Genomic DNA, 72,089 nt, shown 5'->3' on the forward strand with positions numbered 1-72,089 from the left:
TCATAGGCAACCATAATGCCCTAAACAAGCTTAGCCCGTGACATTCTCCCCCACTTATGCGGTCGACGTCCTCGTAGACTTTTGGCGATAGGTACACTTCAACTTTGTCCACGAATGGCTTCAAATCTTCCACTGAAATCCAGCTGATTTCTTTGTCATTAAGGCATTTCCACTCCACTAGGAACTTCTGCCGCTTCTTCCTTGAGGATATGAACTTTCTGTCTGCAAGGATCTCTTCAACATCATGTCTGTCAGGTTGCACTGTCTTCAACTCTGCGCTGTTTGACTGACTTCTGCTCAGGTTGTTGGTGTTGGCGTTGAATGGCTTGAGGCAGTTGACATGAGACTGCGGTCTTCTCTTCTGATCTGCCCACTTCTTCATCTGCTTAGAAGCTTTCTCCAGATAGGCTTGGGCAAAGTCTGCATTCTGTCTCCCTTCACTGGTGAAGATGTACGCCTTAGGACTCTTTCGTCTGTACGGCTCGCCCACTGTGTGAGGTAACAGTGGCAGCTGGTCTGTAACAAGCTCAATAGGGCTCTTGTTGGTAGTTGAGCGCCTTTGGGCGTTGCCACAGAATGGAGCCACATCAAGTAGTTGCACGCCATTCTTCTGGTTGTCGTTGACAAAATGGCACAAGTACTCATCTAGCAGCTCTCTGAATCTCTTCATCTGTTCGTCTGTCTGTTGATGATAACTCGAAGAGATGTCAAGGTGTGACCTGAATATCCTGAAAAACTCTGTCAAGAAGTTGTCAGTGAACATTAAATCTTGGTCACAAAGAATAACTTGGGGAACACCCCAATATCTCACAATAGTCACAAGGAACAATTGTGTCGTCCCCTCTGCCGAATAGTACTTTGGTGCGACTATGAAAGTACCATACTTCTTCCGCTCCCCCTTGTCTTGTTGGCAAGTGAGACAAGTTTTGGTATAATTAACCACATCATCCCGCGTGTGCGGCCAATAATACCTTCCCAGTAGTCCTGTCATTGGAGTCATTCTCCGCGAATACCCCTTAACGAACTTCCTGCAGTAACTAGCAAGGCCAAGAAAGGAACGCAACTCCTTCACTGTTATGGGGATCTTCCGTTCTTGAATCCTCCTTAACTTCTCCATACCCCTCCGGATACGACCTTGTTCAACGACTTGACCAAGGAATTTGTTGCTCCGCCGAGCGAAAGAGAAATTCTCCTTCTTCAAATTCAGACTGTTTCCCTTCAGCCTCTCGAACACCTTCCGTAGATGCTCTTCATGTTTCCTATGAAACGACACCGATGCTCCCAACGGTGGTTTGGAAGGACGAACACATCCCGCTTCCACTTCATCAAGCTGTTTCCCCAACTCTACTATCTCTCTAGGCGCAATCCAACATGGCCTTTTAGCAGGTGGGTTCACTCCTGATAACAACTTGATCTTTTGCTCCACAGTCCGTCGTGAAGGCAAATTTTGAGGCAGCTTATCCGGCAACACCTCCTTATCCTCATCCAACACCGCTTGGATGGTCGTAGGCTCCAGCTCTTGGCCTACTTCTTTGTCTACCACCACCGTGGCTAGACTTGTCTGCTCACCCTGACCCAATCCTTCATTGAGTTGTATGGCTGAAAGGGACTTCCCTTCGTCTCCTTTCATTGCAACGACTTGCACCATGCACGAGTGATCTCCCATCAGACACAGGGAACCAGCCGAAGGCATCCGCACTGCCCTCGTCCCCATTAGGAACTTCATTCCTAGAATGACTGGATAGTCATCCAATGGCACCGCTGTGAAATTCGCATGACCTTCCCACTGTCCAAGCTTTATCCCCACTTGCTTGGCTACTCCTAGAGTAGGCTGGGCTACAGAGTTAACTGCTTTCACGCGTCCTGTATCCTTCTCTAAGGATAAGTTGAGTCTTCTTGCTTCCAACTGCGAAACAAAATTATGAGTAGCTCCCGTATCCACCATAGCGCGAGTACTCTTCCCATTTATTCTCAAGTCCACAAACATTAACCCTTTTGCTCGTGTAACTTTTGGTGTTTTTTCCTGCTTTTCCAATGCGTTCACCAACCGCACTGAACCCACCCTCGGGGCATCATCCTCTTCCCCATCGTCTTCCACTGCCTGTTCTACAATGGAAGCTTGTAAGGCATTAAGTGATGCTTTGTGAGGGCACTCAAAAACTCTATGAGGACCTCGACACAAGAAACACTCAATTTTACTCTTCCCCTTTCCATTGGGTGTGTTGAACCCTCGAGACGACGAAGCTTCCTGTGAGGTTGATGAATTAGGGTCGGCTCCCCCACTCTTGGGTTTGCCATTCTTGAAAGACTTTCCACCGTTTCCCTCTCCGCCAAACCGTTTAGACGAAGTGGTCTCATCACCAGCGTAGTCTGTCAAGCGTTCTGCAGCCGCTTGTGCAGTTGACAAGTCTTGAACCCTTTGTCTATGAAGTTCAGTTCTTGCCCACGGTTTCATCCCCTCAAGAAAATAGAACAACTTGTCCTTCTCCGACATATCCCGAATATCCAACATTAAAGCAGAAAATTGTTTCACATATTCACTGATTGACCCCGTATGCTTGAGATCTCTCAGTTTTCTCCTTGCATTATACTCAACGTTCTCAAGAAAGAATTGGGCCTTGAGCTCTGTCCTCAAGTCTGCCCAACTATCAATCACACAGTTTCCATTTTCAATTTCTCTGTACTTGGTACGCCACCATAGTTTGGCATCACCAACCAAGTACATGGTCGCAGTATCCACCTTTGCCTGTTCTGAGACCATCCTCACAACGCGAAAGTACTGCTCCACATCAAACAAGAAGTTCTCTAACTCCTTGGCATCTCGGGCACCCCCATACGTCCTGGGTTCTGGCACCTTGGTCTTGCTGACTCCCGGAGTGTTGGAGTTCCCCATAGCAAGAACCATCACATTTACCTTTGCATCCAGATCTGCCATCCGGGCTTGCAAAGTTTCCACAGTGTGGCGAAAGTCATCTGACATGTCACCTATCAAACCTGCTTGATGTTTTTGTGATCCCCTCACTTCATCAACAAGTTCTCTCATCTGGGCCACCTCCGCGGCCATGGTGTTAGTTGACTCTTCAACCTGTGCTTCCAGCACGCTGATCCTCTCAGCATTGTTTGGTGTCATGGTCACTTATCAAAGCTTTCCAAACCCAACAACGAAGGCAATCGAATTCACGTAGCAACTCAACCTTGGGCTCTCACCAAGTGTCACCGACTTGGGCTCTGATACCAAATGTCACGGTCCGCCTTTTTCACACCGTTGTGAAGGGCCGTGCGGCGCTAGCTAAAGCACTCTTGCTTAACTAGTTAGCCTTTTGTTTACCAACATTCATCCACGCAATACTTTCATTAACATTCAATCAGATAGCAGCGGAAATAATAATCAATTCATGAAAGCCGTGGCAACCAAGCAGTAAATATTGAAGCAAACGTAATTCATTAACAAATCCTCCGTTGACATGTTGTACTTAGCGAGGGAGGCAAGTAGGCTAAGCACGTTGACAATTGCTAGTGAGTTTTACAATGATTGATGAACACTCACCCTCCCCTAAAGAGCTTTCTAGGCCATTCTCACTCTAGCATTAGGAAATATCAAAGTGACCGAGTAGTCATACTGCCTTATTTGGCTTACAATGAAAGAAATACTAGAAAATAACCCTACACTAGTATTTACATGATGGAAATCCATCCCAAACACACGAGATAAGCGGTCATAGGCAACCATAATGCCTTGAACAAGCCTAGCCCGTGACAATATGCTATGTTATGAGAGGATCAATAATAAAAGAGCCATGAAGAGATAATAACAGCAGACGGACAAACAAACAAACAGGCAGCAATCAGTGCCTTCACTTTGCACTGCCTTCACACGCTTTGCTGACCATTAAATTGTCCTCTTTCTCCTTCACACGAGGCCACTGACATTTGCCTTTGAACTCTTTAAGTCTAACCAAAGACTTCTTCACTCCTACCAAGCGTAAGACGCCCCATACCCCCCGTCCTTCTCTCTCCCACTCTCTGAGAGTGGGCTACTCTGTTTTCTCTTTCACAAATTACGAGCAAATGAAAAATTACAATAATGGGCTACTCTGTTTTCTCTTTCACAAATTACGAGCAAATGAAAAATTACAATAAATTATATGTAGGACCTAACCATCTCTAATTCTTGTACGTCGTAATATAGTATTTTAGGTAAAATGCTTTTCATCATAATGGATCTTTTCCTCGTAAGGCTAACACTCACCTACTCCCACTGGTCCAAAAAGGCCTAAAGCCAATATAAAAATAGGCTAATAAATATATGGTAATATGGACCAGAGGTTGTTCAAACTTGAAAGGCAACACGAAAACAGGAGTTTGAGTTACGTAACCAGATTGTCATGCATGCGTAATAATTAATTATTATATGCACTAAGTGATTTTCACAATGAATGATATATGAATGTATGATTGCATGATGACAGCCGCGCCAGAAACATGCTTTCATCATTATTGTTGACTTTTGATTTCTTTTCCTTTGAAAATCTGCATATTGCAGCTTTGGCCATGTGTCAAAGAATAACTAATCCCATACCCACCCTGAGGGTATGGTTCAGGTATAATACGGACTGCGAGAGTGCCTCTCATGGGATCAGGTGTTCAAATCCTTTCGAATTCGTTTTCATCCCTGAACTCCTGAATTTGCCCTCCTTTTAAAATTGTGGAATCAATTTCAAGGGACACGAAATTAATCACGTGGATCGTAAAACAGATACGTAGATACCTGATACGTAATTCAAAAAAAAAAAATAACTAATTCCACGAATTAAGGGTATTGTGGTAATTGGGTTATTCTACTCCTCCTTCTTATACATTACCCAAGGGTAACAGAGGATTCATTGGCCTGCACTCTGCCCCATCTTTGATGGCCACTGCTACAACCCACAATTTTTTTTATTATAAAAAAAAAAAACGAATAAGCTATTCAATTAATGTAGCCTTGTGTCCAAACACGCACAGCTTATTCAATTCTGTTCTTGTTCTTATATTAGCTTTTAGGAATTTGTTGCATGAGAAATTAAAGTTCTTCATTAAAATTTTAAATAAAATAAGGAGTCTAGTGAATTATGAGGGATTTATCAATTGATAGGCGATAATGTTTTTATCGCTCTGATTTGGGATCGTCTAAATGAGTTCAAAGGGCTCGCTCATGTTAAAATTTCAAATTATTAAAAAAAATAAAAAAAAGAAAAATCTCTGGTTGTTTATATTCATAAGAAAGTATCCTTTTAGGTGAATCAAATTTTTTTTTTAAAAAAAAAAATTAAAATAAGCCCAAAATCACCGCTAAATTAAAATATCATAAGACCACACCCCAACAAGGAAAAAAATATCATAATCAAGATGACCAAATTTAAAAGATAGAATTGATTAATATCTAAGTCATTCCTAACACAAATTTAATCAATCTCAAGCTAAGATATTCAAGAAGTTTTATTTGTCTTTTCTTTTTATAATCTTAATTACAACATTTTTAATTAATTTGGAACAGTGCCTACTCAGAATTGACACTAATCAAGGCTTGAAGGGGATTGGGGGCAGTTCAAGCATAGAAAACCCTCTAAAGGTTCTTTTAAGTTTGATAAATGGATGCATGAAGAAAATTCAGCCTATGCTAGACCTAAGCTTTTGGTTCAACTCTAGTTTCCTTAATTTGACACTAGCTAGTAGTTTTGATTATGGTTAATAAAATCTTGTTAGGTTGATTATGGCTAGTGTGCTATTATAATTAACGACTATAACTAGGAAAAAAAATTTAGATCCCTAGTCTAGGGTCAAATAGCATATATGATTGCTCACAATGAAGAATTATTTAGGAGAATGGTCATTGCGCAAGCATTATTTCTCTATTACAATATGGCTCCATGAAGACTAAATCAAAGCGGTGTTAGAACATAGAGATCCTTCTTGTGGACAACTTCACAGGTCAAGTGAATATTATAATCAAACGCAAAAGTAATAGACAATCAAATAAAAAGCAACACAAAGTAATATTGAAATTTACATGGTTCGACTTTGGAAGCCTATGCCTATTGGCGAGGAGGAAGAGAAGTTTAGCCATGAATCAAGCATTAGGTACACTAAAACTCACAAACCACACAAACAGGAAAACTGGCTCAATGCTACAAAGATAACAATATTACTCGCACATAAACACGCATATGACCTGTGAATAAAAAACCGATGTTATGTTAGGTCAAGGAAAATTGATGTGCTGATGAAAGAAACTGAAGACATACTCAGCCAACAGCTATCGATACTGATCCTATGTCGAGTGCCAAGAGCATATTAGTTAACCTAAGATAAACATGTCTCAATTGCTGCAAACCAAAAAGGAAGCCAGTAAAGATTAAAAGGGCAGTGGCCCTTTCCTTAATATGATGATACTGATACAAAGTATGTGCATTCATTGTACAAATTCAACCAAAAAAGGAAGCCAGAAGGAATCAAGAGGGCAAAGTCACTTTCTTATAATTTTATTGATGCAGCATCAACGACATTAACACTCTTTGTACAATCGCAAGATGTTCCCCCATTTCCTGACAAACAGAAGATGGTGCATGTACAGAAATTATATTAAGAAGTCATCAGTTGTTCCTATACATGCATAAAAATCTCATGAGAAATATATGCCCAATTCAATGCAAGTGTACAAAACATTCAAAGGTCAAAAATCAAGTCGGAGGCTCATTTCCAACCACTCATTATAGAAAGATGACTAAAAAGAAAAGGTTTAAAGAATGGAATTGCTGTTGAATTGAACTCGTGCAAAGTCAAGTGCATATCCAACCACTTGATGAAATTGAATTAACGGGTATACCTACAAGTCAATAAAGGCTGAGCTTTGTCAAATCTGTTCTTGTAAAAATTCCATTGGAAGTGACATGTCCTGATAAAAAAACAATGATGAATTTCTTGGAGTTTGGCATAATTAAAATCCAATACTTTGAAAGAATATATGACTTTTGACAGACGGGGATTTGGGGACACGTACTACTTGCCCATCACAAGAAGGTGCAATATAATAATAAAAAATAATATGGTAGGTTAACGATAGTGGAAGCTCTATGGTGACTGAAATAATTCAAATCCATGAGTTGAAAGAAGATGGAAAGTGTTGAAGATCATGGACAGGCATCAGCAGAAAAGCTATGCTTTCTTCCAAAAGTCCATGATTGAGATGCAGCTAATTTATGCTTCATAAAGAAAAAAAATGAGCATAATTTGAGGCATTGATAGGGAGGCATCTTATCAAGTGGAACATTTTCAGGGATTAGGATAGAAATACTAAAGGTCCCCCTTCAATGTGATTAACCTGTGTTTCTGTCATAATGCGTATGATTCGTGATTTTGAGTGAAAGATGAGTTAGTTACAAGCTGAAGTAATTGACATTTCTAACAGTGCCTTTGCACAGTTACAGCGTGCTTGCATTTGGATCGCTTTTTAATTGAGAGGTTTTTTGTATTGGTTTGGGTTTTGGTTGTCTAGCTGCTTTGGTTTTCATATGCTGTATTATATCCCTTATTAGTCATCTTGATCATGGAATCTTTGAGAGTTTCTGCCATTGTGAGTTAAGGTTTCTGATGCTTTCCTTGGTTCATCCTTAAGATCTCATCAGACCAGCATTTGAGATATTTTTGAGAATCTTTTATACTCACAAAACATGCCAATCTCTTTTTTTGGTAATCTTACAATGGAAATGACATCCTATTTCCAAGCATAAGATTTCCAAGCATGTGATTCCCCAAACCAAACATCTAGCTAGGTATTATGTGTATCAGTTTCTTCGATCATTCTGGACGTGGGCAGGTAAAGACATTAGTTCAGGAAACTAGGATTAGATTAGCAACTTGGAATATAGGGACACTTACAGGTAAAAGTATGAAAATTATGGATTCAATGATTAGAAGAAGAATTAATATAATTTTCCTTCAAGAAACTAAGTGGGTGGGGGAGAAAGCTGAAGAAATAGATAAATCGAGATTTAAACTTTGGTACACTGGAAAAGAAAAACATAAGAATGGAGTAGGCATTATTATAGACAAAAACTTAAAAGATAGCGTTATGGATGTAACTAGAGTAAGGGATAGAATTATAAAAATCAAGATGGTATTAGGACAAGAGATAATAAACATCATTAGTGCTTATGTTCCTCAAGTTGGCTTAATAGAAAATATTAAGAGACAATTTTGAGAATATATGGATTGTATTATACAAGGCATACCAAGGACTGAGAAAATATTTATAGGAGGAGATTTGAATGGACACGTTGGAAGAAATAATAAAAATTATGAGAGGATGCATAGAGGATATGGATATGGAAACAAAAATGAGTCTGGGGAGATGATCTTAGACTTTGCTATGTCATATGATTTTAGTTTAATAAATACTTGCTTTAAGAAAAGAGAAGAACACTTAATAACCTTTAAAAGTGGACAAAATAGAAGTCAAATAGATTTTTTTTTAACTAGGAGGGTAGATCATTTATCATGCAAGGATTGTAAAGTTATTTCAGGTGAAAGCCTAACCACACAACATATAATCTTAGTGTTAGATATATGTTTTAAAAAATGGAAGAAAAATGATAAAATAAACCAGTGTAGGAGAACCAGATGGTGGAACCTAAAAGGAGAAAATATAATAAAATTTAAAGATAAAATGATCAAAGATGGGGATTGGACCTTAGAAGATGGGATAGATACAAATACTCTTTGGAATAGATTAGCTAGCTCTATTGAAAAAATAGCAAAAGAGATTTTAGGTGAATCAAGGGAAAGATTCTTGAATAGCAAAGAGAGTTGGTGGTGGAATAAAGATGTACAAAAAATCATAAAGACAAAAAGAATTTGGTATAAAACGTGGCAAAAATGTAAAAATAGAGATAACTTTGAAAAATATAAGGAGGCAAGAAAAGATGCAAAAAAGGCCGTTAGTGAAGCCAAATAGAGATTATTTAATAGTTTGTATAAAAAATTAGGTACAAAAGAAGGGGAAAGAGATATATTTAAACTTGCTAAAGTTAGAGAAAGGAAGAGCAAGGACTTAGGAAATGTAAAATATATAAAAAGTGAGGATGATATTGTCTTGGTTAAGGATGAAGGTATTAAAGAAAGATGGCGAAGTTACTTTAGTAAATTGTTTAACGAAAACCAAATAGAAGGCTTAAACTTAGAATTGTCAAATGAGAAAAAGACTAAAAAATATAAGATTTATTCGCAAAATTAGAGTTAACGAAGTTAAGTTTGTACAAAAAAAGATGAAAAATAGGAAAGCTATGGGACCAGATAACATCCCAATTGAAGTTTGGAAATGCTTGGGTGATAACGGAATTATGTGGTTAACTAATTTATTTAATACAATTGTAAAAAACTAAGAAAATGCCAAATGAATGGAGGAAAAGCACCTTAATACCTATATTCAAAAATAAAGAAGATATTCAAAATTATAATAACTATCGTGGAATTAAACTTATGATTCATACGATGAAACTATAGGAAAGGGTAGTTGAACAAAGATTAAGGTTAGAAACGAAGATTTCAGAAAATAAATTTGGTTTTATGCCTGAGAGATCTACCACAGAAACTATTTATCTTTTAAGAAGATTAATGGAAAAGTTTAGGGAAAAGAAGAGGGACTTGCATATGATATTTATTGACCTTGAGAAAGCATATGATAGGATATCTAGGGAAGTTCTATGGTGGGTTTTAGAAAAAAAGGGGTGTATGTTGTAGGTATACCAATGTCATTAAGGATATGTACAATGGAGTAATGACTAGTGTAAGGACTATAGATGGAGAAACTAGAGAATTTCCAATTACCATAGGTGTACATCAAGGATCTGCTTTGAGTCCTTATCTTTTTACTTTAGTGATGGACCAATTAACTAAGAGTATTCAAAAGAAGGTTCCAAGGTGTATGTTGTTTGCAGATGATATTGTATTAATTGACGAAACTAGGGACGGAGTAGAGACTGAGTTAGAATTATGGAGAGAAACTTTAGAATCTAGAGGCTTTAGGATAAGTAGAAATAAAATAGAATATATGAAATGTAATTTTAGTAATGATAGGAGAAATATTGGAGACAAAGTTAAACTTGATGATGAAAAAATAAATAGCATTTGTAGATTTCAATACCTTGGATCTATTATGCAAGCTGAAGAGATATTGAAGATGATGTAATGCATAGAGTTAAAACAGGTTGGTTAAAATGGAGAAGTGCTTCAAGTGTGCTATGTGATCGTAGAATACCCTTAAAATTGAAAGGGAAGTTTTATAGGACAGCTATAGGACCAGCTATGCTATATGGATCAGAATGTTGGGCGACAAAGAAACATAATATCCAAAATGTAAAAGTTACCGAGATGAGAATGCTTAGATGGATGAGTGGTATAACATTAAAAGATAAATTAAGGAATGAACATATTCGTGGTAAGTTAGGTGTAACTCTTATAGAAGATAAGATAAGCGAGGACGACTCAGATGGTATGGACACTTGCAACATAGGTCTTATAGTGCACCTATGAGGAAGAGTGACTTAATTACTGTGGGAGGCAGTTGAAGGGGTAGGGGTAGACCTAAAATAACCTAGAAGGAGATAGTGAGTAAGGATTTAATATCCTTGAATCTATCAAAAGAAATGGTCCATGATCGCATAAATTGACGGAAAATGATTCATATAGCCGACCCCACTTAGTGAGACTAAGGCTTGGTTTTGTTGTTGTTGTTGTTATTGGGTGGGGGAGGATAGCTGCACATTGGATGAGGCAGTCATAGATTTTCAGACCCAAGTAATTTGTCAATTCCATCACTGTTGTATAATTCAGTAGCCATAGACTAAAGAAGTCACGCAGCCCCCACCAAATTCAAAAATTGGCGTCTAATTTTTCTAGACAAGGCAAGACTTTTAGCCAGTGGACAACAACAATTTTTACCAGAATCTACTGATAATGACTTGACATGGTAAGTTCAATTGTTAGATACCAGTAGCACACTAGCAACACACTGGGGACTCCACACACTGTAAATAAGCCAAATTTACTTGTATAATATTCATTTTAAGCTGCATCTAAGTGTCAAATACCATCACCCCTAATCTAGTAACCGAAGTGATCAGTTATAAACACGAAGCGTGCATATTTTGTTGCAAAAAAGCTAGGAAGAAACAAGGAGTGAACTTTTCTCCCAAACGGTGAATTTTAGAAAGGTTTGGAATCAAGAACTGCAAATATAGAAACCACAAGGATTTTACTTGTAGATGGAATTGGATCAATCAAGGCTCACTGTGCCATCAACTAGCAGATAAGCAAACTAAGAGAATTTTGATGAACATGGATCTAGAAGTAGATTTTAGGAGTCCTTGGGAACTTTTTCTGATCATTTTCTTTTTTTTTTTAAAGTAAGCCCAGTAACCAAACACCAAAACAGCAGCTGAAGAGCAACATAAAAAGAAGAACAAAAACCAGCAAGAAACTATAAACAGCAACCAAAATCAAACTGTCCATCCTCTGAATCTACTATTCCCTGAGATACAATTATTTATGTCCTCCACAGTGCAACATATCAGACCCTTTGAATTAACAGGAATCTCTTCAAAGAAGACCATTTGTTCCTAGCTCTCCAGAATTTGTGCAAGGTGGCAGCTAAGATTATTTTCCCCAAATCACAACAGGACCAGCTCTCAGACCATTAAGCCATTCAATTTCATTTTCCCAGCAAGATAGAGGAAGAAGAGATCTCAAACTAGCTGCAGTCTCCTTATTGACCCACATATGTGAAGTAACAATCAAAAAAACAGATGATCTCATGATTCAAGCGCTTTTCTGATCAGTTATTTCTTGCTGATGTACTGTTTTCTAGCTTATAACACTAGGCTGCTCTGTTTCTTCTGATTTTGACTGTTGTTACCTTTGTAAAAGGTCATTTCAAATTTTTAGGAATGAAAGAAATATCAAATTAAATAATTATTTCGAGCCTTTAATGCGAGTAAAATGCATGAGACTGTTGCACAATTTGGATATTACTATGACAATTCGAACATGCATGCTTTACATTCATGGTTTGGGGGAGGTGGGTGGGAGGGCTGATATAGTGCCAAGTTATGAACAAATTATGGTCCAAAATTATATGCTATATTACAGTGTATGACTAAGGAAGTTATTTGTTCTCTTTTCTTCTCATACAAAGATAAGTTTGGGAGTACATCCTGATCCAGCCACCTAGGGGCAAAAGTAAACCTGTGTTTGGCATCATGCATTTGAAGTTTAAGATTTGAATTTGTATGGACTAGGATAAAACTCAGTACAAACTTGTGTGAAATTTTCTCCAGATCCAAGAAATTTCAAAAGCAAACCTCCAAATCCATGCTCCCAAATGTAGTGTAAGTAATGTTCTATAATGAATAATCCCATTGAATTAAACAAATACAGAAGAAATATGCAACAGTTTTAGTTTCCCTACAAACATATTCTTGGTTTAGCCTGAGAAGAATCTTTTCCATGACTGCCAGGGGAGAAATCCACCTATAGATCAGGCAAAAATTGCTGGTCACTTGAGAGAGAGAGAGAGTAAACTGAGTTTTGAAAAGAGGAGACGTTTGACATACCACAAGCTGGGCATCGAATATAGTACTTTTCCCTGAGAACAAGCCCTGAGCCTGCACATACCTGACATTTTCTTTGTGCCATCTGCCATAAAATATACAAACAACAAATATGAATATCAAGATTATCAACACAATAAACAGGTGCTGAAATATTTTGAACCTGGGTTTATTGCTCATATAAATCCTTGATTTTTTAACACCATCAAAACAAGCCTATCTACACTGCACTTACAATTCTTTTGCTGAATTCAATTCCTGCTACCACAAAAGGTGCAACTCCAGCTGCACAATTCAAACAAGGATGCAAGAGGGAAAATAAATTCAGACCGAAAAAGAAATAAGTATGTTTATTTACTCATGTTGGGTTTTCATTCAGTGAGGGGAAAAAATGTGGGAAAATAACATGAGTCGCAAAAATTGGGTAGATTTGTAATTAGTTCCTCAAGCTTCACAATCCCTGGTGTTTTAATTTTGTCATACTAAACTTGCAACACAGTTGCAATGTCATCCCTAGCTAATGAACCCTAGCCCGAGAGATGGATCACAGCTAGGACCTTATAGGTTACTTTTTCTAATTACATATTTTTCTCTAAGCTGAAAATTATTTACTCCTTTAATTACATTTGTTACTGTCACCTCATCTAAGAGTAAAATGCCAAAACCAATGTTTTATTTCGTTTGCCAAATGTCTATTTGATGTATCTTGTGCTATTACATCAACAGGATAGGAATAGAAATTTAGAAATAAATATTCTTTATTCATTCCATGTCATACACTAATGCAAATGTTTACGTTGTCATTTGCTATACAATAACAATACTTTTTCTCTTGTAAGCTCTCAAATCCCCATACTATCATTCAGTATGCATTCCCCAACCAGAACCTAAAACTGGCGAGATTAAAGTGAAATGAGGCAAAGCTTTAAGAATAATGATAAAATTTATCCCCAAAAAATTTGACACTCGAATATCTATCTGTTTGCAATTGAGGGAGACAGAAACCTCGTCTCAACGAATGAAACTATTTGTCTGGGTGGTTCAGATGGGGTTTTCAATTTTTCTCTCTTCGTTGGGTTGTTTTCGACTCCAGAACAACACCCAAAATTATAATAATAGCAATAAGCAAAAGTTCTCCGTTACTTCTCCTTCATTTTCTGGGCAACCAAACAGAGCCCGAGAACAGATTCACATCATAGGAACTGAAATCGAAAGATGGCAACGGCGGAGGATCAAATACCTACTGCGCCGACGACGATTTGCCAGGTGAGGCTCACTTGAGTTGGTTCTACAGCGGGGGGAAATTCGGTAATCGCGCGAACTCTGGATGATAATCGGCGTAATCCGATCAAGCTAGGGTTTTTGTTAGTGGAAATGAGATCGACACAGTGTCTAGAATAATCAGTCGCTGTTCCTCTGAAGAGGGTCGTGTAGGGAAAGGCTATAACCTCCATAGCAGAGAATGGCTTGAGCTGCACCGGTAAGGTAGTTAAGAACTGTTGGAAGCATTTTAGGGCTTATAACCACACATCGGCCATCGCCGGAAATAAGTGGCTATAATATGCCTATAGGGGATTAAAAATTTAATACTTTCTAACTAGGTTTGTGCACTAATGGGTTAACCCTTCGAATCAAATTAATTTTAGTATAAAAGGTTTGGTTGTAAATTTGAATTTGTTAGGTTTAATCTAAATAATTATAATCAATTGAATGCATTTTAGTTTTGCAAGTAAAGAAACTAATTGAATTATAGCATAAAAAAATCATTTAAAACCGAATACACTCACACTTCCTTGAATTAATAGTTGTATTTAATTTAAATTTGGTCAAATTTTGAATTTACATGTGAATTAATTCATAAAGTTATGATCTTATTTAAATGTCAAAGGTGTGAAGTTTGAAAGATCTAAATTAAGTTTAATTTTTTTCAATATTATAATTTTAAATTTAATTTTTGATAAATGTTTGAATAAATAATTATCGAGACAAACACAAAGAAGTGGGTGGGCTTGGGCTTGGGCTTGGGCTTGGACTTACTCCTTTGAGCTCAAGGGGTCGCCTGCTCCTCAATGCAAAATAAATTAATTATAATAATTTAATTATATAAAATAGTATATTATTAGAATAAAACAAATAACAATGTGAAAGATATTAGAACTTCATAATAAAAAAAAAAAAGATAAAGAATAATTATTCTCAAATTTCATCATAGGAATTTTTATTCTTTTCTTATTTTACATTGAATGAAATAATAAGGAATGTAGAGGAATAATTATTACATTTATTTTCAAGTTTCATGATATTCCATTTTATTCTAAAGAATAGTTATTTTGTTGAATCAAACATAATTTAAGTATGTTCTCTCTCTTAAAAATATTTTTGTTTGAGGGAATAAAAAGAGTAATAAGAAATATAATTATTTTTATTGTATTTCTTAAATAACAAATAGTATTTTATTTTAATATAGTTAAAATTTAAAAAATTAAACACTAATAATGTACAAATTTTAATTTTAATTTGTTGATTTAGAATATATTTATTTTCTTTATTACTTATTCATCGCAATCAAACATGAAAAAGATAAATACTTAACATTTATTTCCTTTTTTCACATATTCTTCAAGCTCCAAACAAGCCCTTTTGTTTTATCCTCACCTTTCAACAAGTTGAAATGGAAAAATGACAAAAATAAATAAATAAATAAAAATGCAGCTTTCCCAACAAAATGGAGATCGCAGCAGTAAGGCCTCATTTTATCGCATGAAATTTTTTTCATCTGTTCATTAGTTTTATTATATTTATCATCTTCTTCATCATTTTCCAAAAAACAAAAAACAAAAAACTGTTTTCTTCCTATTTTCCTTTCTGTACATGTTCCTCAAGTTTCAAATGGAGCCACATAAATGAACTGGGGTTCCCAAGGACTACCATCTTTAGAAAGATAATCTATTTTTAGCATGGGAGAAGTGAAGACAGCATTAAAAAATAGCTAAATGTGATGGAAAGGAAATAGATAGAACAGAAGTCGAAAATGCTAAGTTGGGTTTGCTCAACTTGTAAGGGCGAACTTGGGTTTTAGTATTCTAAGTTCAATTCCTTATTTGGAGTTCCGGGTCATTAAAAAAAAAAAAAAAATCCTGGAACTTGGAAGGTCAAAGGCACTGGAAAAGTTTTGTTTGCATCTTGAAAAAGTATGCAAGCATAACAAATAACTCAAAACTATCAGAAACAGCATTCCAAAAATTCAATTGTAAAATAAAAAAAGCTTGTCCAAAGTAGTTGGAGCTGGCTCTATTAAAGGATGGGAGTGTGCATCCAAATGCAATTGAAGAGAAAAATGGACTCATTTCACATTGATGTGGTTTTTAAGCACCCTTTGTTCAGCCCTCATTCAGTGACATGCAATTGTGTTACCACATACAATTGAGATTCTCAACCCCAAAAGCTTTGATTTGGTTCAGATTCCTCAACTTCTAAGCTGATCATTGTTTCTCCCCTCCAATGTAAAATATACGACAAACAAACAAACCTCAAGACCCACTTGTTGGGATCTGCTGCTATATAAATCATTCTCTGCCTTTCTACATGATTCATGGCAATATCCTAAGACATTTGAAGTGCTGTCAAATCCTTCTTCCCTATCTCAGTCCAAGTTAATCCAAGTCTATCCCTCCCCTTCCTACAACCTCTAAGCCTCCCTAAAATCAACTAGATAATTTTTCAAGTCACTAGACCATTATTCAGTCCACATTGTAACTGCCCAGAGGCCCCATATTTCCCTTCCCATATCTTACCGTCTACACATGCTATGTGCAACGGTCTTGAACCCAACTTCAGTCAGGTATTGTCCGCTTTGGCTCACTGGCCTCACAGATTTGTCCTATAAAAGACACCTCGTATAGCTGGAGTCCAAACCATCCTTATAAACCCAAGATCTCTCTAGTACACATCCGACGTAGGACCGTGACACTATGATTAATTTGTCACAAATGTTTTCATTCCTTAATCCTCAATTTATCTCTTTGTCATATCGTTCATCTATCTTAACATCTCACTTTTACTGCAGTTATTTTTTTGGTATGTTACATCTCAGTCTGTCCAACATTTTGATCCCAATAATATATCTATCATCCCAATCTGCAATGACAATATATTGCATATTCTATTTCTCATTTAGCTTGCATAATGGATCCAAGGGACCAAAATCTAATACCATTAAAATTTTCTTGACCATAAATTTAACATTTTTCTCCATTTTTCTACCTTGAATTACTAAAGTTGCACTTCATATAATGTCTTTTTCCCACTTATTTTAAATCCTCTAGGTTCCAAAGCTTCAATCCATAATTCCATCTTGAATTCCACCCCATATCAAGTTTCATCTATCATCACAGTATCATCCCCAAACAACACACCACAAAACCTCATTTTTATATGCTTACTGAACTCATCCATAACTACAGCAAAGAAGAGAAGAATTTAAAACAGACCCTTGATGTACAACTCTTCTTGAAAATTCTCTTGATTCTCCTCTAATGGTCCAAACACTAATCACACCCATTATACCTACTTTTTTTTTTTTTTCTAGAACCCATAATAGAATTTCCACAGTACCCTATCATGTTAGCCAATCTGGATTTGCAAATTATTATAGATCACTGATTGGTAGAATGGGGGAAAAAAAAAAATCCCTCTTCTTTCCAAACTAAAAACCAATATTCTTCATGAGGCCTCACCAACCATTCTGCCATTTGTACCTTTATGAGCTTTAGAATCTATTGTCTTGGCAATGCAACAAGAAAGATCCATTTTAGTTTGCATCATCAAGTTCTGATGACTAATCCTATGCCAAGTAACACTATTCCAAAACTAGTTCATGCAGGTGGCAAGCCTTCAAACGACTAGCATTCAAAGTGTCAATTCTACTAGAAACCATCCCATTATCTAAATTCTCACTGTCTATTAAAGTTCTCAATGACGTTGCATGTTGCTTATTACCATTCCACACCCCCCCCCCCCCAACTCCCAAAAAAAGGAAGGTGTTATCTTCACAAAGTTTTATCCCTGAAAACAACATCCATCTGTTCACACAAAACACTGCTGAAATGGATAGTGTGTAGTTAAAAATATGCATGAAAATTTTCATCAAACCAAGATAACACTAAAAAATGGCATAAATCTCAAAACGGCATCATAATCTCAATTGACCTTCTCAGAAGATAAACTAATCAAAATATAACGACACATGCAACATACTGGATATTTGGACGATGGTCTGAATCCAGAATCAGTCAAGCCACCCACGAAGTAAATATCATGAAACTACAGTCTCTTAGATCAAACTCACTGTTAGCAAATCCAAAAGAAAAATTGAATATATGGAATTAAAGTCAGTATATGGCAGAGCCTTAGTAATAACCTGATAAGTCTTAACTCAGTTGGAGCAGTACGAGAATAGAAGTGAAAACATCACTGTTCAATAAAAGGAGATGCAATAACCCTATGCTTGGAAACTTAGAGTTCAGACCATGATTTGAATTACTGTGCATTTAGATAAAATGTAATGCAAAATTGTGTTAAGTTTCGTCCAAATTCATACAAATCCAAATCGAGGACCTAAAAATCCCATGCTCCCAAGCAAAGCATAAGGATTTTTAGTTCACAGCTGTACCATTACAACCAACTCATTCCTCCATCAACCGAACATAAAAAGAAACATTTACATCTTACTATTAAGCAAAGCCATTCCTAAAAAAAAAAAAAAAAAATCAGCAAAAACATGGAGGCCTGAATAACCAATGCCAATCAAATAGAACACACAGATTATATTACAAAGATTTTACAGAAGATATTCCAATCCATGACAGTACACCAACCCATTAAAGGGCTACAGAGTCTCTCAGGCATTATATCAAACACTTACAGATTACAAGCAACACGAGCAGTGACCACCATTATCATCAAATGGGTCTCACAGAAAGTCAAAACACCCAAAAGGGTCACTCACTTTCTCCACTAAATTTAGAATCATCAGCACTTTAACTCGCCTCTATTTCCTGTATCGAGCTACCACTAAAAATGATTCGCCAGAAATGTATATTCCATTCAATGACCCATTAAGGGGTCCAGCAATTACAGACTTACTCGGGAATTATTTCAAACAATCACCGAACACAAACAAGAAGGACATCGTCAAACATTATCATCAAATGAGTCATACATTGTCAAACTTTATCAAAACGCCCAAAAGGGTCGCTCAGGTTTTCCACTAAATTCAGATTCAAATGAACTAAAAACTAGCTTCTATTTCTTGTACCGAGCTACCTCGTAGTCGTTGGGGAAGAACCCCATGATCCTCCCGGCCGAGTTCTGGTAAGCGTACATGAAGCCACCCATGAGCCCTATCAGACCCCCAGTCACCATCGATGGTCCCCTAATGTTAGGCTTTATCCCTGCACAAATCAATCAACATTGAAGAGTGAGAAACAAATGAAAAAATAACTAACCCATTTGAGAGAGAGAGAGACCGGAGAGGTAGCCGACGGTGACGGAGACGCCGGTGATGGTGACGAATCGGAGGTAATCAAGGGTGCTGAAGTTGCCGACGACCTTGGTGAATGGAGGGTTGCGATCTAAGACCGGGTACTCGGGCTTCGCCGAGGCGGTGATGTCTGTGTTCATCTTCTTCGCTCTTGTTGCTGTGTGCGCCGTATCGTCTAGCTTTCCCAAGCGATCTGAACTGTCCGAGAAAGAGTTAATAAAACGGGTGATTTCGTGCGTTCTAAGGCCAAAGGGAAAACAAAATTTTTTTTATCTAAGATAAATTTACTCTTGGGAGCATAAATATGTCAAATATATGGGGAAATAAATTTTTTTAACTTTACTCAACTTAATTCTATTCCGGTTCGAATTCGAATGAAAATAGAGTTGAATTCAGTAACTATTCAAATACTTTAACGAGTCGAGATCAAATTGAATTATAAGCCTAATTATAAATTAACTCATTTACAAGTTTTTAAAATTCGAGTTTGACTTAGTTAAATTATAAATTAATTTAAAAATAATATAATATTAATTATATATATAAAATGTATATTACATGATTTATAAAAAATAATAAAATTATAAAAACTTAATTAGACTTGACTAAAGGTGTAAAATATATGACAAAACTTAAATTCAACTCGTTAAATTATTCGAATAACTTGGACTTTAGCTCGAGTCATATTCGAGTAGAATCATAAACTGGTGAATGGAACCCGAGTAAATAGGAGTAACTTTATTCCAACACCCAAACAAACACTCCCTCCCTCTCACACTTGGCGAAAATGGCGGTCTTTAATCTCTTCTTTTTCACTTTCACCATCTCCCATCGCATTACCATGGTAGAGAACTGCGCTCAAATCTCAGCACCGCCGACAGACGCCAAGGTGGGCGACGGCGGAGAAGCAGCACCGGTCGGTTCGTTGATCTGTCGTCCCACTCTAACCGAATAATTCTAAAATCGAATGGCAAGTCGCGACACGGACGGAGCCGACCGCCTTGTGATAAGAGGAAGAAGACCTAAACGGGGACAATGATTGGTTCTCTGACGTGAGTTTTGGAACTCTTCAGTTCGATGTTTGTTAGTGTTTTATTGCTTTTAAGAGTCCTATTCAACACAAAGTTCAAAATACTGGCTGGGCGAACGATGCCCTTGCTTCATTTGAGCTCGCGATTACTTTTCTTTTTCTGGGTTATATGCTTATACTCTATGTTGTCTGTTTTCTGTTCCCTTGTGTAGCGGATTAATTTACTTGAGATTTGAGTTAGATGTTCACTGGTGTCTGAGTTCTTAAAATGCTCTATATTGGTCAATGTATAAATGTGTTTCAGACGTGGTTACTGAATGTGATTGCCACGATATGCGTCCACGTGTCATGGTGATCACCTGCAACCAAGGAAAAAAGAAAGGGCTCGGGAGACTCCTGAAAGAAGAAACGATTGGAAAAAAATATTTCTTCATTATTTTGTTCTTACTTACAATCCAATAAATAATACAATTATCTATTCTAAACAAGGAAACAATTTCCTATTGAATAAAATCAAATCCCCCATAATTACCCACTTTCCTAATTCGTATTTTATTTACAAAGATATTTGGGGTTGACATTTTAACACTCCCCCTCAAGTTGGATCATAAATATTAATCATCTCCAACTTGTTAATAAGATCATCAAAACTCTGTCGTCCCAAGCCTTTAGTGAGGATATCTGCAGTTTGTTCCCTGATTGGTACATAAGTCATACATATAATTCCTTCTTCAATTTTCTCTTTGATGAAGTGTCTGTCTACCTCCACATGTTTAGTCCTGTCATGTTGGACTGGATTAAGAGAGATGCTAATAGCTGCCTTATTGTCACTATAAAGTTTGATAGGAAGGTTCACCGGTACCCGTAATTCCTCCAATAGTTTTCGTAACCACAATCCTTCACAAATCCCTTGAGCGACTGCCCTGAATTAAGTTTCAGCACTACTACGAGCCACCACATTCTATTTTTTTGCTTCTCCAAGTCACGAGATTTCCCCAGACGAATGTACAATATCCTGTGGTGGACCTTCTATCTTCCACTGATACTGCCGAATTTGCATCTGTAAAGATCTCTACTTCCTTACTTTCACATTTCTTAAAGAAGAGTCCTCTTCTTGGGGATCCCTTGAGATATCTAAGGATCTTGTATACGGCATCAAAGTGAACTTCCTTTGGTGAATGCATGTGTTGACTTACTACACTAACTGCAAATGCAATATCTGGTATAGTATGTGACAGGTAGATCAGTTTGCCAACCAATCTCTGATACCTCTCATTTTCTACTAGTTTTCTACAATCTTCAACCCTCCTTACTGTTTCTATCGGGGTTTCGCTGGGTTTGCACCCTAGCATGCCAGTTTCAACTAGGAGGTTGGTAACATATTTTCGCTGAGAAACACTAATCCCCTTTTTCGTTCTTGCCACTTCCATGCCCAGAAAATACCGCATCTGTCCCAAGTCTTTAATTTCAAATTCAGTAGCCAAAACCTTCTTCAATCTCTTCATTTCTACAGTATCATCACCAGTAAGGATTATATCATCAACAAACACTATTAGAATTGTTTTCTTACCTCCTTTAGACTGTTGGAAGAATAGTGTATGGTCTGATTGCCCTTGTCGATACCCTTGATTCTTTAGTACCTTTGCGAATCTGTCGAACCACGCTCTCGGAGATTGTTTGAGGCCATATAACGATTTCTTTAGTTTACACACTCTGTTATCTTCACCTGTTCTACTGAATCCTGGTGGTATAGTTATGTAAACTTCCTCTTCTAATTCTCCATTTAAGAAAGCATTTTTAATATCAAGTTGTTGTAGTGGTCAATCTAAATTGGCTGCCAAGGACAAGAGAACCCGAACTATATTTAAGTTTGCCAATGGTGCAAATGTCTCAGTATAGTCGATGTCGTAGGCCTGTGTAAAGCCTTTTGCAACAAGTCTAGCTTTATATCTTTCAACTGTTCCATCAGATTTATATTTCACTGTGAAAACCCATTTACAACCTACTGGCTTCTTTCCTTTCGGTAGATCTGTCAACTTCCAAGTTCCATTTTTTTTTAGGGCTCGCATTTCTTCCAAGACTGCCTCTCTCCATTCTGGTATTGCTAGAGTTTCCTGAATGTTTTTTGGTACTTTCATCCTATCAAAATTAGAGACAAACGCACAATATCCTGTAGATAAGCTTTTATAAGACATGTATTTCGACCAAGGATATTGAGTACATGACCTAGTTTGTTTTCTGATTGCAATAGGTAGATTGATATCATCAGGTGCAGAATTATCAGAGGAAGACTCAATTATCAGATCAGGATAAGTCAAGGGCTTATGATTATTCGGAGCCATCACCGGTTCTAACGCTCTTGGTGCCTCAGGTATGAGATTCTTCCTCTCCTTTGTTTTCGGCTTTCTTGAGTAAACCAGTATGTTTGCATTGTTTTGTTCTCCTGCATCTCCCCCTGAGAGTAAGTGTTCAGTTGTGTTTGGCAAGTCGGGAAGTAATGTAATGGAAGACTCAATAGATGGGTCAGGGAATGAAGTAAATGGAGTAAAAGCAGATTCAATAGTAAAAGGATCAAAGAACCGATCTTCACTCCTCCATTTCTCCCCCTAAAGAGAGGACTTTGAGAAATAAGGAGTGGTTTCAAAAAAGGTGACATCAAGACTAATGAACAGTCGTTTTGAGATCGGATCATAGTATTTGTAGCCTTTTTGGGTAGGTGAATAACCAATGAAGACACATTTAATGGCACGAGAATCCAATTTATCGCGATGGTGTGCATGGACATGAACAAAAGCAATACAGCCAAAAATTTTCAGTGGGAGACTGGAAGGGAGTCCAGAGGTAGGAAAGTTTTCCTGAAATTTCTAAAGAGGAGTGACAAATGAGAGTGCTCGACTTGGCATTCGATTAATGAGATGTGTGGCTGTTAAGATGGTATCGCCCCAAAAATAATGTTTCATGTGGGTAGTAAGCATTAAAGCCCGGGCTACTTCAAGTATATGTCTATTTTTGCGTTCAGCAACCCCATTTTGTTGAGAGGTATCCACACACGAACTTTGATGAACAATCCCATGATCTTGAAGATAAGTTCCCAGGATGGTATTGAAATATTCCGTACCATTATTAGTACGTAGGATCTGAATATGAGTCTAAAACTGTGTATGAATCATGGTATGAAAATTGATAAAAATGGAGCGGACTTCAGTTTTGTCTTTTAGTAAGTAGACCCAACAAAGACGAGTATGGTCATCAATAAAGGTCACAAACCATTTTCTATTGGTGCGATTTAGGGAACGTGAGGGACCCCATACATCATTGTGAAACATAGCAAATGGGCGAGATGGTTTGTATATGGATGATGGAAAAGAAGTACGACGATGTTTAGCAAGCTCACACACTTCACATTGAAACTCAGAAGCCATTTTATTTTAACAAAGAGAAGGAAACAAACATTTTAAATATTGAAAATTGGGATGACCCATCCGTGAATGTCAGAACAAAAGCTCACTATTTCTAGAAGTAGATGCAGAATCACAAATTGCAGTATTACATAGTTCACTTAAACTTGCCTCAAAGTAGTAGAGTCCCTCATTCGCTTTAGCAGTGCCAATCGTCTTCCCCGATGATAGGTCGTGAAAAACACAATGGGAGGAAACAAATTTAGCGGAACAGTTCGAGTCTTTTGTTAACTGGCTGATAGATAACAGATTGCACGATAACTTGGGGACATGTAAGACTAATTGTAAAGTTAAGAAATCAGATATGCGGATACTTCCTTTTCCAGCAACTGGTGAGAGAGATCCATCTACAATTTTTACCTTCAAATTCTCGGCATACGGGGGGAGTAGGATGAAAAATATTGATACGACCTAGTCATATGATCGGATGCACCCGAATCAATTATCCAAGGGCATTTGTAACAAGATGTGGTATTTAAAGCTGACAGATGATTACCTTGATGAGCCAGAGAACCAGAGGAAGACTGACCCAATGTCTGCATTGATGAGAACATCTTATATAACTGATCCAACTGTTCAATACTGAAGACACGGGACAGGGTATCATTGTTCTCTCCTTGTGATCTTTCAGTTGATCCGCCAGTGCTGGCCTGGTACCCACGATTTTTGTGGTATTGTCTCGGTTTCCAGTCTGTCAGTTTTCTATGAATCTCCCAACAGGTATTTTTTGAATGACCTGTTTTTCGACAATGTTCGCACCATATTTTTCCTCTTTGTGGTTATTGACTAGGTCCTCCTGGGCCTTTTAATGCAAGAGCTAAGGCATCCGGCCCAGCATGTAGCCCATCTAATTTTTGGGCGGATCCATGTACAGTCGAGTCCAGCCCATAGGATTCATTTTGGGGCCGCAACATCACCCGCCTCCTGTTCTCCTCCCTCCTGACCTCTGCGAAGACTTCTCGGGTTGAAGGGAGAGGTCGCCGGCCAAGGATCCGTCCCCTTACGTCGTCGAGCTCTCGATTCAGGCCGGCAAGAAACTCGAAAACCCTCTCGTTTTCGAGCCTCCTTCGGTATCGCGTGCTATCGCCGAAGCACTCCCACTCTTCGTCGATGCTCAGATTGAGCTCCTGCCAGAGATGACTCCTCTTCATGAAATACTCGGTAACCCCTCTCTTGCCTTGCCTCATCTGCCACAATCGGGTCTTGATGTCGAAGATTTGGGAGTAACTTTCGACATCGGAGTACGTCTCACGTACGGCTTCCCAGACCTCCTTCGCCGTCGGCAAAAACAAATAAATTTTTTCGATTGATGGTTGCATCGAATTGACGAGCCAAGCCGTGACCATGGAATTTTCGGACCTCCATCTTTGCAGGGCTACAGCGTCGGAAGGATCTAGTTTCCTTCGCTCACCGGTAAGGTAACCAAGCTTTCGTTTTCCCTTAATCACCAGTTTCGTGGACTGAGCCCATTCACGGAAAATTTTTCCGTTTAGTTTTTCCAATGAGAGTGGAAAGACTGTGTTATCATTCGTACTCCCACCGGACGTAACCTTTGAATCGCCGGTGATGTTTGCAAAGGAGGTAGAGTCTCTGCTGTCAGCCATTGTTTAGCTGGGTTTAAGAAACCCTAGCTCTGATACCATGAAAGAAGAAACGATTGGAAAAAAATGTTTCTTCATTATTTTGTTCTTACGTACAATCCAATATATAATACAATTATCTATTCTAAACAAGGAAACAATTTCGTATTGAATAAAATCAAATCCCCCATAATTACCCACTTTCCTAATTTGTATTTTATTTACAAAGATATTTGGGGTTGACATTTTAACAACTCCCGTTGGCCTCTGGGGCCTTCTCCATCAATTCAGTATTGGATAGAGTTTAGGTATGTTATCATCCTTTTATAGAAAACATTAGAATGTGCCCCCATTGCATGGCCTTTGGTATCTTTGTAGGCTTCTCCCAAGGGGTTAAGTACCCCAGATTGTTGAAACCCTTGACATTATGGAGGCTTATGTCTTCATAATGTCCAAGGTTGATGGATAGATTAACTGGTCCTAAATGACATACATGGGCTTTAGGGGATGCCTTTGGGATTCTTCTAACTCGTAGGACAAGGGTTCATTATGCCCCTTTTATATGCTTCCACACTTCTAAGCCTTGAAAGGCACTTTAAGGTTTGGGAGTACGTTTTTCAGGTTTTTTTTTTTTTTTCATAGTATCCTTTTTTGCTCCTTTGTTACAACCAAAGCAGCTTGGCCTTTGGCCCTCTTTGTCTCTCTCTTTTTTTTCCCCGTTCCTCAAATGCTTGGATCAGGCTGGCCCTCGGTCCAATTTTCTATTCCTTGGATGCTTGGACCAAGGTGGCCTTTTGGCTTTTCCAAGGGTATTTCCCAAGGTTATCCCCTATTGCCTTAGCGGCGGTGGTACTTGTTCATCAAGGGCATTTCTCAAGGTTGCCACCGTCAGTCTTTGAACCAAGGTAGCCTTCATTTTCATGGGAATTTTCCAATTTTGCGACTTCCTATTTTTACATGATGGTGACTTGCTTGTGAAGGCCTTTCGATAAAGTAACCACCCCAGGTTTTCTAACCAAGGCAATTTTCTATTCCATGGGTGATTGCAAGTTAACACCTTAGGAGGTGGCTTGATCTCTAAAGATATTTGCCAAGGTTAATTTTGGCCTTTAGTACTTGGACCATTTTGCCAAGTGGGCCTATTGGCCTATGATTTTTGGAGGAGATGGATCAAAGGATGCTTATCCTTAATGACTATGTTTATCATTGTGATTGGTCAACCAAGGAGTGGCTTAGCGCTTCATAGGGATTGAGGCAAAGGGATCCCTTATCCCCTTTTCTTTTCGTTCTAGTTGTTGATGTGTTGAATCGTATGTTGAGACATGCTCAAAGCCTTGATGTGATTCAAGGCCTTAAGGTTGGCACGGAAGAGGTTGTGATTTCCCATCTTCAATTTGATGATTATACGCTTCTCTTTCTTGGTAGTACTTTTGAGAAAAATTTTGGATTAAAGATCAGCATGTCTAAAAGTTGGGTTGCATGTTTAAACATCAGAAGGGGTGATCTTTGAGGTTTTCACTAATTTATCTAATTGTACTACTGTAGAGTGGCCTCATACTTATTTGAGTTTTCCTTTAGGTGGTAATCCCAACTCTTCTACTTATAGGGATCCAGTGGTGGAGAGACTGGGGAGTAGTTTGGAAAGTTGGAATAGGGCATATTGATCTGTAGGGGGTTGCATTACTCTTATTAGTGTTGTCCTTTTATATCCCTATTTATTTTCTTTCTCTTTTTAGAATTTCGATGGGGGTGGCTGCTGCTTTGGAGAGGATTATGAGAGATTTGTTATGGCCGTGTATAGGGGAAGAAAGGAGAGATCATCTTGTTAGTTGGGAGAAGACATAAGTCTTAAGGGAACTGGGCCTAGAGGAATTTGGTGTCTAAAACCATCTCGTTAGTTGGAAAGTGGTTGTGGAGGTTCCCTTTGGAGTTTGGTTCCTTATGGCACGTGGTTATAAAAAAAAAAAGTATGAATTGTATTAGAACGGTTGGGATAGCAAAGGTAGTGGCAATGTTTCTCACTCAAGCCCTTGGAAGTTTATTTTCATATTGTTCACTTCTTTTACCCTCTTACCCATTTTCGTGTTGGAAATGGGAATCTTATACAGTTCTAGGAGGATGTTTGGATTGTTGAGCTTTTGTTGGAGTCTTTGATCCCTTGCCTTTTTAGACCTCTGCCATGCATAATGTATTGATTAATGCTTTCTATTCTCTTGAGGGAGATTCTCTCTTTTGGGATTTTCATTTTTTAGGAATCTAAATGTGAGAGGTAGATGATTTAATTGTTTTGTTGAGAGTGTTGAAATTCTTTGTACCTCGAATGGTAATGGCGTGAGGATTTGGTTTAGGGATTCTTCTGGCTCTTTCTCCAAAAATCCTTCCTAGTTGTTGAAAATTTCAAACTCTTCTTATTTTCCCATGGACCAATTTATCTGGAAAGTTAATTTTCCTCTGAAAGTTCGTCCATTTGTCCGGTCTATATCTCCAACAAGCTTAATACAAATTATTTGTTACATGGAAGACGGCCCTTTCAAGGCTATCTATCCCGATATTTGCATGATGTGTCTGGAGGTGAATGAAACTAGTGACCACTTGTTTCTTCATTGTTGAGTGGCTAAGCAGCTTTGGGCTAATATATTTTTTGGTTTTTGAGGGAGATTTGGTGATGCCACAGACCATTGAAGCTTTTCTTGCTATTGTGATACATGGGTCTTGGTAGAAGTAAGAAAGGAATAGTCCTTCGGACATGTTTTTGCTCTGTTTTGGACTGTCTAGACTGAAAGGAAAGCAAAGATTTTTAATGACCAAACAAGTCCCTTACCTGTCCTTTGGGATAAGGTTGTTCTTTTTGGCTTCTTTTTTGGCACATTCTTTGGTTTTTTTCAAGGAATTGGAAAGGAGCTATCATGTAAATATTTCTGTCTTTTTAAAATATATATATATATATATATGAGGATTACTTATCATCCACCCTTTGTACTTTTCTCTCCTTTCTCTTAAGGAATTTCTTTTTCTATAAAAAATGTCATATTATCTGATGTGCGTTTATCAATAATTTTTCATTTGTCTTTGCTATTTTTTGCAAGGTCCAAGAGACTTGTCTTTTAAGAGTTGTCTACGGACATCATGCCCATTGTGTCCTTTTATAATGAAAAGTAATTTGCATGTTTCCATCAACCCTTATATTTTTTCATTTTATGGTAATATGCTTAAGGTCTGTTCTTGTTTAAAAAGTGATACACGTGTACTAGGTAGAGGGGTGTATACAACTTGAGGTCTTAGAACTATGATAATAAAATTACATATCCACAACCAAACAATACAATTATTTTCCTTACTTAGCGCACTTCTCATATTCTATCACTACTTTTAGACAGTATACAGATTGTGACCAATCTTCTAAATGGCACAAGGTACACCACATCAAGGACAGGTTAACCTCTGTATGCTTAAACAAAACAGCAACAAACCAAGCCTTGAATCCCACTAGGTGGGGTTGACTACACGAATCCTTTTCTGCCAATTTATGTGATGATCTTTGTATGCTTGAAAACCAATTTTACCAAGCCTTTTTTTTTTTTTTCTGGGAAATTAATTGTGGGCAATGGTGAGAAGTCAGTGGTTACCATTGGTTCTGTCGCCATTTATACTTGAAGGAAGTAGCAATTAAATGGGGTAAAATACTTGCATCTTATGCACTTTAAAAAGTAGGCGGTGGGTTGGCACAGCCTCCTAAAGCCTTTGGCTCACATGCCATGAGCCTTGAATGTAGTTCCTTGAGACCCACAATGTTCTCAAGATAACACTAATATAATATCGATGGGAACATCATACTTATGTAAATGGGGAAGTACAGACATTCCTTTGTTGAATTTCAGTCAACACACAATGAAGGCAGCATGCAATTCCCACAGGAAAAAGGTTATCGCCATTATTTATTTAAATTTATGATTTCAAAAAGCATGCAATTGGATTTCATAATGTATCATGTATGAAATCGGTATTACAAAATTCATTAATTATTATAATTATTCTTAGTTTCCCACAAGCATACAATTAAGTTATGACACACTTAGTATTTGAGTCAACACTAAATGTGGGTAGCAAAACAATTGTTGCATGTGTGAAGCATTTAAGCAAACAAATGGTGGGCCAAAGTTCCTCCTCCTCCTCCTCCTCTTTCTTTTTAAATAAAAAAGTCCCTTTATTACAACCAAACAACCTGCGCAAGCAAATAGATATTCTTATTAATTAGATTTGGACCCCACTACCTAAATAGAAAATATGGTAGGAAGCATGTGTGTGGATGCTACTTAGTAAGCACCATGCATGCACAATGGTGCATGCCAAGCACTTTGTTTTTGCCACTTAGAGGCACTTTACAAACTCATATAACTTTATAATTCTCCTTTACTTTCAACAAATAGGCGATCATGTGAGGGTGTGTTATTCTTGACCACAACAGGGCTTTTACCTCCATATATGGGTGTTTTGTGCTTTAAAATAAGGTAATTAAACTTAAATGGGCTAGAGGAATACCTTCCCTTCATGGCCAGAGATTTGGAGAGGAAAGACAACCAAAAATATTGCAGTCACAACTCACAACTCCACAAATGGTGCTTACATTCAGTTTGGGAATTTCATTGAGTACATGGTTTACTTATTCGTGCAAGTTGGATGCCTAAGAGGTTTGCTACTAGCACATGGCTTACTAAGCCTTGCTGCTCCCTCTCCCTCACCAAATCAAATACATCAAAGTTTAATGGTTTCTCCAAATTTGATATGCTTTTCTTTTTTGTTTTTATTTTTTGTTAATGGGCTCTTGGCCTCCGGGAATTGGAGTTGAGGTGCTCCTTGCTTCAACACCTTCCCCCCTAATGTGGGGGATGATTGAGGTCCCCTTTACTTCCTCTCCTTTATTTTTGGATGGCCTTTTTAGGCCTTGGAGCCAAGGTTTTCCGTGATTTGGGGGTGCTCAATGTGCCCCCCACTTCTTCTCTGTTTTTTTTAGTTACAAAGATCCTCATGTGGAAACAAATTTCTCCTAATTGGCGCAGCAATTTGTTGAGGCCAAAAATAAACCCTGATCTTTGTGTCCACACACTGAACACCTACCACCGAGGGAAAAAGGTAAAAGCTTGGAAACCCCTGGTGGTCTCTGGTGGCCATCTCCGGACTCTAATGCTGAAGTCAATATCGGGATAGAGTATAGATCCTATTATAGAAAATCTTAGAGCATGCCCCATCGTATAGCCCCTGGGTATCTTTCATAGGCTTCCTCCCAGGGGTTAAATACTCCAAATTGATGTAGAGTGACCCTTGAGATTACTAGAAGGTTACACGTTCATAATGTCCAAATTAATGGATAGGTTACCCTCCCTCCACCCCAATATATTGCCCACCACTAAATGACATTCATGTATTTTAGGGATTCCAATTCCTCTCCAACTCATAGCACAAGGGTTAATTTGCCCTCATAATTTTACACTTTGGCATTCCAATGATTGTATAATGTTTAGGTGGGAATCACAAGGATAGAAAATATATAGTGATTACATTTGGAAAAAATGCATCGTCACTAACCAAATATTTTTTAAATTTGAGTGACCAACTCAGGCATTTAACTCTTTTGAGTTTCTTGACTATTGGTATGGTATTTTGGTGGTTGTTTTTGCAGATTATGGTTCCTATTATTCCCATTGAGTAGAGGGTTGCAAGTCTGTATATCTCACATTTATCGTGAGGGGAATTGATTGGCAATCTGGCTAGCCACTTCTGCTGTCGTAGGTTATTGGTCCACATGAGTTAAACACTCCCCTGTCAGGTTGCCTGCAGTGGGACTATTATCCCATGCATGGTGCCCATTTAGTAGTTTGGTTTGGTTGTTTTCTTTTCTGATGCTTTTGTTTCTCCTCCTTTTTTCCTTTCTTGGGTATTGAGCCCTCCATTGGATCACACTGTTAATGGTTATTTAGTCTTTTAGCATTATTATTATGTATTAGAGTTTTGTTAGTAATAAGTGTAGGGTATTTTGGTCATTCCAATTGTACTTACATATATTATAAATAGAGGGAGAGACCTATCATTGAGTTTTGGTCTTCCATTTTACCCAATTACTCAACATGGTATTTGAGCGTGATCCAAACTAAACCCTACTCTTCTCAGCCGTCGCCGGAAAACACCGTTCCCACAGCTGTCCTTCCTAGATTCACCTCCATCCCATATTATTTCACAAGGCCAACCGTACACCCATAAACAACCCCCCCCCCCCCGACGACTCATCCCACAAAACCCCATCGCTGGAGGAGCCCCCACACATCGGCCAAATTCCTGCAGGGCCGACCCCACGCGCCAGCACGTGTGTGAATTTCTGGCCGCCTTTTTCTTTTTTTCCTCTGCCATGTTTTTCCTCTGCCATGCTCTGGTTCCTTATCTTGACTATATAATCAAGCTCTTAGGACAGTTTTTTACTCAAAAATTCAACCTTTTCCGACTATGCACTTGCGGCATTCCGTTAATGTTTGTTCAAGGCTTGTGAAGGCTTCTTTGTGAGTTTTTTTGGAGCCGTGGAAGATTCATATGTTCAGTTGTGAGGCTGTGGCAATGCTATATCTGTCGGTGAGTTGCTCACCTCGTCCATGGCAGTGCGGCATCGAAGGAATGGTTGTTTGATGCTTCATGAAGCTGTTTATCAACTGTTAATGAGTTTATTGGATCTGAAAAAGTGGGATTTGCTGTGTTTTTGATTCATTATTCTAATTCCTATATACCAAAATATCAAGCTGTTGGGCATGTGTTTTTGCTCCAAGATCCAATCTTTGTTGTGACAATGCACTCATGATAATTCGTTAGTTGTTGTTCGGTGTTAGTAACGGTCATTGGTGACCTTCTTGGGGCAGTGGCAGTGCTCATAAGCTGTGTTATTTTATTTTTGTGTGAGGCTGTGACAGTGTTGCTTTTGTTCATGGTAGTTTTGGTGGTGACCTTCATGACTGATTTATCCGTGCTTGTTTTATTGGTACCTTGTTCGTGGTTGTTCCAATTGTTCCAGAAATTAATCTTATGATCATTGGTCTGAGTTTGTGAATGTTGGGATGGCGTTTGCAAATCCCAAAAGTATGATTCCTTCGTTAGTCACTTGTCTGAGTGAACTGCGTACTGTGACTATATCAGAGGAGTATTCCAGGTTTCTACAGTATCAATTGTCTCAACAAGCATTGTATCACATTGCTTCTTTCGCCTAGAAAGGTAATCCTGCAATCTGCATGTCATCTAGTATCCTTCCTATGGGTCCTTGGATTATCGATTCTACTGCCACCAACCATATAACAGGTGCAACCAACTTTCCTTTTGATCTCCAATATCCTAAAAATCTCCCCCAAGTTACTCTTACTGATGGGTCTACTATTGTTGTTAAGGGGATAGGAACAGTAAATCCTACTCCTTCTACCTCTCTTTCTTTTGCTTTATACATTCTTAAATCTCCTTTCAATCTTATGCCAGTTAGTAAGCTTGCAAAGTCACTAAATTGTTCTATCACATTCCTTCTTGATTTTGTGGTTATTTTGGATCTAAAGACTGGAAAGACAGTTGGCATAGGACGTGAGGCTCGTTGACTTTACTACTTTGAGTCGCAGCTACACCACTTCAAATCCATTGTTGTCTTGGTAACCCGTCCTTGGACAAGTTAAAACAACTAGTTCCTACATTGAGTTCTGTGTCTAATCTTGAGTGCGAGTCTTGTCAAGTGGGTAGGCATCATCATGTTCCCTTTGCTCCTTGGTTCGACAAATAGGAGGTTAGTCCTTTCATGCTTGTCCATTTTGATAGTTGGGGTCCTAGTTGTGTGACATCAAAGTTGGGGTTTCGGTACTTTGTTATCTTGGTTGATGACTACTCTAGGATGACTTGGTTATATTTAATGAAAGATTGTTCCGAGTTGTTTGATATCTATTGTGCTTTTTGTTCTCAAATGAAGACTCAATTTGACATGTCAGTCTGGATATTTTGTAGTGATAATGCTAAGGAGTACTTCAGTACCCAATTTAGTACTTATATGACTAACTCTGGTATGATCCATTAATCCTCTTGTACCCACACTCCACAACAAAATGGAGTTGCAAAGTGGAAAAACAGACATATTCTTGAAGTCACTTGTATCCTATTGTATCAAATAAATGTCCTCAAAGTCTTTTGGAGTGATGTTGTGCTCACAGCTTACTCCCTCATCAATAAAATGCCATCCTTTGTCCTTGGTGGTAAAATTCCATATTCAATTATCTTTCCTAAGGCTTCTTTGTTCTCCCTTCCTCCTTACATATTTGGTTGTGTGTCCTTTGTCCATCAGTTATCTCCAAAAAGGGATAAGTTGAATCCTCGTGCTATCAAATGTATTTTTCTAGGCTATTTCTTTACTCAAAAGGGATATCGATGTTACTGTCCTAATTTACATTAATTCTTTGTCTCTGTTGCTGTCACCTTTTTTGAGTCTTCACCATACTACTCTGATTCCTTGAATTTTGTTGACCTTAATGAGTCCCTTCCTCTGCCTTGCCTCCCATATCCAAACCTAGTATTTGTGTTCAATCCTCCTACATCTTCATCCAGTTTGAATCCTTCTCATCGCTTGAATCATCCCATTTTACAAGTATACACACGGACTCAAGGGGGAGTGCCTCGTCCAGCTTCTACTACTGTGCCTCTAGTTCTTTTGTCGAATGATCTTATTTCTCGTGATGTTGATCCTCCAATAGCTATTCAAAAAGGTAAGCACACTTGTACAGTTGTACCCAACACCCGATCTCTAATTTTGGTTGTTATGATTTCTTGTCACCCTCTTATTACTATCTTGTTAGTACTCTGTCGTCTGTTGCTCTTCCAAGATCTATTTTTGAAGCCCTATCCCATTATGGGTGAAGGACGACAATGGTTGAAGAGATGCATGTACTACATGATAATGAAACTTCGGATTTGGTACCTCTTCCTCTTGATAAAGTTTGTGGTTGGTTGTCACTGGGTGTACAATGTGAAAGTCAATCGTGATGGTTCTGTGACTCGTCTAAAGGCCCGCCTTGTTGCTAAAGGGTATACTCAAGTGTATGGTCTAGATTATTCAGACACATTCTCCCCCGTTGCTAAACTTGCCTCAGTACGTTTGTTTATTTTCTTTGGCCGCCACTTGTTATTGGTCTCTACATCAATTAGATGTGAAGAATGCTTTCCTACATTGTGATCTTCATGAGGAGGTATATATGGAGCAACCTCCTGGGTTTGTTGCTCAGGGGGAGTCCAGCTTAGTATGTCGGATCAAGAAGTCATTTATGGATTAAAACAATCTCCAAGAGCATGGTTTGGCCGTTTTAGTGTTGTAGTCTTGAGTTTGACCTTCATTGGTCAGTGGATCACTCTATATTTTATCATCATACTCCATCGGCCGGTATTTTGCTTATTGTATATGTGGATGACATTGTGACCACTGGTGATGATGATCGTGGCATTTAGGACCTAAAACTTTTTCTACAGTAAGTTTCAGACCAAAGATTTAGGGCCATTGAAGTACTTGTTGGGTATAGAAGTATCAAGATCTTGTATGGGAATTGTCTTGTCACAGAGGAAGTATGTTCTTGATCTTTTAGATGAGATGGGATTGTTGAGCTCCAAACTTCTTGATACACCCATGGATCCCAATAGTAAGCTAATGTTAGATATGGGTGATTTGTTGCCTAACCCAGGTCAGTAGTAGGGACTTGTTGGAAAGTTGAATTATCTCACAGTCACTCAACTAGATATATCCTTCGCAACAAGTGTTGTTAGTTTCTCAATTCCCAAAGAACAAATCACCGGGATGCAGTAATTCGCATTTTGAGATATCTCAAAGGTGCACCAAGGAGTCTCTTATATCAGGATTGGGGTCACACTCATATTTAGGGATATACAGATGCATATTGGGTCAGATCACCATCCGATTGAAGATCCACAACTGGGTATTGTATCTTTGTTGATGGTAATTTGGTGTCTTGGAAAAGTAAGAAACAAACTGTGGTTGCTAGGTCGAGTGTTGAGTCAGAGAATAGAGCTATGGTGCATACTACATGTGAACTTGTTTGGCTAAAGAACATGTTGAAAGAACTAGACATTCGTAGCCTATAGAGTTGATGTGTGATAATCGAGCTGCTATTCACACTACCTCCAACCTTGTATTTCATGGCCGAACAAAACGCATTGAAGTTTATTGCCACTTTATTCGAGAGAAACTTGTATAGAAGCTCATTACGACCACTCATGTGAAGTCTTAGTTTCAATTTGCTGATTTATTCATTTAAGCCTTGGGAGGTGCTCGTGTGAAATTTATTTGTAACAAGTTAGGAGCATATGATATATATGCTCCAGCTTGAGGGGGGTGTGTTAATGGTTATTTAGTCTTTTAGCATTATTATTATTATTATTATTATTATTATTATGTGTTAGAGTTTTGTTAGTAATAAGTGTGAGTTAGTAAGGGTATTATGGTCATTCCAAAAGTACTTACAGATATTATAAATAGAGGGAGAGACCTATCATTGATTTTAGGTTTTCCATTTTACCCAATTACTCAACACACACAGAGAGTAGGCATATGTTTAACCTTTGGTACTTATAATTTAGTGGAATTTATGTTGTGATATGAACATTTCACATTTTTAGATTTTTTTTCATGTTTATTCATCATTCCCTTCCTGCAGCTTAGCTTGGATTAAACTACAAAAACAACAATGCATAGCTGTGCGAAGAATAATATATTGTTGGCTAGCTTTTTTGGGTAAATTGGAAGAATTGAAAAAGCATGGTGTTGTTGATTTCAAATCACTTGGTTCTCTTGCCTAGTTGTACTTATATGGGAGAATTGTAGTCATTTGAGTGAATTTGAGTGGCCCGACATAGCTGTTGAGGGTAAATCTTTTTTGCATATAATGGGAGCTTGATAAGAAAATGAGATCCATAAGATTGTAACATGGATCCAATTTTAAGCATCTTTTAATTAGCTTGCAATTCGTTATCATGATTTGTTCCCACTTCTTGATTACCTAAGCACATTGGGACTTGTGGAATCACACCTAATCCAAATGCATGAGAGGCATATGTCGTTCCTTCATATTAATGTGGATTTTGCTCGGGAAAGATTGGAATACTTATTGAGTGTTGGTGTCAAACATAGAGACATCAAAAGAATAATTTTGGGGTCCCAAGCCTGGATGGGTTCAACATAGCATTTTTTTTTTTTTAGATTGTTGGGAGGTTGTTAAGGGTGATTTGTTAAAAAATTTTACTAAATTCTTTGGGAATGGGATCTTGAGCAAAAGCATCCACTCCTTTTTATTGCCTTGATGCCTAAAAATTCCAGATCTATCAAGGTTGAGGATTTTAGACCTAGTAGCCTTGTGTCTATAAAATTATCACTAAAATCTTAGCTAATATGATGAGTGAGGTGCTCGTTGATACCATTTCTATTGCCCAGAGTGTGTTCGTTTGGTGGGAGGCAAATAGCAAATGCTATACTTGTGGCCAATGAGGTGGTGGAGGGTAGGAATAAGAAGAGGGATTTTTGTCTTTAAATTAGATTTTGAGAAGGCCTATGATAGAGTGATTTGGAGCTTCTTGGATAAAGTCCTTGAGAGGAAGAGCTTTGGCGAGCACTGGCATCGATGGATTAGGGGTTGCTTGTCTAATGTGTGGTTCTTGGTGATCCTTATAGTGAGCCAAAATCTTGGTTTAGAGCTTCCAAGGGTTTTAAAAAAGGAAACCCTTTATCCCCATTTCTATTTGTCCTTACAGCCGATATATTGAGCAGGATGGTGGATATGGCTTTATAGAGGGGATTGGTTAAAGGTCTAGAAGTAGGGATAGAGGAAGTGGTGGTTTCTCATCTTCAATTTGCTGATGACACCATTTTCTTCCTTGATGATCATAGTCATTTAGGAGAGTCTTGGGCATTCTTCAAATTTTTGAGAGGGTGTCGGGCCTTGAAATTAATATGGGGAAGAGTAGATTAGCTGCTTTGAATGTGCCCGTGGAGTGAGTGAGGGAAAGGGCCACTGAAGTAGGGTGTGGCATTCTGGATTGGCTTATGACATACTTAGTGGTCCCCTTGGGGGTAACCCTATAGCAATGTATTTTTGGAATCCTCTAGTGTAAAGGGTGACTAAGAGGTTAGTCGGTTGGAAGGGGGCACTATTCTCTTAAGGGAGTAGAATAACTATCATCCGGGCTTGTCTATCAAGCATTCTGTTATATTTCCTGTCTGTATTTAGGATTCCGACGGAGATTGCTGGCAAGCTCGAGAGAATCATGAGAGACTTTCTGTGGTCTTCTAGGGGGGTCACAAGGACCACTTATCTAGTTGGAGTGACGTTTGTAGGTCATAAAAGGAGGGAGGGTCAGGTCTAGGGAGTTGGTGTCTAAAAACATGGCCCGTTTAGCTAAATAGCTATGACGCTTCGCTCTATAAGAATCGTCCCTTTGGCATATAGTAATAAGAAGTGAGTTCAGGTTGGATGAGAATGGGTGGGATACCAATGCTAGTTTAAGATATTCTTTGGGTAGTTTGTGGAGGTCCATTTCTCAAATTTATCCTTCTTTCATCCTTCACACTAATCTTGAAGTGAGAAGGGGTTCATGGATCCGTTTTTGGTGACACCCTTGGCTAGGTAATGCATCCTTATCCAATTCATTCCGTCGTCTTTTTCAGCTAAGCTCCGAGCAAAATAGAGCTATATCTTTCTTTGTTGGGAATTTGAGTAGTCCATTGGTTTCCTACAATGTTTTAAAAGGCGAAGGCGTAAGGCGAGGCGGTTCAACGGTTCAACCCTTAAGAGGCGAGGGATTAGCCTTAAGGCATTGGGGGCATAAGCCTTTTGAGAATTTGTTTTAAGATAATAATATGTTAAATAAATTATATATACTTAAAATAAAGTAAAATTTAAGAAAATCACAAATATAATGTAAAAAAGAAAAACTAGATGTACTTTGGAAAATGCTAGTTGGCCATTCAAAATTGCAAACTTGTATACATGACATAAATCATGACAAGAGATAGCTATACCATTACAAAGTTTAAACTATTTTCATGATGTAATATACAACTCTCAGTTATTTGGAAAGGTTGAGGTTCAGGAGTTTTAGAAATAAACTCATATTATGACATTCCTTCTATACAAACATGTTAAAATTTTCTTACCAATTCTAACTTGAGAATCACAAACTCAAAATGCGTAAGCCTCAACTAGAAAGGTGCAAAAGGCGTACTTTTTGTAAAAATGCATGAGCCTCAGCGTGTAATGCTTTAGTCTTTTTTGAATTTGGTATTTTAGATTGAGCCTCAAGGCGTTTTAGGCATCCCTTGCCTTAAGGCTTTGAGCCTTTTAAAACACTGGTTTCCTAGAATCTCCATTTTAGGAGACCTCTTAATGATAGGGAGTTGGTAGAGCTGTCTTCTTTGTTATCTTTATGTAATGAGAGTAATCTTTCATCTGGGGCGGATGTTCAGTCCTGGTCGTTGGATTAGTCAGGTGTGGTTTCTTGTTAATCTTTTTTTTGAACTCTTGACTCACTTCAGTTCTTTCCCACTCTGTCGTTTCATCTGGAAGGCTAAGGCTTCTCCAAAAGTTAAGGCTTTCACTTGGTTGGTTGTGTTCAATAAAATTAATACTAATAACTTGCTGCAAATTAGGAGACCTTCAAAGGCTCTCTCTTCATATGTTTGTGTGCTCTGTTACAAAAATTCAGATTGTTAGCTATGTCTTTCAAAGGCTTTGGTAGGAGAAAGGACAAGGCAATCCTATGGAAGTGTGGAATATTCACAGTTTTATGGGGATTATGGTTGGAGCATAATGCAAGGATATTCAATGGGAAGAAATTAAATGGGGTGCTGGTTTGGGAAATAAATCAGTATTTGGCCTCACTTTGGTGCATTAGTTTGGGTTTTTTTCAGAGGAATTAGTTTCCACAAATTACATAGAGATTGGAGGAACATTTTGGAATGCTAACATATTATTTTTTGGTATATTTTTAACTGGTTTTACTGGATAATTTCAGGCCTGTTTTGGGGGGATGCCTCATTCTCCCTTGTGTAAATTCGAATAGAATTTTATTTTTCTATCAAAAAACAAAAAATAATAATTTTGAGGCAACCACGAATTCCTGAGTATAAAGTGGAGAACAATCTGAGGTCTCATGTTGCTGTTTTGGTTGGCTCGAGTATCCTGGACTCTTAAGAGTTGGGCAGATAACTGCTGCTGCCCCGTCCCTGTTTTCATATAGCATTGAGAATTCATTAAAGCCCACAGTGAGATGCCTAATTGAGGAGGTTGACATCATGAAAAATGACTTGGGTAAAGTTGTGCAGCTGAGCCCTCAAATTCTGGTTCAGCGAATTGACCATCATGGAACACTCGCCATACTTTTCTTTCAAAGGAATTGAAAGCACCCAGAGATAATATAGTGAAAAGAGTCACAAAACATCACCAGCTCCTTCATTACAGTATTGAAGAGGGTTTAATGCCCAGGATCAATTTTCTGAGCATTAGGATGTGATTCGGATATTTTAAAAGTATTGACTAGCCTTACGCAAATTTTTTTACCATCTCATATTTGAATTGAAATATATAATATTATCATGGGCATCATGTTATTAGGTTTCTTGTGCTTCTGTGTTTTGGAAAGTGGTTAGGTCTACTTGTTCTTTTGTTTTTTGTGTTACACAAACAGCAGGTTCTCAAAACATGAGAATAAGTAAATATCATCATAAAACAAATATTTTACTGGGAGCTGGGAAGAGATTAGTATTTCAAAAAATGGAACTGATTATTTTCTTAACGTTGTTTTGTGATTTTGAAGTTCTTTTGTGTGATGAATTCACTTGCATGAGAATTTCTTTAGCACATGTTTCCTGAATAAAGGTGTTCACATATTTGCAGGTATTATCTGTCACTGGAAGACAACCTTAAACCAAAGTATAAGTGTTTAGCCAATGAATTTTTTTTATATAAAAAGGAATTTCATTGATAGAATAGGAATGTACAAGCAGGAAAGTAAGGCATCTCCTTTCAAAACTATGGATTACCCCAGAAAAATAAAAAATGAAAAACCAAAATGAATACTAGAAACAACCCCAAAAAATCAGCATGCTTTATCAATTCAAAAAGGAAAGCCAATCACGCTGAATATCTGAAAAGTGCATCCCCCTGAAAGTTCCCATTACCCACACACCATAGAGAAGCCAAATGTTGAATCTTCTCTGAAATCAGCAAAAGAGGTAACTTCTTCCCTGAAAAAATGTGCACGTTTCTTTCCATCCACAAACCCCAATATACAACAAATAAGGTGTTAAAACTTGATAAGTTGATATACGTTGTTGGTCCACAACCTAATAGCTTAAGCTTTTAGGCAAAGTGGTAATCTAACATGGTATCAAAGCTGGTTACCAAGAGATCCTGGGTTCTAGTCTTGTTGCCTGCGTTTATTGTGTGTGTTTAAAAAATATTATTGTGTTACCTATCATGGGTGTTATTTAATATGTGTATCTCTCGACATGCTGTCAGACTGCACATGTGGGGGAGTGTTAAATCTTCATATACATTGTTTGCCCATGACCTAATAGCTTAAGCTTTTAGGTAAAGTGGTAATCTAACATAAGGCACAATTCATAACTCCTTACACCCTCCTTTTTCCTGCCAGAACCAACAAAATGAATTGCCAAAAACTCCTCCACTGTCTTAGGACAAACCAAGCATTCCCCAAAATAATTGAAAAGCTTGTTCCAAATCCTCTAGGCAAAATCGCAATGTAAGAAAATATTTGGAGCAGTTTCAGAGCAATTAAAATAAAGCACACATACATCTGGGGAGAGAGCCTTTAACGGTCTTCTAATCTGTAGAAAGTTGTTGGTGTTGATCCTATTAAGCACAACCAGCCAGAGGGAAGCTCTGACTTTAGAGGGGAATCTGGCCTTCCAAATAGTTTTATAGAGAGGAAGAGAAAAACCAGAACTAGTCAAGAACTCACAAAAAAATTTGCAGGAATAAAACCCCAAGGGATCCAAAGAGTAAAAATGGCTACTGGCTTCCAATGAGATTCGACAATTATTCAGCAAGGCTGACGGGGAGGATAGCTCCTCTATCTCCGTCATTCAAGGGTCTCCTAAAGTGAAAATCCCAAGAAGGTAAAGGACCACCAGGCTCCACAATGAAAGAAGAAATAGATCCATTCTGTCCTGAGCTCAAGCAAAATAGGTGAGGAAAAGCGATGGATAACACAACATTCCCAACCACAGGTCTTTCCAAATGGGAATATTGCAGCCCCTGCCCGATATAAATTTAGTTTGGGGAATAAAGAGGGAATATATCTAGGAGATGGTATTCCATGGATTTTCTGAAGAACATCTAGGACCTGGATATCAAATTGATATCCCACTCTTTCCCGTCTCCAAAAAAAATCAATACATTAAGTACTACACTTAGATTTATTGGATTTGTTGCTAAAATATCGGTATTAAACCCGAAACTCCCGGCAGATGGCCAGTGACCCAAGGAAATGAAAGAATCGGTCGTCTTTTTCATATGATCCCCCCTTAAATAGATAGACTAAAAAAACCGACTTGTATCACTTAACCCCTTTGTTTTATGTTCTTTGTTTTATCAAGTTCAAATTTACTTTAATCAATGAATTGCAGAATTAAATGCAATCCTTGGCAAAATATCCTATGTACCTAAGCTATTCTTTGGCAATTGGTCAAGAGGATTCATCCTCGCCAGAAGTTCTTGGTTGCCCTTAAGAAAGCTTCAAAGGGACCGTTTCTTGAGTTCATCGGTTGCAAACTTCCAACCGATCAGTGTTTTTGTCAGCATTGGGTTGGAACTAGTTTAGATAAATATCTGGCATTTTGGCAGACATTACAACTAAAGGATTTTGCAAAGAAATGTGAAAGGAAAGGATGATCTCTTGCCTTCAACTTTGTCCTTGGATTTAATATGATTATTGGAAGAGCAAAGTGGCCTCCTTAGATAAACAGCCAGTGCATTATTTTTATTTAACTGTTCAGAATGTTTTGGGTGGAGCACAGGTTTTCACGGTTACTGTGAAACCCAATGAGTTCATTCCTTTGTTGTTGATATTTCTTAATAGATTCATGAACAAAAGACACTGACCTCTTCTATGGTTTGGCAACAATACGCAGACCTCTCTGTTTAAAAATTTTTACAAACCTCTCTTGAGGTTTGGCAAAAAGACACAAAACTCCCCTGATTTTTGACAAAAAGACACGCCAGGGAGTATAAGTGTCCAAAAATCAAATGTCAAGGAGGTGGGATTTTCAAAACCTTAGTGGAGGCCCGCATTTTTTGTCAACCCTCATGAGAGGTTTGTGGGATTTTTGAAACCTCAAGGGGTCCATGTCTGTTTTGTCAAACCTCGAGGGAGATTTGTGTCTTGCTCTAGAACCTTTTATCTGTTTTACCTTGTAGAATGTGCAAGCAATCTAATGACATGGTTTTGTGCCATAATTTGTGTAGAAATTACTCTAGTTTTGTATACACAGTTGTTAGGATTACTACTTTATCCAAAAACTTAAGCGATTAGATTGTGGGCCACCACACGTGTACCTCAACACCATGTGGTCATCAAGAGAAACAATTAATAAATAACACCCATTAGAGGGAATACTATAATTTTTAAACACCACGCAATAAACGTGGGCAACAAGATTAGAACTCAGGACCTCTTGGTAACCAGCTTGTATACTATGTCGAAGTAGCACTTTACCTAAAAGATTACAACATATATCATTTTAACAACAGTTACCATTATATTCTCAGTTTGAGGCATGCAAAAATGGCCTGTTTACTAATTGCTGGTGATTGAAAATCTTGAATGGTACTAATGCTAAATTTAGGCTATTAAGTTCAGTTGTTAATTTTGTATATGAGTCCAATTTTTTATTATTTATTTATGTTATAAACTGAACAGCATGTAGAAACATGATGGGTATAGCATGAAGGATGTGTGCTCATGGCAAAGGCAGGGTTATGACTTGACACTTCTCTTGCATAAAATCGATTTCAGAACAACATTCCTTTTTCTTCCACTGGATTGCCTCCTTGTGAGATGTGCCCTGTTGATGGTTCAATTTTTTTCCTCCATGAATTGTTGTTTGATTATAATAGTTTATGCAACCCTGTATAATAAGAGCTGAAAGGAAATGGTTTTGATGAGCATATCTTCAGATTTATTTTTTTTTCGAAACTTATGTTTTCTGTTTACAATTTATGTTTTCTAAAGAATTGTTGAACTCATCTCTTTGCAGGTTTGAAATACTAACTGCAAGTCTGCAACTATTAAGACAGCATGAAGTAGCAACTAACATGATCAAGATGCACTTACTAACTTGCATATTTTTGTCTCTTCCCTTATACTAAGGATTTTTCATATTCTATGTTGTTTTATCAAGATCTGCTTTTGCTGCTTTTGTTTTTAATGGATTGAATTGCATCTTGTAAATGTATATGTTGACTTTACTTCCTGATGTACAGTGAATTTAAAATATAGATTGGTTCATTTGCTTCCAAAACAAAACTGGTTCATTCATGTTTTGCCAGTGCGCTTAACACTTTTTGAACATGCAATTATGGGTGTTTGCCTCTACTCTCATTCAATGAATGATTTTCAGCTTGAATGATGTTGGAGAATCGGTTTGGCTGTTCAGCGAATTAAACTGGGTTAACCTACACAGGATTATATAAATTCTTGCCACAGAAATATGTGCTTTAATTTTTATCCTTTTTCTTTGCCACAGAAATGTAGCTGCATTGTTAGGTTATGTGCTTATTTTGTGTTTTTTTTTTTTCACTGACTTGATTTATATCTATTTCATAATTATTTTGTCTCCTTTATTATTTTTTAAATCTATAAAAAAACTAGAAATGACAAAAAAATATTTGGAATATAGCATAGATATTATGATGTCTTTTTCCTTGGTTAATGTGAATAGAATGGCAGAATATTTTTTAGATATCTTCCTGAAGTATGACAATTTGACTTAAAGTTACTCTATTTACATTTGACAGTAAAAATGTGCTAAAATTTTCTGAGGCCTGGGGATTATTGATTTGAAGATTATGAACATAGCTCTTCTGGGGAGGTGGGTGTGGATACAGAATTCTTACTGAGAATAACTTGAAAAGGATTTTTTATGTGAACTGAAGACGTTTTACGTGCAAAGAGTAGAAAGCTACTAATCCTCCGTTACTGCATCGTAATTGGTTGAAAGATCATTGATGCCTGATCTATGTGATGTTGGAAATGAACTGGGTGGTTGCTCAAAATGTCAGCAAAGAGCTGAAATCTTGGCCAAATGTATTTGTGACACCATTTCCCTTGCTGATTTTTGGTCCCCTCCAGGATATTTTAAAGCACCTTGTGGTTGGACTGTGCAGATGGGATCCACTACACAGTCTACACCTAGTGCAAGTACAGCTTCTTGCTGTTTGTGTCATGGTTATGTTTTCTTTTTGTTGGCGGGTCCCTGATTCAACAATCACAAGGAAGTTGAGATTAAATATGGTGGATGATTGGGGTAGGATGCTGAATTTAGAAATTTGTGTGTGAATTTCTTTGCTTCTCCCATGTTGTGACAGCTGGTGGATTGGTTTCCCTATGGGATCAGGTCAAGACTGGTCTTTTTCAAGCATTGGGTCTTGGCCTAGTCCTAGAATAGATGTTTCTTGACGTTGATTTTTGATTAGGTTTTTGTTGACAGAATTGAATTATCATGTGTTGCCTGCTCTGCTTTTGTTTATATTTTTAAGGGGGAAAAAAAAAAAACAAGTGTGTGTGTACGCAAGTACCTTTGCTTTTGGATTAGATTACTTGCATGTTTTGCTGGTGAGAAAAATAAAATTTGGAATTGTGCTACGGTTGGGTCAGAATTTCAGTTGGCTGGGAAACTTCAATTTCTTTGAGCTAGTTTGGATAAACATCACATGGTTTTCCTTTATTAAATGTACAAGTTTCCCCTTTATTACATGAAATAATCATCAATATAGGAATTAAGAGTTAAAAGAATAAGAATCGCCTTTCAATTATTTTTCATTGATTACAATCAATACAAATCAAGTAAATGTAAATTTCTTGCTTGAATGAACTTGTAAGTGATGATATTTTGTCAGGTTGTCTATTTTACGGAGGAAGATTTTATAAACTACACATATGGGTGAGATTTGAGGGGGTTAAAATTCCAATAAGATTTCCAAATATGTAGATAAGTTCCCTTTCGACATACTATTTTTTCGATGATATTGCAGACAACCAAAAGTAAAGGTTGCGGCGAAGAGGATAGCAGGTGGCAAATTATGCTTTTATTCTCGAAGTTACATACAATAATTTTGATTTTGCTCTTTAAATTTGAACGTCGGTAGATATAATATTGAGAACTCCAATTCCTTATTATTTCTTTTTCTTCTGCAAGGCCTAGCCCTCTGTTTGGATTCAAAATTAAGGTAAAAAAGAAATGGAATGGAGATAATGTGGTTAGTGTTGTATGATGTTTCCTTTATATCTGAGAGGGCCCTTTTAGGATCTTAAGCTAAAGATTTCTCTAAAAAGTTTTATAACATCTTACATTAGGAGTTAAAACTTTTTTATTATCATATTATAACTGCCAATTTGGGTGAGAGGTCTCTCTCAGGCTCAGCTGCTGCTTGCTTTGGACAACACCCTATTCTGCCGTAAATTGCGGGTTCGGTGGCTATTATGATTGGTGGTGGCCCCCTCAATTAGCTGGTGCATGCTGTCAATGTTGCAGCAGGTTTTATCTCTTACCATTTTATTAATTTAGCCCATTGGGAAAGTGATTTCTCTCTCTCTCTCTCTCTCTCTTCTTTTTTGGGGTTACAATCAATAACTTTAAAGGGATAACATGCAAGAAAGAACAAAGTTGAAATATACCATTTTAGGAGTCTTGGCATATATATTACAAAAGCACTTTGGGAATGTTTAAGTTTGTAGTTTTAAGAGTTTTTGAAGGTTGCAGTTAGGGTTTTATGACAACACTTAGTGTTTTTTAGGTGTTAGTAAATGTTAAATAAAAATTATTTAAATAGTTGATAATGATTTTTAACTTTTTGCAATTGGTAAGTTATCAAAACATCTCAAAAATTCGAAAAAAAAAAACAATCAAGTATTTATAAAAGTTAATTGTAATTTCATCGCTAGTGAAAACGCAATCTCATTAAGTATAAACCATAATGATAGTAACTAAAGAGAAAATTTGCTTTCAGAAGATATTAACACAAAAATTCATCTAATCACAATTATTATTGGCAATCGCTAGTGAATGTGCAATCTTAACAGTAACAATAAGTGTCAATCATAAGGGTAGTAACTAAAGAGAAAATTTACATTCGGAACACATTAACACAAAGTTTCATCTAATTACAACCACTATTGATAATTACTAGTGAAAGCGTAACTTCAACAATAACAGCAAGTTTCAACCATAACAATAGTAACTTAAAAGAGAAAAACTATATTCAGAAGACAACAACATAAGGTTTCATCCAATCGCGATTACTAATGACAATTACTAGTGAAACTGTAATCTCAACAATAACAGTAAGTGTCAACCATAATTATAACAATTAAAGAGAAAATTTACATTTAGAACATATTCACACTAGGTTATTTTTCCCTTGGTCATGATAGATGGCTAGACCAAGGAAAGATAAAAGAGGGGATAAAATAAAAATAAAAAACATCACATGCATTGGTGTGCTTTTTCCATTGTCCATGCGAAAAGTCTATTGTCACATTAAGTTAGATTGCAACCTAAATTTATGTTAAAAGTGTTTAGTTATTTGAGTGTATTTTGAATATTTTGGCCATCTTTTATCTTCATGTCACTTGTTAAGCATGACAGGATTGCTTGATGGGGCTTTGTCATGGAGGGACCCTTTGGCATCTCATGAAAGATTTTTATACTTCATGCAATGAGCTGTGGCATTTCTTACTGCCTCATGACATTATTGCCCCATCACATATATGTCCTTGGGGGACCATGAACTTGACCTAATCTCTATGGTCCCAGACTGGACCTGCCAATGCCCTATTAACTAGTGTAATTTTAGCTTTTGGTAATGCCTGCCAGTGTGAAAAAAGTCATTCTCTGGTTGTGTTCCATTTCAGTGCCGTGTCCAGCTAGTAAGCAAGCCTTTCATTGAAAGGCTTGTGCTATCATTATTGAGAGGTCTCTTAAAAATTGAAGTTCATATTTAAGCTAATTATTGGGATGCCTCTTAAAATTTGAAGCTCATATTTAAGATTGGGAAGAGAGCTGGATTGAAGAAATTGAATGAAAATATTGGTCATGGAACTTTTTGTTCCCCTCAATATCAATTCTTCTAATTAACGATTTGATTTTTAGGCTTACTCAAAGTTAAGAATCTTTAATGCCCAAGTTTGGTTTATCTTATGTTGTGGCCATTAGAAATTTCTCCAAAACTATCAGCCCACAAATCATGGAAATGTATAATTCTTTATGTTTCCCTCGAAAGTTATTTAGATATCCATTGTAATGCACCCTTTTCTGGAAATAGAATTTCATGACATAATTTATAGAATCGCCAAAGAGAAACTTGAGTTAAAATAAAATAAACTTAATGAGGAAATTGGGTAAAAACATACACCACCTTTCCCTTTCACAAACCAAACAATGAAAGGAAGAGGTAGGTAAAACAGCATGCCTCTTCCTCTCCCTCTCCCATCCCACCTACCAAAGACACCATGTAAAAGGAGAAAATGGTGAAAAGTTGGCGGGAAATTTTAGCAAATGTTAGATTGTGGGTCCATTTCAAATTAGAAGTGATTGCTTCTTTCCCATCACACCACAAAAAAATTTACAGTGAATATGTGCCACAATGTTTTTTTTTTTGTGGGGGTGGGGGGGGGGGAGGGGGAAGCGAAATTATTGACTCTCTGCCTATGCAAATGCAAGACAAATACAAATTTCCCCAACTCTTCAGACCAATCTCAGAGAGAGAGTAATTCTGTCAATATCATTTATAAGTAACTGATGAATGTTTCAATATCACTGTTCCGAATCATGTGAGCATTTCCATGTGGTGGGGATAGAATATTGTGTTCCATGAGTTAAAAATGCTGCAATCTTTGTTGTCATATCAGACAAAAGGATCAACAAAAGTTCAAAGGGTAAAGGTAAAACAATGACAGCAAGTTCTATGTTTTTCTTTTTTCCACTTTGTGGGTAGAGCTGTGGTTATAGGCATATAACTAATTGGGCTGTTTTACATGTGGGCTCAAGCGTAGTCAAGTGAACTATAAAAACCCAACATGGCAAATGTCACAAGGAAGATCAAGGGCCATCTCCTGGAAAACTACTAGGAGCAGCCAAGCCAATATAATGAGATTTGTCTTACCAACACCATTATGGGCATATTCAATCCAAGTTGCAGAATCATTGTTGACATAATAATGCTCGGAAGTATATTCAAGGTAATTCAGCACACTGGGATACTCAAAATTCACCCCAATTCAAAAATTTTAAGTTTGAACCAACTCGATTTTAGGTTCTTAAAACTCAAATTTGACTCAATTAAACTCCATTTTATCATTATAAATAATATTAAATGTATATATGTACAAAATATATAATATATCAACTCAAGATACAAAAGCAAAACAACACTTGATTAACCTTGACAATAAAAACCTATATATATACTATATTAATATATGCATAAAACTTGATTAGTCACTTAAGCATAAAAGTAGGCCAGAGGGAAAGAGAGAGAGAATGTAAACTTTGTATAATAAGCTACTTGCCTTTTTCATTAATTATTTATCACCTATAGTTCGGTGTTGCAGAGATATAAACATATTTTCACCTCTCTGGAACTCCTGCATACTACTTTCTTCCTGCTCTGAACACTATTTGTCCATCTCTTCTAAATTTCCAAACATCTAGCCTTCGCCCTATAGTAAGATTAAAAGCTGTAAAAACCTTCTAACATGTACTTCCGTATCATTTACCTACCTCAACCCAAGTGGAGGGTGATGTGCCTTTCTGATTTTTCTGATGATTCTTCCTCTTTGCTAATATGTACTTCCAGGTGATTTTGATCGTTGTTTGAGTTGAGAAGAGAAAAGAAGTGTTTTTTCGGGGTGTTATTTTTTTTAGAAAAAAAAAGGGAGAAGAAGAAAAAAGGCTGTTTTGTATCAAAGGAAGATGCCTGCCTTCAAAACCAGTACTCTAATAATCCTCTATAGTTCCTGTGTGTGTCTGCCGAATCTATATGACTGTAGAAATGCTGCTTGCTATTTGAGATGCAAATGGGCTTTCTGGGAGATCAAGTCCTTGACCACTGAATAAATGAAAACAACAAAGAACCCTCTTGTTAGTTAGACATTTAAAATAAAATAGAAGATAATCTGAAAGTTCGTTTGGCTTGATTGATTATATTTGGAGGTAACAGCGATACAGCTATAGCATAATGATGATGAATTAAAAATGCAGAATTAAAATGAAAAACTGAAGTATGAAGCACTGCTGAGTTTCTTTTTTCTGTAAATTTCATTTCAAATATAAAAAAAGAAATAAAATTGGAGGATTGCTGAGTTCCATCAGTAAAATACAAAAAATCTATGACACCCATGAATAGAAAATTACACAGGATAAATTAAATGTATAAATGCAAAGAGAAACCAGAAGGGTTTACATACCTCTCCTGGTCAGATTTATTGTCAGGTGGATTCTTGGTTTTCTCATTGCTTGGGGTGCCATCGCTCAGAACATCCAGCAAGTAATTGTACCGTTGAGCAGATGGGAACCTTGAATGATCTGTACATGGGAAATGATTTGAATAAGAACAGTATGGGGTCATGAATCTGAAGAGGGAGGTGGCCACAGAAGTAAAAAACCATGGGGAAACAAACATAGCTGGAAGAATTCTCAATTTTCTCATCGAATAAGAATAATAGACCTTCTGAGATTTTCAGTTCATTCATGGAATTGGCAAAATTTGGCTGATTGGCGGCTGGTTTTTGCGCTAACTGCAGTGCAGACAGACGGCGCCTCTCCAGTTCAAGAGCTTGTTCATGCTCTTCCATAAGCTGCCTCTTCATTAATCTTGAGGTCTCATATCCTCTTGGCACTAGAAGAAGCATATGCCAGATGATTACATAAAAGCACTCCAAATATCAAATTGCACGTAAGGAAAGAATCAGTGCAAAGCAATGGTAAATTACAATGAAATTTCCCTCTTCCCTCTTTAAAAAAAAAATAGTTCTCATAGTTTGTACAGTTAGATAAACGAACTGGCAGATAGGATTAAGTTTAGGTGATTGGTTCGTGTTTCACACTATGAATCTTGATGGCAATGATCAAAATGATGGGTCAGTATCCGCATGTACCACTCGAAGCATTATCAATCTTAATATGTGTTTCCAAATTTCCAAAGAATTTATAATAGATCCTACGTACTTGAGTGAAGTTCAGAATCCATTTCTAGGAAGTCTGAGAAGTAAGCCGGAGACTCGATCTTCTCTAGGTACTTTCTGCATGAAGAAACGACTCCAAATTAGAAGCTAAACTTGGTTAGCATTTTTCGCTTCATTTTTATTTTATTTCTAGCAAAAAAATTGAAACCCAATAATTTACCTGTCAACAAGCTTTGATTTTTCTCTGTAAGGTTTCACAAGAACACGAGCCCCACAAACAAAATGTGGATTTCCTTTCGACAAAATCATCTTAACTGTATCTGAACAGGCGAAGGTTACAAACCCAAACATCCGCTTCTGCTGGCAGGGAATTCTCACATCTTCAACCAGCCCAAAGGTACTGCAAACAAAAACAACACAATGAAAAATCTTGAATACTGGCAATGAAGATACAAAGACTTCTGCAAATTCCTTCTCAAATCAGTTCTGAGATCTACTTACTTAAAATAGCTTCTGACATCTTCCTCAGTAAAGGTGCTCTCGGCAGGAAAAGTTAGATAAATCTGTCTGGATCCACTAACAATTGGACCAGGGTCGCTTCTCTCACTCCTGTATTCCATGTACCTTGGGGCATCCTCTGCCAATATTACAGAATGCTGTCCATGAGGCCTGCAACTTAAGATCATAAAATTCACCTTTTAATTACTTGTTTAAAAAAAAAAAAAAACGAGAGACTCGTGGGAAGGAAACCCCATTAACAAAGATAATGGTTCACCTGTCAATTAGCCGAATGCTGTTCTTCAATCGAGCAAGAAGCTTTGTCAAGTTATAACCAGCTTTACCGTGTCTCTGGCTCTCAGTGAGATAACCATCTGCCTGAAGAACTTTTCCATACTTCTCATAATATAACAACGGCAAAGAAGCAATTGAAACAGGAGCACCTCTTCTAGGTTTCAAAAGCTCCACAATCTCCAATTCCAACTTCTCAAGTGAGCCAGGGGAGAAAATATTATCTTCATTAAAAAGTTCATTCGAACTAGGACTAAACATCTGAGTGTAGCTATCCGGAAGTGATTGTCCATGGAAGAACCTACAGTTATTTCCATGCTTACAAAACCCCTTGTTGAAGTATAGACAAGCCTTGACTGGGACCTCTGGCAGGCTCGGTGTTCTTCGACTGGCTCTTGAACCACTCGATGCAGAATCTGAAAAATAATACTCATTAGGAAATCCCGGGCTAACTGGTTCTATCTGATCCTCAAAGCCAAAGAACTGATTCGGGCTTGCAAGCCTGTAATCTTCAGAGATGGAATCCGGGTAACAATTGAATGGCATGAAATCTGAATTATGGATTGACGGCTGTTCCATAGCAAGCTGAGGATCCCAGTAAGGAACAGAAACACGCAAGTTGGTTGATGACGGGAACGGCCGGGAAGAAGCCGGTGAATAAGGCGTGAAATGAAGGGGAATATCCGAAATGGGTGCAGGATTCATGGAAGGTACAGGAGCTGAACCTGCTGGTTTAGGGACTAGTCCTAGATCAATTTTGGCTTTCTGAACTAAGGCATGGATTAATTTGTCTGGCCCAAATGCCAACCGAATCATTTCCTGGTCACCATGGTCATGCAAAAGAAGATACCCAATAATCTTTGTAACATTCTCTGGATCTAATGTTTGGATTCTATTGAACACTACTCTGGTAGACTCAGAAAAATCCATTTCACATCTAGAGTATCACTTACTGCATCAAATGAACAAAAGAAGAAAAAGAAAGAACAATTATATGACTGAAAAAATCAAACTAGAAATTTAGAAAAGAAGCTGGACTCGCAGAGAATGAATTACAGTATACATGCAAACCAACAACAACACAACCAAAAAGATAAAGAACAAATGAACAATCCATCTCACATCTAGAGTATCAGTTACTGCAGGGAAAAAAAAAAAAACTACATGATTGGATAAATAAAGAACTTATATATTTCAAAAAGAAGCTGACCTTCAAGAGAATAAATTACAGTATATATGCTGACCAACAACATAAACAAAAACACCAGAAAGCATAACTGGGAAAAGGGATATACATGCATTTTAAAAAATAAAAATAAAAACAGTAACCCTAGAGATGTATGGAAGGAGTATAGATCTAAGGTCTCAACCTTGCAAAGAAAAAAGCTGCAGATCTTGTAAACCAACACAGTAAAGTTATAAGCAGATTCACAGATTAGGGTTTTGCCTCTTCTGAGAAGATTCAAAAGAAACAGATTGCTTCTGGAAATCTAAAAGATAAGGCAGACCCAGGAAAGGGAACAAAATCTCTAAACTCTCTCTCCATGCTAAGTATCTTTTCAATCTTTTTCTCTCACCACCCATAAAAGGAAATCTATTAACATAATGAACCAAAAATACAATACAAACACAGAAAAGCTGTAACGCCCAGAAGAGCCCCAGAGACAAACATAGGCTTTTAAGAAAATCTGGAATCGAAAACAAAAAGCACACTATTCTAAAAAAAACAAAAAACAAAAACACACATACACACATAAAAGAAAAAACAGGGTTCTTTTCCTACAGATTATGCAGAATAAAGTCCCGAGCAGTGCATTTTACCTCGAAAAGATGCCAGGAAATGTTTTAAAAATAAGAAAAAAATTTATAAAGTAATGATTTTGAATGGACAAATCTACAAAACAGTGAATACCCATCACAGAAAGTACAATAAAGAAGTCATGCTACCCAAGTTGGGAGTATTTGAGTGAGCAAATCTTCAGTGTTCATACTCTTGTCGAACTCAGTGACCAGGAAACTACTAAACTTCGTTTGAAACAGAAAAAAAACCAAAATAGGGAAATTTTAGAATCGTTGTTTAGAGAGTTTGGAGAGGATGAAACCTACAAGAACACATTTTCAGCCACCGAAGGAGAGACCCAGAACCCAAAACACACATCTTTACAGATGAATCTCAAGACTGACTCTGAAATTTGCATTTTAAGACTCATTCATGCCAAAAACGAAAGCAATACTATATTTTTAATTTTTTTTTCTGGGAAACTGACTAAGAGAGCAAAGCACAACTCAGATCCAACATACCCACCAAATCTAGCAGGCTCACATGGGGCAAGAAGGGTCAGAGGAACCAATAGAAAGCTCGAACTCCATGATTGATACCACCCCTCTCCCTCTCTCTCTCTCTCTCTCTCTCTCCCTCTCCCTCTCCCTGCGTCTCACCCACTCTCTCCCCCTTATTCAATTTCTAAAAACGACATCATCTTAATCTCAAAAGGCAAAAGACAGGGATGAAGCTTTTAAAGTCAAGTTTAAAATAGCGTACTGTCTTGGAGTTCAAAATCAGTATTATTAATTATTTAATATGGAAAGCAAATTACCAGTTGCCAGATTTGTTTTCCACCCAATTAAAAGAAGAAAAAAAAACATTCTAAATTATAATACATTAATAGCTTTTTTTGGTTTGCACAGCTTGCCATTCATAATAGTTACAGAAAATTAAGGCAAATAAATCTTAAATGGTCCTAGATTTTTGAATTTGTTGATAACAGCTCTTCTCCTGCCAAAATTACCCAACAACCCCTTTTACATATACAAACAAACAAACAAAAAAACAATCATAACAAAAAATAATATTAGTTAATTAGGGAAAATGGAATGTGCTACAATAGGGGATTGAGATATTTTGTGGGGCGCAGACGTGGGCTGTTGTCCACTTTGTCCTCATTCACTAGGAAGTGGTATTCCTCTTCCCCTGGTAATTGGTTTGGCTGTTGAGATTCACTGCAGTGTCCACATCTCTCTCTCTCTCTCTCTCTCTCTCTCTCTCTCTCTCTCTCTATCAAAGATCCAAACCAATTCAAAGAAAATTTATTTGGGCAATGAAGTTCTTGAATTTATTAATACTTTTTAACTTATGATTATCTAATTGAATCAAATTATTTGGTGTGCGGATTTGATTAGTTGTTTTTAATTTATAGTGTGGTTATGATGTGTTTTGACAATTAACCTAGTCTTGTGATTTCTCAAAACATGAGTTTAATATATTTGTAGAGCATTGTTGTTCATATCATTAAAGAAATTTAAATAATTCCAAGGGTTTGGTAGTGAAATGGTAGACATTGGAAGAATGGTATGCTTATTTAAATATATTAGGTATGAAAAGAAAAATTCACTTTAATTTTATATTTTATTTCTTTTCATAAACAAAACTTGAAGAAAATGGTTGAAAACATTTTGCATTCATCATTGCATTCTCTATTTATATATTTTTATTATGCATATGGGATGTGCAATGCATGAGCCTAACATGTTTTATGTATGCACCGTTCAATTTGAACGTACAATATCAACATACACACACACACACACAATTAGTTGTCCTTAATAAAGCTCTAAGTCTCGAAAAATGAGATTCAATGATATGCAATGTGTCAGACAACGATATTTCAATGATTAAACTTTGATAACTTTTACATTAAATTAGATTTTAAATTTGAATCTTGACAAGGTGTGAATTATAAATGAACTATTTCTCATTGAATAATCCAATAAGGTCAAGTGCAGCAGAGCGAGAAAAATGAAAAAACAATGTAAGCCTCACACATATTTACCATATGTGTGATCATTTAACAATGAATCAACTATCCATTAATACATATCTCAATGATCATATTGTGAATTTTCATACTAAAAATTATAGGCTCTAATCTTAAGATCAAAATATTAAAGATAAGCTGCCTCGTTGTATAGTTTTGACCCGATAACTATTTGGTAAAATAATATACACATGTATAATGCAAATCAAGTTGACACAATTAACATTATTATCTCTTTTTATGAAAATATTACAGATCCCCAAAATATGATCTTCGCTTGCTAGAGTGATAAGGTAGGCAAAGATCTAATGAGTAACGTGGGCTCCGCATAGAGCCTACACCTATATGAATGAATATTAAATTACTAAAACTCATCATTTAAATCCATAATAATATTTTCCCGAACGGCTACAAATTTGTGAAATCTTCCTTTTGTGCTCATTAAAATATACAAATAAATAAACCAAGTCATTATATGTTTTTTCGTTTTTTTCGTTTTTTGGGGAGGGGGTGTTTAGGGGACCATGTCATTATATTAAGTATGAATTAAATATGGACGACAAAGACACACAACACAAAATCAAACCGTACAGTCCATATATTATACTAATACATGTTTAATTAAGTAGACAGTTACTAAGCACTGTGCTCTCCTTTTTTTACCTCCAATATGTAGTTTTACGCCCTTTTAATTCTTGCCATTTTTAGAGAATAAAAATGTCATTATGATAAAACTAGTAGTGTAGTCTATAGGATCGGAAAAAAGATTAATCAAATATTGTTTCTTTCATTTTCTTATTTTCTTGCATTGAGGGACAACACTCTAAAATAAAAAATAAATAAGGGTAGATTTGTAATTGTAATATTATATAAGACACAATTAGATAATCTAACATAACTATTTCTCTATATATTTTTAATTTTTTAAAAAATTTTAATAAAAAAATGACAAATTATCAAATTAGATTTTCTAACCATGTCACTTTTAAACAATCAATCAATCCAAATTTTGAATTTAAAATTATAACTTCTTTAGGCAAGTTGACATAATAAATTTTTTTTTTAATTTAAATTTTTCTCAAAATCACCCCAAATTTAAAAATATAATTGATTATTTAAAAAAATAAAATGAGCAGACAATCTAATTTCCTATTTTTACGGTTACTCTTGTGAAAAAATAAATAAATCTCTAAATACTTCAAAATATTAAATAAAAAGTCCAAAATCAAATCTTATGTCCCCTATTATAGCCCAAAATTTTCCCACAAAATATAAAAAGATTCTAATCATTCGGGGTGACCGGTTCAACCGGCAGAAAACCGGGGCGAGTGAGGTTAACTGTCAAACGGAATCAAGTGAAGAAGAGAGAGAGAGAGAGAGATGTTAAAAAAATGAATAATGTAATTTACGAAATCCGATATAGATATGATGGTGGGGAATCGGATCTGCGTTAGAAGCGGAACGTCCGTTGTGATTACCATGCCCTTGCTGATAGTTTGACTTTGACCATTCCCCATTCGGCTCTCTCTCTCTCTCTCTCTCTCTCTCTCCTTCTGTTGACTCCTAAGCTCTCCCATTTTATGCCCTTAATCCGGTGGACCTGTGAGGAAGATATCTATTAAGGCAAGTCCTCTTATGTGGGAGAAATTATTGATTGGTGGAGGAAAAATTTTCTTATAATCTTTTTATAATTAGAATCAAATATGAACAAAAAAGTAATTAGGCAAAAGACACTAACATTTTCTAAGATTTGACAAAAAGAGAGAGATTTTTCCTAAGATTTCGAAAGTTTCAAAAATGTCACAAATAAAAAAAATACAAATTTTCCTTAAAATGTTTGTCTTTTTACAAATACAATGAAAGATTTATGTTTTTTTTTTTTATAAATTTTGGGAAAAAAATCATAGAATTTTAAAAATTTTAGAAAATATCAGTGTCTTTTTTTATCAAATTTGAAAAGAAGTCAGTATCTTTTGCTCAAAGTAATTCATATATTATGTGATATGGAGACACTTGACTATAATTCCTCATTTCAATGATTTGATTTTGAGCATCAATCTTATTCATGTATTTGATATTTTAGATATTTATTTTTAGTTTTAGATGTGTTGACTTTGGGTTGCACAATAATATGGAGCTATAGGTTGAATGGACTATATTTTAATTAGAATATGAGTCTTCTACAAATGCTTTATGTTTTATATATATAATCTTTCTTTTTCGTTGGTCCATACGAAACCTACGACTTTCAGCTAGGGATTCGCACATTAACTTTCTTATATTAATCTCATTCTGCTTCTTTTAATGTTTGAACGTAAAACGTCTAAAATATAAGTACCAAACTTTGACCTCCGATGGAAAGTTTTTTAGGTACAGTGTTTGTTTTGATGACTCGATAGTAGGAGTGGGCATAATTCGGGTTTAACCGAATTAATCGACCGAGTTCGATCGATTTGGTTCGGTTAATATATAGGTTCAATTCGGTTCGGTTTGAAATTTGGATAATTTTGGGTATTCAATTTTCGGTTCAAGTATGAGAAATTTTTAATTTGGTTAACCAAATTACCTAAATTACTAATTAATTAATAATTAAATATAAATTATTAATATTAATATATGATATGCGTTAAATCTTAAATGTTTAATCTTAAAATATTTCTTATATCAATAAACCCTTTTATTAATTAAGTTGGAATTAGTAAACTATAAATAAAATTTGCAATCATATTTTATTTTTATAATTAATTTAAAATTTATTTGGTTAAATTTGGTTAACTGAATTACCCAAAAAGTTGTTTCGGTCGGGTACGATTCGATTGCAACAACTAATTCGGTTTGTTTGATTAAGGATTAATGTTAACAAAAAAATTCGGTTAATTAATCGAATTTGTCCAAACCGACCGTTTGCACGCCCCTACTCGCTAGATTAGACTATGTTGAACTTTCTCAACTTATATTTAGTGCAACACATATGTAGGATATGATCAACCAAGAGTGGGGTTCACTAATTTTGAAATGGGAGCATTGATTTCAAGATTTAGATTTGAATTTGAATTTGAACAAAATTTAATATATTTTATACTTTATTTTCTTTAAATTTACACAGATGTAAGCTTAACATTGAAAATTCAAGTTCTAAAACGTAAGATTAATTCATTTACATGTTATAAGGTATGGGCTAACAGTGAGCACTATCAGGTTCTTCTTTTGAGTGATTAATATGTATTTTATAAATAATAATTCATACATTAGACATGATAACTGTCATAATTAATTTACTTCAACACGTATACATAAAATTCAAGTAAATTCTTAAAATTTTATTTAAAAATAAATATATCATAGAGAATGGATGTACGCTCCGAAATCTAATCTCGGAAGCCAATGAAAAAGGAATACAAATTAGATATGGACTCGTCTGGTTATAATTTAATCCAAGTTAAAGTGACTTCTAGATTAAAAAAGAATTATGTGAAGGAGGCCTTTCATAGGCATAATTATAATATTAATTTTACTCCTTAATTCCAAATCAGTTCATGTATGAAGGAAGTCTTCCATCATTGGCCCCACAAATATTAAATGGATTAAAGGAACATGAGGGTGACAAGTTAATATTAATATTAATAATAATAATAATAATAATAATAATAATATTATTATTATTATTATTTCCTTGGCCCATCAATTATATCAATTATATTATTATTATTATTATTTCCTTGGCCCATCAATTATGTCAATTATATTATTATTATTATTATTATTTCCTTGGCCCATCAATTATGTCAATTATTACAAAGTCACTGCACAAAGCTTAGCTTTGAAAATTCCAAAAATCCATAATAACTGCATTTTTTTATTCATGCATTTTTTAAAAGTTTATAATTTTTAATACTTCTTGTGTAATTATAGTCAAGTAATTTAATTATTGATTATCCAAAAATAAACTTAGTAACCAATTAAAAATAAATATTATCCACTAGCTCTACGTCTTCGAAATCGTTTTAAATTAATTAATTAACACACAATTTCAAAACGGTGTCGATTAGCGCACAACTTAATTTAAAAGCTCAAATTATTTAATCGCCAAAAAAATAAATTTTAACCTTTGTGCGAGAGAATTTATTGGACTAAAAAAATCAAGAGAGACAAACTTACCCTCATTTAAATTAAATTCAATTACAAGAATGTGAAAGGTGAGAAGGTTTTGTTAAAAATGAAAAAGACAAATTTGATAAAAAAATGCAAATCTTTCTTAAAATTTTACAAAAATAAAAAAAAACTTTTAATAAGGTTTCAAAAATTTCACGAACTTCTCCCAAGATCAACATTTATACACACTCCTTGTACGTTATTTTTTATTTTTACTAAATATAAGTGAAAGTCCATGTCTTTTTGCTAAGTTTCCGAAGAAATTTGTAAAAATTTTTAAACCTCAACAAAAGTATACGCATTTTTATCAAGTTTCAATAAATTTTTATAAAATTTCAAGAGATTTGTATTTTTTTTTTTTGGATCAAATTTCATGGAATGTGTTTGTCTTCATTTTAAATAAATAAATAAACTTTTGACATCATGTAACACAACGGGTTTCTCTAAACTTCCTTCTCGTAAAAAGAAACCTTTGTAGTTTATATATATATATATATATATATATATATATATATATATATGTTTATCTTCTAGATACATGGAAAAAATAAAAAATAAATAAATAACTACAATGTTTTTTTAAGTAAGAAATTTTGTCATGTAACAATAATTTTTCCTTATGATTTCTTTTTTTAAAAAAATTAACCAAGTAAAATAAAAGAAGATTTTTTTTTTAACTTTTATCCTTTCATACCTTTTTCACTATACCAATTTTTTTTATTTTTTTATTTTTGTTCATAATGAACGAAATGTTAAAAGTTACATTTCGAATCATATCATTGAATATAATTAGCATAGTAAAGTTGTGATTCATTGCCATCATTGCTTATTCATCATTATACCTTCGTGCATATCAGCAATACTCAACCACCCTCAGCAGAAGAATATTTTCGGCCCAACTAATTCTTGTCTCTTTATAATATTCTATTATCTCTGTTGTTATTTGTTGTTGAGTTTGTTACAGGAAAGATTCTGCTCTCCTCCTTCTCTGTATATATATACTCCTTGCACAGTGTTTACGTAGTAATAAGAAAATATAACAGAATTCATTTTCTATTTGTCTATTGTATTTCTTTTATTCCTTTGGTTTCTTCTTTTCATCATGGTATTAGAGCCCTGTTAGGACTCACGTCCACTTCCTAGCCTGCGGTATGGCCGAGTCTCCTACTGCATCTTCCTCTCACACGCAACCTGCTGTTATCTCTCTTTCATCTCTCGTCAATATGATTACAGTAAAGTTGAAGCATGACAATTACCTACTGTGGAAGGCACAATTCATACCATATCTCAAAGGTCAGAATCTCTTTGGATACATCGATAGTTCTTCTGTTCCTCCTCCCTCAATCAGCGAGAACGATACACCATCCCCTGATTTTCTCGCCTGGCAACAGCAGGATCAAGCCATCATCAGTGTCTTGATCTCCTCCATTTATGAAACACTGATTACTCACGTACTCACAGTTTTCTCTTCCCGTGAGGTGTGGACAACTCTTGAAAATCTATTTGCTGCAAAATCAAATGCGAGCATCATGCAGGTTTAACTCCAGCTCACCACCCTTAAAAAGGGTTCAGAAACTATCTTTGAATACTACCATTGTGCAAAGCTCCTTCAAGACTCCCTTGCCATGGCTGGTAAAATCATTTCCTCTTTTGATTTCATTACATATCTCCTGGCTGGTCTAGGCTCCGACTATGATTCTTTTGTTACATCCATCACTACTCGTGTGGATCCACTTACACCTGCACAAGTATACATTCATCTCCTGGCTCATGAAGCACGGCTGAACCATCAAAGCTCCACACTTACAGCATCCCTTGAATTATTTGCTTACCTCACTTAACCGAAATCAGCCACCAGCTTCTCTCGCGGCAGAGGCTTCTCACATACTAGGGGCAATTTAAGAGGTGGTGGTCATGGCAGGCATGGGAGTCGTCCTCCCTCCTCCACTTCAACTCCCTTTTCCCCTAATAGACCCACCTGTCAGGTCTGTTATAAAAGAAGCCACACCTCCATCTCCTGTTATCACAGATTCGACTATAGCCACCAATCTCCTCCACCACCTTCCCTCTCTGCTCACCTAACTTCTGGACCACAATTTCAGCAACCCCCTTCCACGCCTATAGATCCCAATTGGTACCCCGATTCTGCTGCTACCCACCACTTCACCCATGATTTCTCCAATCTCTCTCTCAACCCTTAGAATACAAAGGTGATAACCAAGTACAAGTTGGTGATGGCTCTTCACTCCCAATTCATCATGTTGGCAGCTCCACCATACCTTCCTCCGATGGCAGTATTCTCCTCTCCCAACTCTACCATGTTCCCTCAATTTCTAAAAATTTAATTTTAGTCCGCAAATTATGTGAGGATAACTCTGTATTCTTTGAATTTCACAATTTCTTTTTTTGTGTGAAGGACTCCCAAACTCAGCAGGTTCTCCTTCGCGGTTCTACTAAGGATGGCATGTACGTGTTCCCACCTTCCTCTCCTCAAGCTCATGTTGGTGAGCGTGTCTCCTCATCTCAGTGGCATTCTCGTCTTGGTCATCCATCAATGCAATTAGTACACAAACTCATCTCTCAGATGTCTTTACCCACCACTTCCTCTTCCTCTTTGGGTTTATGCTCTTCGTGCTGCAAGGCCAAGCTTCACCAGCTCCCTTATGGTCGCTCAACTCATCGTTCATCTACCCCACTCCATCTCAGTTGCTCCGACGTTTGGTGTAATAACTCGAAAAAAAAAAATTTAAAATTAATTAATTAAAATTATTAATCAATCAATTAATTAAACATTATTCAATTAATGTATTAAATAAACAAGCAAAAAGAAATAGTATGAAAAAAAAGAGTAATTATTAATTAATTAATTAATTAATTAATTAAACCTTATTAAATTAAATAAATAAATAAACAAAAATAGTAAAAAAAAAAAAGAATAAAGTTATATATATATATATATATATATATATTTGTGTGTAAGTTTAATATATGTATATATAAAAGTTAAGTTAAGTTATGTATAAAAAAAAAAAGAGAGAAAAGAGAAAAGAAGGAAGCTGAAGCTTCCTGCTGATGGAGTTGCAGAGCTCTCTCAGTCATCTCTCTCGTCTCGTCGTCTCCATCTCCACCTCTCTCTTTCTCCCTTCATTTCTCGATAAATACTCGACCGATCGGGAAATGGAAGGTGTCGTTGGGTTCCTAACTCCGCCACCGACATTTCTACTGGAGCGGATTTGTCGTGGGAACGGTTTAGGTACTGCTCATGGGGAAAGGTAATTTTTTTTCCAATTTCTCGATTTCTGGTTAAATCTGCTGTTAAATCGACGATCAGGCACTACCATCAGGTCCTAGTAGTCGATATCGTCATTTTGGTGTAGGCAAATTTTCAATTTAGGTTTTTTAGGCCCTACTCCAAAGCGAGAGTGAGATTTGAGAAATTTGGCAATTTGGCTAAATTTAAGGGTATTATTATTTATTTAGGAATTATGGCCCTAGGAAATATTTAAATAATATTTTATATAGGAATAATTTATTGGAGTTAGGAATTTTTTATTCAGGGTCCGGGTGAACGCCACAGGTATTTTTCAGAGTCCCTGTTGGCGTAGTTCAAGAAACCAGGTAAAGGAAAAATATATATTAAATTAGAATTTTTATGAATTTAATGGAAAAATAAATTGTGTTATATGTACATGTATGTGTTTCGATATGGGTAAAATGCCAACTGTTTAAATTATATTTCCTTCGAGTTTAGGATTGTTTATTATATATGTATATGCGAAAATGAAATGATGAAAGTGGGAAATATTTTCAGGATAATTAAGTAAGAAATGAAAGATATTTTCAGTATATAAATATTAAATGTTGGTTGGCTTATTTTACAAGCAGTGTATGAATTATATTGCTAAATTGTGTGGCATGAAATTCTGTGCAAATATATGTTAAATGTATGAGATGTAGACTAAGTAAGTAAAACAATGAAAATAAAATATGATATGGACAACGTTGCCTGTGTATGTTAAATGCAATCATGTAAATGTAAGATAGCTGAAAGACAGCCATGTTAGCAGATCTAGCACACTTCTGTGTAGACTAACTGATGACAGCTAAAAGGAGCTGTGTTAGTAGATCTAGCACGTTTCTATGTAGACTAACTGATGATGGCTAAAGATCAACTGTAGTACGAAGTAATGAAATGAAATGTTATGCAATGAAATGACAATGAAATGGCAATGAAATAAAATAACAAAGGTAAATGATGTAAATGATAAAGAGTCACTTAAAGGGAAACGAAATGTAAAGTTAAGTTATAAACAGGAATGAATGTGCATGAATGTATAATGACAGAAAAGAATGATGTATTATGATATTAGAAGTATGTATGTACGTAGAACATGTTACGATTGGGCAAGGCGTACCTTTCGCCTGAGGGCTTGCTGAGTAAGGTGAGTGCACTAGTAGCTACAGATGTGGTAGTAGTCGCATAACATACTAGGACAGAGGGAACCTACTTGTATGGGTGGGTAGATTTCCCTATCCTTAGGGCCTTTGCCGGTAAACTATTTTTGAACAGTGTGAGTACGAGATTAATTTATCAATTGAGGGCTTACTGAGTAAGGTGAGTGCCCTGGTATGCTTTAGTTGCGACCTTTGGGTTGCCTAAATATCAGAGTAGAGGGGCGCTACTTGTATAGGCGGGTAATCACCCCTATCCTCGGGTAATCTCGTGGGTTAAACATTTGCATGTGTTTGATTAGGATCAGAAAATGGTTTCAAGAAATTATGTTAATGATTTGCAAATATTATAAAATGATATGTCTAATCTCATGATGGCCACACGCTGAGTTTAATATATTGTTTCTTTCCTTACTGAGATGTGTCTCACCCGAATATGAAATTATTTTTTTTAGGAGTTCCTCGAGATCGAGTTTTGAGAGCTCAAGATTTTATAACATTTTATTTGAAGATATAAGAAAAAGGGTATATTTTTATGTTAATTTTGATATGTATATTTTATATTTTATGTTTTTATTTTTAAGTCAATTATGAAAGGATAGTTGTGAAACTTATTGGTATTAGTGGATAATGTTTTGGAGACATGTATATATTTGAATACTGGTGGATGATTAAATATTATGGTTGGTAGTTAGAATTAGTAAACTCTGGTATTATGTTATATGGAGATTATGGTTATGTTTTCCGCTGCATATATTATGGATTACGGGTTATTAGGGATTTTATCAGGTATAATGTGCTGGCCCCGGAATAAAAAGGTTCGGGGTGTTACATTTGGGGCCTTGCACCAGTGATCTCCCGTGGTGGTTTTCGTTATTATGTTTCCTTTGTTGATGACTACAGTCAATTTACTTGGATTTTTTCGTTAAAATGTAAATCTGATGTAGCCTCTGTTTTTTTGTTTTTCAAACACCATGTAGAAAATCTCTTTAATACAAAAATTCATTCATTACAATCTGATTGGGGTGGTGAATTTCGGACTTTTAATAATGTGTTAATGTAGCGACCGTCAATAAAATATAACATGATAAATCAAATGGTCAACCCGAACCCGTGGGTAGTGGGGACACCTGTCAAGCACAGCGGAAAACCTAGCAGCAGTAAACATACAATCTTGAATATCCAATCATAAAACATAATACTAGAGTTATTTACATTCCCAAAATATTGTATTTATTTACAATCTTTCAAAAAGTCAAAAATGACACTAGGACCTTACAACAAAAATCTCCTAGTCTTAGTTCAACGCTTACCCTTCTAGTAGGGAAGCTCCACTCACTCAACGGCGGCCTTGACTCGCCAGTTTCTCTGGGTTTCCTGAAAAATGTGTTAATGTTGGGGGTGAGACACTTCTCAGTAAGGGAAAATAAACTAAATACAGCTGTGTGGTAACATGAACATTTAATGCAATTATACATTTACAGTACGTTTCATAATTCGGGAAAACATTCATCATATCATACTGAATAATCATACATTTTCATATTTGCTAATAACTCATAACGTATATAAAACATTCATTATAACTGTAATACTGAAAATAAACCCAGGATGAATTGTAGTGACCCGAAGAATGATAGCATTTTAATAATTGTAGGAGGCCCTGCAGGTATCGGGCTAGAGTACAGTAAGGGTTTTTCAGAGTTAAGGTAAGGGATATATGCTATGCTAGGAAATTTCTAAATATTATGCAGTGTATTTATTTATGAAAATTATGTACTCAAGTATGGTGTGGCTGAGAAATATGTATGTAGTATGGGAGTATGTTTTATGAATTTTAGTTTCATGATTTTATGTATTTTAGTGCTATGATTATGTGAATTACAGTACCATGATTTTACGGATTTTAACACCATGATTATATGAATTACGGATACAGTATTATGATTATGTAGTTCTAGTATTATGATTTACAGAGGTTAAAGCATGCCATGATTTCTATTACCATAACATTCAAAGTATACAGACAGGGCATTTACAGAATATATATATATACAGTTATACAGAGATAGCATCAAGATGCTACAGTTATAGTATGTATAGAACAAAAAGATAGCGTTATGGTAATTTTGAAAACATGATGAAAACAGTGAAAGAGTATATATATGAATACGTATATAGTATCAGACCCTGTTGGACCATACAATTTACAGAGCACGGTACCGTAGCTACATGCAGTATACAATTTACAGAGTGCAACCGACTATTCAGATAATAGGCTGTAGGTCGATTGTATAGTGCCCTTGACGTGGACAGGCTCCCCATTAGATATGGGTAGAGGTGGGCAGATCGACCGAGGGAGTATAGTGATTTACCTGGTCGGCCAGCCAGTGTAGATCCCGCCTACGGGCCGCACAACCCTGTCATGAGGGGTTAAATCATGACATACAGATATCCACAGGGGAAGTTTTACAGTTATTATTATGTATATTATGATTTACAGAGACCAGGGAGTTACTTATATATGTTAGAAGTATTTTGAATAGTAACTTAAATGCAGATGTGTTAAATGACATGAAAATGGTAATGAATATTATAATTTGTACTGTATTTATAGATCCAGATATACATGATTATATGGAAACGGATTTTTATGATATGATGACTCATTTGCCACACACTAGTAATAGCATATATCGTCTTACTGAGCGTTGGCTCATCCTAGTGTTGAAACCTTTTTCAGGTGATCCAGGTAGGCGAGCAGATCAGGCTCGCAGGTAGAGGGGCGTCTGTGGTGCCCTAACAGCAAAGTGAGTACAGTGGAGGGTTTTTTGTATTTGCCCTAGCTAGTTGAGAGCAATTTTGGGGATTTAGTATCACATGTATATATTCTTTTGGAAAACATGATAGCACTCTGGTATTGTACAATATGGTATATCATTATGTATGGAAATGTTTAATTGTATTATGCTTCTCGCTGCTTAGGATAATATTATGGTATCAGAGTATGATAATTATTACAGTGGGGAAAAAAAATCATGTTAATTAAGCAGGTCGTTACATGAATAGCTAGCTGGTGTCATGTATTACCCCCCATGACGGGTTGTGCAGCCCAAAGGTGGGACCTGACAATGGTTGACCGACCACTGCCAAATCAAATATGTCTATAAGTACGATGGACCCGCCACACCCTAGTCCGGACTACCAGGTGGATGTCCACACTCTACTAAAAGCCATATCGACTATCCATCTCCCATCCCCTCGTGGGATGGTTAGCACTAATCTGACGTAGATATCTGATCTACAATATAGCTACGGTACCGAGCCCTTAACTGAACTAAACTAACATCTTGGTTGTAATAACATATAATACATGAACATACATAACATCATCACGGTCTCGTTTCGAAAACATAGACACGGCCTGTAACGACCTCAAATTTCTTATCATTTTTTTTTGCATATCTATATACAATAAACATTCCTACGCAGCGGAAACATAAATCATGAAACCATTTATACATAAACTGTACAATACCAGATTCTAAAATATACAGACCATACAAAAATGCCACTCCAATATCATCTATCCCAAAAACATACACAATTCTGCCAAAAACTCACCCTATAACCAGGGTGACCAAACACTTTCTCTATCCGCGAGCCTGATCTGCTCGCTTATCTGCCTCACCTGAAAAATGTTAGAATAAAGGGGTGAGTCGACGCTCAGTAAGTGGAAACATGCTATTACTAGTGTGTAACAACTAAGTTAAGAATACTTTTAAAATAATGATTGAACTGTAATGCAATAAATCATCTAAAAATCATATCTTTCAAGCATATCGTTCTTTCTTTATTTAAAACATATTGTATCATCTGTTTTCTACTTTTCATACTGGTAATATCATACTATACTGTAAAACTGTAAATATATAAATATTTGTACTTTATCCCTGGGACTCTGTACGTCATGATTTAACCCCTCATGATAGGGTTGTGCGGCCCGTAGGCGGGACTCTATCTGGTCGGCCCTCCAGATAGGTCATCATACTCTACACTACCTCAGCTCGGCCAAACTGCATCCTCTCCTAAGCTCTGGACTGGCTACTACCTCGTCAAATTGGCCCCCTCAACCCAGTGTACCAGGGAGCTGCATACTCTCCGAGCACGGCTGACGGTACCCACATACTATCAAAGCTATGTGGTTGCACTCTATCTGTATCTAGCAACGGTACCGTGCTCTATAATCTGTATCTGTCTGTATAACTTTCCTCAAGGATCTGATACTATATACATATATACATATATACATATATATATATATACTCTTTTACTGTTTTCATCGTGTTCCCAAAATTACCATAACTCTGTCTTTCTGTACTGTAAACACTGTATCTGTAGCATCTTAATGCTACCTTTGTATATCATATGTGTATTCTATATATATACTCTGTCTGTGTTTTGTATGTTATGGTAATAGGAAAAACATGCCATGTTATAACACTGTATATATGTATATATCGTTCTGTAATAAACTGTAATATAAAATACTAATCTGAGCATCTATATACATGTATTTGGATATATGTATATAATCGTTTCATGAACTATTCATATAAAATTGTATATGCATTTACATTTCTCTGCGAATATAAATCTATCTCTGTATAATCTCATATGCTGGAAAACCATATCAAATGTATATACTATCTATATCTTTGTATTTAGTATAGTATGATGTTTCATAACAACTATATAAATTCATTCTTCACATGAAAAGTCTACTTAGGCCACACAAACATTTATGCTAATTTTCTATAAAAATAGTATAATAAACTAACATAAAAATATGCTTATGAAATCTCTATTAACTCTATTAAAACTCCTAACATAGCATATTTCCCTTACCTCAACTTTGAAAAGCCCCTATAAAAATCTGACTCTATACCCGCAGGATTCCTAGATCAACCTCCTGAAAACATAATATCCCAAAACAAAATATTATTATTTTTCCACCTACGTCATTTCTTATAACTACCATAAAGTCAAAAACTCAATAAAAGACCTTACCCAAAATTTGGGATGAAATCCAACTTCGTTTTCTCGACAATCAGCTCCAGCAAACTTGTAGGGAATTCTACCAGGAGCATCGTGGTAGCCTCAGATCGTTGATTCGGCGACCGGTGGGACCAAAAATGAAGAGAGAAGGGAGAGAGAGTCGCAGAGAGAGAGAGAGAGAGAGAGAGAGAGAGAGAGACTTCTTAAAATGAGATATTTCCCGGATTCCACATATATATATATAAACCAGGAGATTTCGTCAACGAGACCTTGTATTCATCGACGAAATTCAGGCTGCCTCAGAACCCCTCTCGATATTTTCTCATCGACGAAGTCCTGTGTTCATCGACGAAATGCTTAAAGCCTTCGTCGACGAAACCCTGTGTTCGTCGACGAAACTTGGCAGCTTCCCTTCTATTTTTGCTTTCATTTCTCTCTCTCTCTTAATATTTAAATATTATTATTTTTTCGGGTCATTACACGGCCTCGTGCCGAAATCGTAAATACATGGCCTCACGCCAAAATCGTAAATACGGCCTCATGCCGATAATATAAATACGGCATTGTGCCGATAACATAAATACATGGCTTCGCGCCAGATATGTTTCAGGTATTTACGTTCTAAAAATAACTCATTTATCATATATTCGTCAAACTCAGTATAGCATAACTCATCTTTTCAATATACCTGAAAATATGTTTTGCTCGTAAAATCATTCATTTCATGATTCACTTCACATAAAATAATGTCCATGCCACATATGTGTCGTTTAAAGTCATACCTCATATTCTAAAATCATCATTTCTAGCATCTTATACATACATATACATTTTAATCATCATAGCAGTATTTTCCAAACATACATTTCATATATGATAAACAAATATAGCATATGTTTTTCTGAAAATAAATATGCTCATAATTAATAATAACTTGCATGAAAAATAACTGTTTTAGTTTATTCTCTTACTTGACTACTGAGAAAGCCCCCAAAATATCCTAGGTTAACCCCCGTATGATTTCCTGATCAACACCCTGAAACTCAAAACTCCCAATATTAAACATCAGTATTTTCATGCGTACATCAATTTCTATAACTACCATAAAGTCTAATTGGGTTTAAAAAGTCTTACCTCAACTTAAGGATGATTTCCAACTTTGTTTTCCTAACGATCTGCTTCGGAAAACTCGTAGAAAACTTCGCCAGGAACGTCGTGGTAGCCTTAAATCTTTGATCCGGCGACTGGTGGGGCCAAAATCGAAGAGAGAGAGTGAGAGGGCCGAAGAGGGAAGAGAGAGAGAGTGGATAGGAAGCTTGGAAATGAAATAAAAATTGGATTTTTCATATTTATAGACAGAGGATTCGTTGACGAGCCACGTCATTCATCGATGAGTCCTTCACAAATTTCGTCGATGAAATTCAATCCTCGTCGACGAAATTTAGTCGATTCAAAACCCCCCCTCTCGGTATTTCCTCGTCGACGAACACAGGGCTTCGTCGATGAAGCTTGGCAGCTTCCCTTCTGTTCTTGTCTCCATTTTTTCTCTCTCTTTATTATCTAAATTCCATTTTATTCAGGTTGTCACATTCTCCCCTCCTTATAAAATTTCGTCCTCGAAATTTACTATTCACATAATTCATCATCCCCTATTAGGAAAAATGGTCTACTTGTTTTATTACTTACACTCACTTATGGCGGAGGAATACCGTGGTTACAACTCAGGTTCTGGGAGATTACATATATCAAAAGAAAATTCCTCCCAAAACTAAAATATCTCACGCTATCTAAACATTACATGTACCTGTACAAAAACATTACATATTTTACTTACATTTCTAATTACATTTAAGCTTCTGGGAATAGTTGCGGATATTTCTGTCTAATCTGTTCCTCGAGCTCCCAAGAAGCCTCTTTTATTGCATGATTCTTCCACAAAACCTTTACCAGAGGAATCTTCTTACTACGCAGTTCACTCTCTCTCCTATCCAGAATCTGCACTGGTACCTCCTCATAGGTTAGTGAGTCACTGAGCTCCAACTCACCATAACTGATAATATGAGAAGGATCTGGGATGTATTTTCTTAACATCGATATGTGGAATACGTCGTGAATTCTGGATAATGAAGGTGGTAAAGCTAACCTATAGGCCACCGATCCCACTTTCTCTAAAATCTCAAACGGATTGATGAACCTAGGGTTAAGTTTACTCTTCCTACCAAATCTCATAACTCCTTTCAATGGGGCTATCTTCAAAAATACGTGATCACCCACGTCAAACTCTAAATTCCTGCGGTGATTGTCGGCATAACTCTTCTGTCGGCTCTGAGCTGCACTGATCCTGTTCCTGATAAGCCGAATTTTATCACTCGCTTATTGCACAAGCTCTGGCCCTACTACTTGTCGCTCACCCACTTCATCCCAAAACAAAGGAGATCGACATCTCCTACCGTACAGAGCCTCAAATGGTGCCATGCCAATGCTGGACTGATAATTGTTATTATACACAAACTCTACCAGCGGCATGAACTGAGTCCAACTACCCCCAAAGTCCAATATGCATGCACGGAGCATATCCTCTAATATCTGTATCGTCTCTCGGTCTGCCCGTCTGACTGAGGATGGAATGCTGTGCTGAATGATAGCTGAGATCCCAGAGCCTCTTGTAAACTCCTCCAAAATCGTGATGTAAAACGTGGGTCTCGATCTGACACAATCGATACTAGAACCCTATGAGAACGAACTATCTCCTGAACGTAAATCTCCGCTAAACGGCTGAGGGAATAGCTGATCTTGATAAGTATAAAGTGGGCGGTCTTCGTCAAACGATCAACGATCACCCAGATGGCATTCTAGCCATGAAATTTCGTCAGCAGTCCTGACACGAATTCCATCGATATATGATCCCACTTCCACTCTTTGATAAACAACGGCTGCAACTGCCCTGCCGGCCTCTGGTGCTCAGCCTTTACCTGCTGGCACGTCAAACACTGGGCTACATACTCAGTGATCTCTCTCTTCATACCACTCCACCAGTACGACTCTCGCAGATCTCTGTACATCTTCGTACTCCTGGGATGAACCGTATAGA

At 36.6% G+C, this 72,089-nt stretch overlaps 4 protein-coding genes across 14 annotated transcripts; 1 reads left to right on the forward strand and 3 right to left on the reverse strand.

The window, feature by feature from the left end:
• Nucleotides 1-6,392: 6,392 nt before the first annotated feature.
• On the reverse strand, nt 6,393-14,264 carry LOC131156680 (uncharacterized). Of its 6 annotated transcripts, none has more exons than XM_058110572.1 (5): nt 13,885-14,204; nt 12,880-12,929; nt 12,648-12,729; nt 6,870-6,934; nt 6,393-6,584 (listed from the first exon to the last, which is right to left on the reverse strand). In XM_058110572.1, the coding sequence occupies exons 1-4, from the start codon at nt 14,096-14,098 to the stop codon at nt 6,873-6,875; spliced, it is 408 nt and encodes a 135-aa protein (XP_057966555.1). In that variant the 5' UTR covers nt 14,099-14,204; the 3' UTR covers nt 6,393-6,584; nt 6,870-6,872. The 6 variants fall into 6 exon arrangements, with proteins under 6 accessions (XP_057966555.1, XP_057966546.1, XP_057966565.1 ...); XM_058110563.1 differs by having other exon boundaries at nt 6,866-6,934; XM_058110582.1 differs by lacking the exon at nt 6,870-6,934 and adding an exon at nt 12,503-12,564 and having other exon boundaries at nt 13,885-14,202.
• Nucleotides 14,265-18,726: 4,462 nt separating this feature from the next.
• LOC131156726 (NADH-ubiquinone oxidoreductase 20.9 kDa subunit) lies at nt 18,727-19,485 on the reverse strand. The gene is made up of 2 exons (XM_058110618.1): nt 19,172-19,485; nt 18,727-19,096 (listed from the first exon to the last, which is right to left on the reverse strand). Exons 1-2 carry the CDS (start codon nt 19,323-19,325, stop codon nt 18,948-18,950), a joined length of 303 nt encoding a protein of 100 aa, XP_057966601.1. The 5' UTR covers nt 19,326-19,485; the 3' UTR covers nt 18,727-18,947.
• A 5,532-nt stretch (nt 19,486-25,017) lies between these two features.
• LOC131149889 (transcription termination factor MTERF9, chloroplastic) lies at nt 25,018-42,223 on the forward strand. Its single transcript, XM_058100682.1, is given in 11 exon segments — nt 25,018-25,091; nt 25,994-26,158; nt 26,990-27,077; nt 36,275-36,471; nt 39,415-39,499; nt 39,502-39,664; nt 39,667-39,817; nt 39,819-39,874; nt 40,219-40,245; nt 41,936-42,012; nt 42,014-42,223. Coding segments are annotated over 11 exon segments (1,293 nt in total).
• A 6,874-nt stretch (nt 42,224-49,097) lies between these two features.
• On the reverse strand, nt 49,098-54,262 carry LOC131156542 (zinc finger CCCH domain-containing protein 18-like). Of its 6 annotated transcripts, none has more exons than XM_058110318.1 (8): nt 53,827-54,262; nt 51,508-52,473; nt 51,234-51,407; nt 50,953-51,132; nt 50,776-50,849; nt 50,276-50,446; nt 50,016-50,133; nt 49,098-49,657 (listed from the first exon to the last, which is right to left on the reverse strand). In XM_058110318.1, exons 2-8 carry the CDS (start codon nt 52,449-52,451, stop codon nt 49,585-49,587), a joined length of 1,734 nt encoding a protein of 577 aa, XP_057966301.1. In that variant the 5' UTR covers nt 52,452-52,473; nt 53,827-54,262; the 3' UTR covers nt 49,098-49,584. The 6 variants fall into 6 exon arrangements, with proteins under 6 accessions (XP_057966301.1, XP_057966343.1, XP_057966317.1 ...); XM_058110360.1 differs by having other exon boundaries at nt 51,234-51,401; nt 53,823-54,254; XM_058110334.1 differs by having other exon boundaries at nt 53,823-54,246.
• Between the last annotated feature and the right edge of the window lie 17,827 nt (nt 54,263-72,089).

The sequence above is a fragment of the Malania oleifera genome, chromosome 1, assembly GCF_029873635.1.
Source record: "Malania oleifera isolate guangnan ecotype guangnan chromosome 1, ASM2987363v1, whole genome shotgun sequence".
Lineage (NCBI taxonomy): Eukaryota > Viridiplantae > Streptophyta > Magnoliopsida > Santalales > Ximeniaceae > Malania > Malania oleifera.

What these genes read in the sequence shown, in the direction of transcription:
- LOC131156726 (XM_058110618.1), bottom strand. Translation starts at nt 19,325, where the DNA reads ATGAACACAGACATCACCGCCTCGGCGAAGCCCGAGTACCCGGTCTTA. An exon ending in CACCGTCGGCTACCTCTCCG is followed by an intron (nt 19,097 to 19,171) that starts GTCTCTCTCTCT and finishes TGATTTGTGCAG; the next exon opens with GGATAAAGCCTAACATTAGG.
- LOC131156680 (XM_058110548.1), bottom strand. Translation starts at nt 14,098, where the DNA reads ATGGAGGTTATAGCCTTTCCCTACACGACCCTCTTCAGAGGAACAGCG. An exon ending in AATCGTCGTCGGCGCAGTAG is followed by an intron (nt 12,930 to 13,884) that starts GTATTTGATCCT and finishes TGAATTGTGCAG; the next exon opens with CTGGAGTTGCACCTTTTGTG. An exon ending in TTGAATTCAGCAAAAGAATT is followed by an intron (nt 12,730 to 12,879) that starts GTAAGTGCAGTG and finishes ATTTTATGGCAG; the next exon opens with ATGGCACAAAGAAAATGTCA.
- LOC131156542 (XM_058110318.1), bottom strand. Translation starts at nt 52,451, where the DNA reads ATGGATTTTTCTGAGTCTACCAGAGTAGTGTTCAATAGAATCCAAACA. An exon ending in GATGTCAGAAGCTATTTTAA is followed by an intron (nt 51,133 to 51,233) that starts GTAAGTAGATCT and finishes TTTTGTTTGCAG; the next exon opens with TACCTTTGGGCTGGTTGAAG. An exon ending in TGAACTGAAAATCTCAGAAG is followed by an intron (nt 50,134 to 50,275) that starts GTCTATTATTCT and finishes TCCCATGTACAG; the next exon opens with ATCATTCAAGGTTCCCATCT.